The sequence below is a fragment of the Microtus oregoni genome, unplaced genomic scaffold (genome assembly GCF_018167655.1).
Source record: "Microtus oregoni isolate MIOR12 unplaced genomic scaffold, Mior012 000029F_ref0000214, whole genome shotgun sequence".
NCBI lineage: Eukaryota > Metazoa > Chordata > Mammalia > Rodentia > Cricetidae > Microtus > Microtus oregoni.
Genome location: NW_024543088.1, coordinates 9919371 through 9989546, shown reverse-complemented (window position 1 = coordinate 9989546; position 70176 = coordinate 9919371). Strand labels below are relative to the sequence as shown.

General features: G+C 47.0%; 2 protein-coding genes and 1 pseudogene across 5 annotated transcripts; 1 reads left to right on the top strand and 2 right to left on the bottom strand.

Moving 5' to 3' along the window:
• Nucleotides 1-24551: 24551 nt before the first annotated feature.
• LOC121464661 lies at nt 24552-25839 on the bottom strand (annotated as a pseudogene).
• An 8802-nt stretch (nt 25840-34641) lies between these two features.
• On the top strand, nt 34642-50024 carry Slc46a3 (solute carrier family 46 member 3). 4 transcript variants are annotated; one of them, XM_041678046.1, is made up of 6 exons: nt 34642-34787; nt 35411-35626; nt 41667-42537; nt 44728-44811; nt 48528-48684; nt 49312-50024. In XM_041678046.1, exons 2-6 carry the CDS (start codon nt 35435-35437, stop codon nt 49391-49393), a joined length of 1386 nt encoding a protein of 461 aa, XP_041533980.1. In that variant the 5' UTR covers nt 34642-34787; nt 35411-35434; the 3' UTR covers nt 49394-50024. The 4 variants fall into 4 exon arrangements, with proteins under 4 accessions (XP_041533980.1, XP_041533981.1, XP_041533982.1 ...); XM_041678047.1 differs by having other exon boundaries at nt 34765-34882; XM_041678048.1 differs by lacking the exon at nt 34642-34787 and having other exon boundaries at nt 35415-35543.
• Nucleotides 50025-56461: 6437 nt separating this feature from the next.
• Nucleotides 56462-68407, bottom strand: LOC121465118 (proteasome maturation protein). Its single transcript, XM_041678301.1, has 6 exons — nt 68271-68407; nt 65777-65874; nt 62802-62862; nt 62223-62324; nt 58318-58411; nt 56462-56633 (listed from the first exon to the last, which is right to left on the bottom strand). The coding sequence occupies exons 1-6, from the start codon at nt 68271-68273 to the stop codon at nt 56566-56568; spliced, it is 426 nt and encodes a 141-aa protein (XP_041534235.1). The 5' UTR covers nt 68274-68407; the 3' UTR covers nt 56462-56565.
• Nucleotides 68408-70176: the final 1769 nt, after the last annotated feature.

Here is a 70176-nt window from a genome sequence, read left to right as displayed (position 1 = left end):
AGGCCAGATTACTGGAGGCCAGGGTGCTGGGAGCTAGGGTGCTGGAGGCCAGGGAGCTGGGGACCAGGGTGCTGGAGGCCATGGTGCTGGGAGCCAAGGTGCTGGAGGCCAGGGTGCTGGAGGCCAGGGTGCTGGAGGCAGGGTGCTGGAGGCAGGGTGCTGGGGGACCAGGGTGCTGGTGCAACCATAGGACTGTGTGCTACGGTTGAAAATAAGTCTCAGTAGAGCTGGAGCTCCACATCCCCTCTCCAGGACCACCTCCTGCCTTCCTTAAAAACAAAACCACCCCCGCTGGCCTTCTGTCCTCCACCTGCAGCATTCTGGACTAGTTCTAGCCTCCCTTGTGACCAAGTGTAACTTGTACAAAATAAATTATCCTCTCAGTCTCGGGTGAAGAACAGAAAACAAAAAATGTCTAGTAGAATTCAGCTGTGTCCATCTGGGCCTGAGTGGAATTTTTTTTTTTTAGTTAGGAGACTATTTATCACCATTTTCATATCATCCTTTAATCAATCTGCTTAAGCTGTTAATATCATCTTTATTTAATTTTGGTAGGTTGCATGTGTTCATAAATGTACCCATTTCTTTAAAATTTTCTGATTTATGAAAATATAGGTTTTCAAAATAGGAGCTTCTGAATTTCATTTGCATATGTTGTAATGTCTCTCTTCAAACAGTAATTTAATCAATTTGGATCTTTTTTCTCTCTCTTTTGGTCATTTTAGATAAGGACTTGTCAATTTACCTTTTCAAAGAACCAATCATATGCTTCATTGATTCTCTGCATTACTGTATTCATTTAATCCTTCTCTAGTGTTTATTATTTCTTTCCATGTTCTGATCCCAGGTTTAGCTCAGACTTCTTTTTCTAGGACCCTGAGAAGCATCATTAACTTATTCATTTAAGTTTGGTATGTATGTATTTGGTTTTTGTTTTTTGAGACAGGGTTTCTCTATGTAGTCCTGGCTGTCCTGGAACTTGCTTTGTAGACCAGGCTGACCTTGAACTCACAGAGATCACCTGCCTCTGTCTCTGTGTGCTGGGATTAAAAGCATGTACCACTCAACCTGGCTGAGTTTGGTCTTTTTTTCTTTTTTTTTTTATTTAAATTTATTTATTTATTAAGGATTTCTGCCTCGTCCCCGCAACCGCTTCCCATTTCCCTTCCCCTCCCCCGATCAAGTCCCCCTCCCTCATCTGCTCGAAGAGCAATCAGGGTTCCCTGACCTGTGGGAAGCCCAAGGACTGCCCACCTCTATCCAGGTCTCCTAAGGTGAGCATCCAAACTGCCTAGGCTCCCACAAAGCCAGTACGTGCAGTAGGATCAAAAACCCACTGCAATTGTCATGAATTCTCAGTATTCCTCATTGTCCGCTATGTTCAGCTAGTCCGGATTTATCCCATGCTTTTTCAGACCTAGGCCAGATGGCCTTGGTGAGATCCCAATAGAACATCCCCATTGTCTTAGTGTGTGGGTGCACCCCTCGTGGTCCTTTTGTTAAGATTTATTTATGTATGAGTGCTTTGCCTGCATATACACCTTCACACCAGTAGAGGGCATCAGATTCCCACTGTAGATGGTTGTGAGCTGGGAATTAAACTTAGGACCTCTGGAGAAAGAGCCAGTGCTCTTAACCATCTGAACCATCTATTCAGCCCCTAATTTTTTAAAGTTATTTTGTTGTTGTTGTTGTTGTTGTTGTTGTTTGTTTTGTGTTCTGAGATAAGGTTTCTCTGTGTAGCTCTGGCCATCCTGGTACTCACTCTGTAGACCAGGCTGGCCTCAAACTCAGAGACCCACAGTTGTGAGCCATCAGACATGGCATTTTTAAGCACCAGGCTTCTCTCTAGCCCCTTGTCTGTTTAATTTTACATGAGCCGTCATGATGAATTGTCCTTGCTTGAGTTCTGTCCCCAGTGCTACTCAGAAGGAAAGCTAACTGCAATAATATGTAAGGATGGGGCAGCCGTCCTGGTATTAACTTGAGGAGAAAGCACCTGTCCACTTCTTTTGACTCCCCAGCAAGGCTGAGGCAGAGGCAGTAGGATACTAGTTGGGAAATGGAGTTGATTCTTTTTTGGAGCTAAAGGTATTAGTAATTAATAATTAAGAAGCAAAATGGAGAGGGCCTGAAGAAAGGGGGGAAAGAACATGAGCGAGTCATTGAGAAATCATCTGGAAATTATTACAGAACAGGAGAAGAGAAAGGCAAAGCAATTCAAGCAAAAACATGGCTAAATCAAAACAACTAAAAATTGATGTTAAAAAGCATAATTAAAAAATAAAAATTAAAGTCAGGCAGTGGCACACGCCTTTAATCCCAGCACTCGGGTCAAAGAAAATGGCTCCTGAGACCCGAGAAGGCTGAACTTCTTTTACAAGACTGGACAAGGAGGGAATACTTTAAACTAAGGAAAAGGAAGTGCATAGATAAAAATTTGTTTTGTTTTTTAGGAGGATGGTTGTTATAGAAGCCTTCTTCCAGGAAACCAGTCCTTTCCCACCTAGAGGTTCATGTTTCCTGAGAAAAACACAAATACACAAATAGTCTCTCTCTCTCTCTCTCTCTCTCTCTCTCTCTCTCTCTCTGTCTGTCTGTCTCGCATAGTGTGGAGAGTCAGTTAGTTATTAAAAAGCTGCAGACCCCCAACCCCCGATGTTACCGGTACAGGAAGGGTATGAGTAACTTTGAAGAGAGCCTGGAGAATCAAGGGGCAGAAATAAAGCAGGGAGACAGGGTGTGGACCTGTGCGGCTGGACAGCAGGGCAGTATGCAATTCTCCTCGGAGAAGATGGCTGGGTTTCAGCCAAGGATTAAGACGCAGAACACTCTAGGACAGAGACCTTGGGAATAAATCACTCTTCAAATGTCTCCCCCTCTGGGAAGGAACGTGAAGGGACTAGTTTTAGTGAACCGCAGCACCTCCTGGTGGTGGACTGATGAAGTGCAACGCGTGTGGTGTTTGAAAATGGCCTATGAGGCAAACGGGGAAACAAACAACCTGCTAGGGTTCCAAAGAAGTAAGACTTCTCTGGTTGGGACGCTCTGGATTTTCTTAAACACCAGACTGCATCTCCAGATGTGCTGGCTCCAGCTTGGGATTTTGTTCCAGGGGCCAGAGACAGGGCTCAGGCCTGGTGCTCAGTGGGTAGAAAATCAACAAGAGAAAGTATCTGATGTGGGATCCTAGCTGCGTTGATCTATTAGGCTCACTAGGAAGACAGGCGAAGGTGTGGAACCTCCTCAAAAGTCAAAAGCAAAATGCAATAACTGAAGTGTGTTGGGGGGGGGGGGGCATCCTAAACTGACCCCTCAGGGCTCCTTAATAGAATTAGATTTTACAAGGATATGTTTTGATGCACCCAGGACGGGATCCTCTGTTACCCAACCAGGCCCAGTTCGCCCACTCAAGTGAGTGGTCTTCCGAAGAGCTTATTCATGAGGGAGTGAAACCCCCACAACACAAGGAGGGCTCCCCTGAAGACATGCTTGAAGGGGACTATGGGGTAGAGACACAGGCTTGTCTGAAGCACAAAGGAAGGGACCGGAGGAAAGAAACGTGATGCCATCTGTCACGTGATGTCATCTGTCACGTGAGCAGTTAAACTTCATGGTTCTTCCAGTAATGTGTCAGAAATTGACCATGTTGGCATAAGGTGTGGGTGGAGCTTCAGCCTTCTGGTGTGAAAGGTGACTCAGGGGATACCTGTGCGGGTCCCCCTGAAGGTTGGAGGCTTCAGGTTGAGATCAACAAACTATCCTCAAGGCCCTAAGACAAGTTGCACTACAAAGTACTCCAAATAGAACACGCAGAACTGATACAGACAGGCCTGAGTTTTCATTGGGGAGGCAGCAGTTCTGGCCAGGATGGGCATGAAGGTGATCACCCGGGAGGTGGCAAACAGGTGAGAACGCATGGGTCTTTATTCTGTCCCTAAAGACGCTTGCTTTCTGGAGAATTTCTGAGAAATGACATGGCCATTAAAACAATGACTCCAGCATGTCACTGTGTAAACACCGTACCCCTGGATCAAAGAAACTGCCCGTCAAAGAAAGTGGACCGCGCCAGTAATTCCACCTTTCAGACTGTTAGGTAAGGGCCAGCAGAATAAGCCCGATAAGGCAGTTCCTTTAAATGCTGAGGATGCTAAACATAACGACCCTCAAGAAGTCTGAACCAAGCATCTCGTATGATCCGACCCACAATGTGCTAAAAACCACCCCACCACCCTCCAGTACTATGGTCACCATCTGAAAGATGAGGAAGCAAAGGAAATAGCTCAGAGAGTCCATTAACTTGCCTAAGGCCACTATGACTGCACCCTGAGCTGTGCGCTGGCCTCCTTCCTGGACTATATAGGATACTGTACTTCCTGGCACCTGCGGGTTCCCAAGCGCCTTTCAAAGTGCTCGGCAGGCGTTCCCTCGCTGCTCATAACAACACGCAGGAAAACAGGCAGCGTGGAGACACCATGTCACAGCGAGAACCTGAGACCCACAGAGACTCCATGAGCCGCCCATGACAGCAAGCAAGTGCCAAGGGCCAGAATGGGACTTGAAGGCAGGCGATGTCTGCTCTGAGGCCAAAACCTTTACCACCTCTGTCTTATGCAGCCCCAGTTTGCTGGATAGTTTCTATACAAATAACCTAACAATTTGGCTCTTGTGGGTTTTCTTAAAGTCGGTTTGTGTTGGGTGATTCGGTTTTTCATTGTTTTGTATTTGACAAGGTCTCACTGTGTAGCTCTAGCTGACCTGGAACTCCTTATGTAGACCAGGCTGGCCTTGAACTCAGAGATATCCACCTGCTTCAATATCTCAAGGGCCCAAAACTAGAGGTTTGTACCACTCTGCACAGTCTAAAACAATAATTTAAAGCCACAGTAAGAATGAAGGAAGTTGTGGCAAGGAATACCCACACAATGACAAGACTTGTCATTGTCAGAACTGGTAATGTCACTAGTAGTGACATACCAGAAAAGATGGACTTCAAATGGGAGGATTTGGGTCACTAAGTCAGAGGAAAGGAAGACCAGGAAAGAAAATATGGCTATCCTCAAACACCTGAGCAGGGAAAGCTTCTGAGACAACGCAAGATACAAGCTGATAGAGAGCTCAGTGCTCCCCACTCATGATGATACAGTGCCCAGTACTCCCCACTCATGACGATACAGTGCCCAGACCTCCCCACTCATGACGATACAGTGCCCAGACCTCCCCACTCATGACGATACAGTGCCCAGTACTCCCCACTCATGACGATACAGTGCCCAGTACTCCCCACTCATGACGATACAGTGTCCAGTACTCCCCACTCATGACGATACAGTGCCCAGTACTCCATGCCTATGATGATACATGCCCAGCGTTCCCCACTCATGATGAAAGAGTACCTGATACTTCCCCATCCAAGGTCATATAGAACATGATACTCCCCTACCCAAGATCATATAGATAGCACCCAGTTACTCGACACACCAAACACACACAACATCACTTCAGTGTACTTGAACCTGGCCTATTTGACTCCACTGTCTTCCTTTTTGCACTCTTATTGCTCACTGGACTCCATATTTATCTGTTCTTGTAAGAAGAGCTGAAACAAGTCAGGTGGTGGCGCACACCTTTAATCCCAGCACTCAGGAGACAGAGGCAGGTGGATCTCTGAGTTTGAGGCCTGCCTGGTCTACAGAGTGAGTTCCAGGACTACTTAGAGAAACCCTGTGTTGAAAAAACAAAACAAAAAAGTGCTAAAAAAAACAAATAATAATGCTGTGTCAAGTCCAATTTGTCACTTTTTTACTTTGAGATACAGGCCCACCAAGTAGCCCAGGCTAGCCTCTTCCTTCTTTTTAGCCTCCACAGTAGCTGGGATTACATAAAGTTTATTTTACAGTAAATAAATACTTTTGAAGACTTCATACTGCACAAGAATTATTGTCTGGGGCTGGAGAGATGGCTCAGCAGTCAAGAACACTGACTGCTCTTCCAGAGGACCAGGGTTCAATTCCCAGCACCTGCATGGCAGCTCACAACTCTCTGTAATTTCATTTCCAGGGGATCTGACACCAGTGCACGTAAAAATAAAAAAATAAAAAATAGAATTATTATTGTCTGTTCTGGACTGAGCAGTCAGCCCTCCTTACCCCTTCCCTAATCCCATGGTAGAAAGTGAAAAGTCTACCTGGAGGCCGTTCCCTGGCTTCTCTTTAGCCGGATGCTGGAGGGTGAGAGTGGGTTGGAACAGAACGCATTAGAACATGGACACTGACACACACAGACACACACGCACGCGCACACACACACAAACACGAGCACACACACATGAACATGCGCATACACATGCACACATATATGAACGTGAGCACGCACAAGCGCATGCACACACGCACATGCACGCAGAGCAGGGGCAGGGAAGCAGAGAGGGAGGGGGAGGAGAGCCTTTGCACAATGAAGTCTATTTCCAGCTCATGTCCCACGTGCAGTGCGGACCAGGTGGGGAAGTGTTAGCATCCCCAGACTTTGGCTGGTGGAGAGTCACTTCCTTCGTACTGGTAGAATGGGAACTGATTTGGGCATAGACTCTCATGTCACCTTCTGCCCACATTTCTTGGGCAGAAGCAAGTCTGTACAGGATGTGTACAACTTTAAAGGAGGCAATAAAATGCAAATTTAGACTGTGCTGAGAAACAGAGAATTCACTTACGTCCAACCCTAATGACTGGGACATCCCGTAAATGTCACCGGAGAAAGGAAATTGGGGCAGAGTACAGAAGTGTGTGATCACCCCCCCCCAAAAAAAAAGAGGCCTCTTTAACTCTGTGACCTCAACTGAAGACTGACATGAAGATTTTCCCAAGACCAGTGGCAGGTGTTGAAAAGGAAATCAGCCAGGAGCTACTGAGCCCCAGTACCTTGGGCTCTTAGGTAAGCCACAAAGTCCATCTCAGTGTTAGCGGTGTGCTCAGCCCATCCGCCAACAGACAGCCTCCGACAGGGTCCCCTGGAGTGAGCAAATGAAGCCACCTCGGGAACAAGTCAGATGCTGTCTTCCTCAAGATCCCATTATGAAAGAAAAACTTCCCCTTCCCTCCCCAGTCCCTTGGCCAGAGCCCCAAACTGTCTAAGGTCTGGAGTTACCCCGTTTATGAATGAACTGCTGCCTGCTCAAATCAGTGCTGTAACAGGGCGAGAGAAGTATGTGCGGGCACTCGGGAGGCGCTGCAGGGAGCTGGCGGCTACTGATGCACACTGACGGGATGAAGAAGACGTGAAAATATTGATGTAAGAACTGGACACTGAGCTCTGACATCACAAAGCCTCGGGGTTGGCCTATGCGAGCTTTAGGTAGAGAAAATACTTGAGATTGTCTTGTTCACGGCCCATGATTCTTTTTTTTTTTAATTTTTATAGATATATTTATTTTACTTTTGGGGCATGAATCTTTGGCCTGCATGCAGGTATGTGCACCACATGAGTTCCTGTCGGAGTCCCTAGAACTCAGATTATGGGTGGTTGTGAGCCACCATGTGGGTGCTGGGAATTGAACCTGGGTCCTCTGAAAGAGCAGTCAGTGCTCTTAACTGTTGAGCCATCTCTCCAGCCCCAGCCCCGTGATTCTTAATGAATATTTAATAGCAAAGAGTGGTCCAGTAAGAGCTGGAAGGATGGCTCAGTGGTTAAGAACCCTGGCTGCCTTTGCTGAGGACCCGGGTTCAATTTCCAGCACCCACACGGAAGCTCACAAGCATTTATAACTCCAGTCCCAGAGGACACAATGCCCTGTTCTGGCTTCTGAAGACACCAGACATGCAAGTGGTACACACACATACATGCAGGCAAAACTCTCAGACACATAAAATAAAAGTAAGTAAATCTTTTTTTGAAAAGTAGTCCTGTAGCTAGGCAGTGGTAGCACATGCCTTTAATTCCCAGCATTTGGAGGCAGAGGCCAGCCTGGTCTAATACGTGAGTTCCAGGACAGGCAGAGCTTTTACACAGAGAAACCCTGTCTTGAAAAACCAAAAGAAGGGGAGGAAGGAGGAGGAAGATGAGAAGGAGGAAGCAGAAGATGAAGAGGAAGCAGAAGAGGAGGAGGAAGAGGAGGAGGAGGAGGAGGAGGAGGAGGAGGAGGAGGAGGAGGAGGAGAGTAGTCCGGAGGAAGATGTGTGCTCAGCCTGCCGTCTGTGATTTGATGCAGCCTCTGCAAAGGGTATCATGACTTTGATCTTTAGCTCACTGATTCTGTATGCAGCTACTACGCCAAAAGGGCCTGCTATTCCTGATAAATTTTAACTATGGCTTTTGGTGAAATGAAACAGTAGACAGAGCCAGGACTACTGGAAGAGAAGGGAAGCTGATGACGGCAACATTCTCACATCTTCCCCTGGCGGCACTCTGGAAGGCTGATGTCCGTGCACTGGACTTCTCTTACTGGGGAAGCCCTAGAGTGTGTGACAGTCATTCACTCCAAGCCCCTGTCTTGGCTCTGTGACCCTGAGAAAGGAGCATACACACCTGAGCTGGCAGAATGAGGATGCGCGCAGTTCACAGGAGAGCCCACAAGCTGCTGGCGGAGTGAGTGGCCTCCGCTGCTTCCTGCATTTGCTCTGCTCTGCAGCCAGAAGTTACCTTAGCACGGGTTTGCTTCTTGCAATTCGTCATTTCAGTGAGGTGCACGTTCATCAGGGTCTCACTGGGAGAGAAAGAGCCAGAGAACACACTGCGAAGCGCTGGCGATACAGCTTTGTCAGGAGGGCAGGCGGCCAGATTTAACCTCCTAACAGCAGTCCAGGTGATAGGGGCGAGTGCGCAAAGCTGAGATGTTGCTCCCCTGACGCTCAGGCTGCCTGGGAAAGTCTGGACCGGACGGGACGCGCGAAGTGAATTGAAGCTCCTGAAGCCTGCTTTTATGCCCATCTTATTAAACGCTAGAAGTCCACCCGACCCTGCCAATACCCAATGACCAGCTCACCTGCCTGAAATCTTTACAAAGTGACCAATGTCTATACTTTCCTAGGGAGACCTTCTAATGTGTGCCCGATCTACTTAAAGTACATATTTTTAAAAACCATTTTTATATGCTGACTTTGGGTTTGGGGTTTGTCTGTGGACCTGGGGACTAAAGCCATGCCTCACCCGTGAAAGGAAGGAGTACCTTATGTGGATTCCAGGCCAGCCTGGGCTGCAGAGTGAGGTCCTGTCTCGAAAACTAAACCAGGTTCAGAAGCGCCATGTTAATGCCTGCCATCAGAGCCATCTACTCTGGAAAAAAAAAAGTTTGACTGTCCTCTGACTACTTGTTTTGGCAATTCCAGTGAACAGATAGATGGTCTAGTCAGACCCGAGGAGCTCACACTGAAAATGTTTTTCTTTTCGGTAGCATTGCCTCTAACATCCAGATTCTCCCTCGAAAGGTGTAGCTGGTAATGATGGGCTCCGGACACACCACTCCAAAATAGGCACCGTGGTGTGCAAGAAGGCGAAAACAGAAATGCCACTGTCACTTCCTCTCAAGCAGGAATTAAACCCAGGAAAGAGGCTGTGGGTGCAGCTGGATTGTCCAGCATGGTCTTAGGAACCATGAGGTCCTGGGGTTGATCCTGAGCAACAACTAACAAACCAGGCAAGGTCTTCTGACCGCCCCGAGAGGTACTGTTCCTACAGAATCACAAGGGAAGAGTCTGGATAAGCAGTCTTTGATAGCCCACCTTATTAATACAAGATGGCACTTTATTATCCAATCCCTTATCCCTGCGACAGCCTCCTTCTTCATCTAACCAAAACAGAAGGGAGTTGGGCACACCTCTCTCCGGCTGCAAGGCTCCATTCCAGGGGCCTCCCACGCTTGAAATCCCCTTTATCTGGCATTTCTAGGAAACACCATCTCACAACAAATGCCCTGTTCCTCTGGCTCTTATAACCTTCCCTCCCCCTCTTCTGCAGTGACCCCTGAGCCTTTGGTGCAGGAAATGTGTTGCTGATGTACCAGCTAGGGCTGGGATGACATGCTCTCTGCATCAGACTAGCTACACCACGAAGTCCATCAACATGGTGGCCTAGGCAAGACCCGAACAAGGATGACACCCGCGGACATGCTAACACGGAAAGGAAAAACTTGAGGGGCCTCACTCAACCCTAGCAATGAACTGGGGGCAAGTGGGGAATGCTGAAAGCGGGGAAACCATCGTCCCCAGGATAGAGCCCTCAATTGATTATCCAGTACCAAGTGGTCAGCTCTAAGATCATATACATACAAGTAACATTATAAGGATGGAGTAGGTTGTATTTTTGTGTTTATGTATTTAGGGATGCATGTGTATAGTATATATGATGTATGTATACATATGTATATATATATATGTAACAACAATTGAATAAAAAAGGAGATCATGAATTTGAGAGAGAGTATGGGGGTTGAACAGGAAGGTTTGAAGAGAGAAAAGAGATGGGGGAATAATATAATTTTATTATAATTTTGAAAAATAAATTATTATTTTTAAAATCTATTTTATTGTCTTTAATAAAAATAAGAGGTTGGGGCGTGCCTTTAATCCCAGCACTTTGGAGGCAGAAGCAGGAGGCTCTTTACCAGTCTGAGTCCAGCCTGGTCCACAACAGAGAGCTTTGAACTAGCCCAGGGCTACACAGTGAGACCCTGTCTCAAACAACGACAAGAAAACAAGACAATAAAAACTCTAGCATTAAAAACCTGTAGCCAACTCCTTTCATTAGGTCTTCATTCCCTTATGAATTCTTCCTATCCCAGAAAGTTCATGTTAAATGGATTTGTGGGCTTTCCCCTTACTGTGGGAGCCTCTGCTGCGGATCTAAGAGTGCAAGGGAAGACACTGACGAGCTGTTGAGACATTTCCACACGGTTGGTGGCCATCCAAAACGGTGTTCTCCGGAGGGTGTCCATGACATACTGTTCTGGTGAAGCGGCAGGGAGACAATTCCCAGGCGACAGAGGGGCTGGAAGTGATGTGACGTTTGTACGTGATGAGATACTCATTTCTCAAATAAAAAAGATCCGTGAAGAGAAGAATTATGACTACTACTTACAACAACTTTTCATAAACATCCCCAGGTTCCAGGCACAGGACAAAAGACGTGACTCACCCTTCACGGAGGGCGGCACATCCAGGGAAGTAGCCCTGGGGAGGATTGCTTCCGCAATCTTGCCTGAGGGTGGCTCTCCAGAGGTCTGTAGGAAGCTGATAATAGGGCATTTTGCTGGAGGGTCGCTGGTGAAAATCTAAGTTTTGAAGAGGATTTCCTCAGTTAAAAATGTCTCATTTCCAGATCTTGCCTTGAATTTTTACAGGTCCACGACTAGAAAGACTTCAGGCTTGAAATGACAGACATCGAACTGACTTGTTTGCCGCTGCGCCTCAAAATGAGATAGTTCTTGAGAGTATGGCTTGGAGTCTCCTTCCTGTTGCTGCGCTCTCTCTCTCTCTCTCTCTCTCTCTCTCTTTCTCCCCCCCCCCTCCCCTCCTGTCATCCCGTTGCTGTCAGTATGCCCACAACCCTACCTGCAGGAGGCCTTCCCATAGTTGCAGGCATCAACGTATACCCGCCGCACTTCTCAAAAGGCTACACCCCAGCCTCTTTGGTCCCACTTGGTCTGAGGTGGGGTTAAGAGTCTGAATCTTACAAACATTCTAGAAGGTTCCTCAGACCTTCAGAACAAGTCCAGAAACATTGAAACCTAGTCAGTTTCTCTTATTAAAAAAAAAAAAAAGTAGAAAAAAAAGTAGAAAGTGAGTGTCTGATGTGAGGAAGTCTCAGCCCCTTACACATTGCTGGTGGGGATATAATACAGTGGCCGTGGACAGAAGTCTGCAGTCCCTCCAAATGTTGTGGATTCAAGTACAATGTGATCCAGGAACTCCCATGTTGGACATATACTGGACAGGTCTGAAAGCAAGCTCTTAAAGAGAGGCAGTATGTTCATCAAGCAGCCCAGATAGCTATTAATGGATTTATTGCATATAGTTTGTATATGCTGCGGAATGTGGCACAGCCTCGAGAAGGAAGTGAGCCCTGGCCAATGGATGAGCTGTGAGAACATCATTCTGCTCGAAACAAAGCTTTCACAAAAGGCGAATCGCTCCAAAGGGATGCAGGACCTAAAGGAGTCCAATTCATTTACAGCCGCATGGAATGGTGAATGCCAGGGCAGGGAGCAGAGGGATGAGAGATGGCTGCTTAGGGTACAGATACTCATAAGATGAAGTGCTTTGGGTGGATGGCTGTGATGGCCGCACAGCGCTAGGAGCTGGTCAGTAGCAGTGAGCTACAGACTTAGAAGCGGGGAGCATGGCCAGCTATAGCTGGTGCACACCTGTGATGGCAGCACTGGCGAGGTGAGGAAGGAGGGTCGTTCAAGGTTGTCCACAGCTATAATCCGAACTCAAGACCAGTGTGAGCTGTGTGGGACCTTGTCTTGAAGAAAAAACAAAAGGTAAATAGTATTGAATGAATTCAACAGAACTGAAAACAGTTATTTTAAAATCAAACGGCAAGGACATCGCTCAAAGAATGAATTACTAACCCCGAGTCTTTGTTTCTCAGGCAGGAGGTGGAAAAATCTGAGTCAAAATTTTCTAGGACCCATAGAAACTGCGCAGTCTGCACAGTTGGCCAAGCAATGCACAGCGCAGATCCGCATCTCATGAGTTGAAAAGCCATCCACATTCAAAGACAGCTTGTAGAGATCCCAAGGTCAGGGCTGGAGAGAGGGCTCAGTGGTTGAGAGTGATGGCTGACCGCTCTTACAAAAGAGCAAGGTTCAATTCCTAGAGCTCACATGACAGCTCACAACTCTCTGTGACTCCAGTTCCAGGGGACCCACACCCTCACACAGACATATACATGCAGGTAAAACCTCAATGCACACAAAATAAAAATTAGAAAGAAAGAAACTAGTAACGTAAGACATTGGTCACTTCAAATTCATCATTAGACAGCTTCCCCATGCTCTCCTAAACACATGCTTTCTCAGACAAAACCGACTACAGTATCAACGCATCGCCACTTACTTTAAATCTGATTGGAGAGATGGAGGACTGGTGGAGAGCGCTTGCTCTTGCAGAGGACCTGAGTTTTATTCCCAACATGTGTGTTCATCAGTTCACAATCCTGGCAATCTGAAGTCCCATTCTGGACAAGCACAATGTGTGCTCGGGTGTGTACGGGCGCACGCACGTGTGTATGGCAGTGGTGTTAAAGTCTCTGATTGACAGCTAGGTTTCAAGTTGGCTTCGGACCTTCTAGCTCTACTTTACTCGCCCTCCCCAAGAACTTCTAGAAACTTGCCATGCTCCAGAGCCTTGACCCTTGACCAAATGCAAAGAAAATGGTGGTAGTTGGTACCCAGCGACAGCCAGCAGATTTCTGGCTTCACAACTGACTTGAAAGTCATACCCAGGCTCCTTGTGGCCTCCTATAAAACCTCCTCCCAACTCACCATAACTTAGCCCTCCTTTAGCAGTTTCTGTGGGTGACACATGACAACACATGCTCCACTAGGGGCCGTCAGAGGGCAGGACACAGAGGCCACAGCTAAGCCGCCAGGCTTTCTTTCCTCTTGTCTGATTTTCAGGAAGTTTCCTTCCAGATCTTTGGGCACTTCCTGTCCTCCTCACATCAGTCACTGGTTAGGCTCAACATGACTTTTTTTTCTTATAGGGCGTATATGGGACTCCTAGAGGAAACAGGACAGACATAAATACACTTTTGTTGAGGCTATAGGACCTGAGAACAATAGCCCATTGCTAGTAGGGACAACAGCTGAGCAAGGGGTGACTCTTTTTCTGCACGAAAGTGACAATTATATTCTTCATAGCCTTTTTCTATTGAGCTAAAAGCCCGTCTGCAGTTGCAATCACTTCCCGATCCACTGTCCACTCCAGAGTGGGTAAGGGGACCAGGTAAGGCCTTAGCTCCAACTCCTCCCCCACAGGTCTTCACCACAGGGAGCATTTCCTTGTCAGAACCCAAGACAGGCAGACAGTGACACTCCAGAGTGGTGGGAAGAGGCTCCCAGGTCATAGGATCAAGATTTCACGTTAGAAGCAAAGCTGCCTTCCTCAGATCTCTTCCAGGGTGTCCGGCGGCCTCCCCTAAGGCCACATCCTCTTGTAACAATTACACCCATGGTCCAGGCTCCACGCATCCTTTAATCTGCCCTGTGGGGACCACGAAGGAAGAGTTTTTCTAGGTTTTGAATTCTCAATACACATGATTTTTATTTCTGAGATGGCTCGTGAGGCCCTGAATTCTGATGTGCAAAACGTGCCAGTGTTTGAAGCCCTGGGAACTTGGCGAACAAGAGAAGCAGGTGCAGGACCTGGAACTCTTGTTTCTGTCGAATCAGAAGCACTGAGTCCCAACTAAGAAGGAGCCAATGAGAGTGAAGGGAAAAAGCGGTGATGAAAGTCTGTTTGGCCTCACCCTCCCCAATGGCCCTCCACTCTGGTCACTCTGAGGTTTTATTTGATTTTGTTTGGTTTTTCTGAGACCAGGTTTTGCCGTGCAGCCAAAGCTGGTCTTGAACTCACCATTCTCGTGCCTCAACCTGCTGAGTTTGGGATTACAGGCTGTGCCACCCTGCCCAGCTTGATGCTGGCTTTGCTTCCCGAGGTGGCTCATTTTGAGGGATCCATGTTTGTAGGCATAGCTTTCTAGGTGCGTTACCAGTGTTCCTTCCCAAGGAGAGAATAAGAGAAATGGAGGTGTGTGTGTGTGTCGGACCTGGTTCCCGGCAAGCTAGAGGAAGCTGATCCTTGAGGCGGACCCTGGGCTTCAGGAAGCTATTGGAAGGTGCCACTGGGCATAGCTGAGAGAGGGAAGGCAGAAGGAGGAACAGAGACTAGACTGGGAGCTCTGGAGTGGGCTGGCCCTTTAAAGTGACCCGGTCTAAGGTGGCAAGGAGGGGGGAAGTAAAGGAGTGATGAGGGTATTTTTGGCTTACATCCCGGTGCACCCTAAACCGAGCCTCCTTATTCCTCATGTCCTGAGGATGTGAGAACACGGCTGTACTGGAGACAGAACCTTGAGGGAGGTGATTTAGGTAAACTGAAGCAGCGGGGGCCCTGTAAGAGGAAGGCGAGCCAGCAGGGGGCTGGGGAGAGGTTCTGGGAGGAAGGGTCAGGTGAGGAACAGTGAGGCTTGCCAGGGAGGGAGACTTGCCTTGCTGCCACCCTGGCCTCAGACTTCCTGCTTCCCAGCGTGGGGAGTGTTCAGCTGCAGCAGCCTTGGTCTGTGGATGGATGAGTCGCCCTCACAGACCTGCTTGCTTGGTTGAAGCACCTCCGTTCACCTGGATAAGCCTGAGTGGGGGAGCGCTGCTGCCAAGCTGCTCGGTCCCAGGCCCCACTAGACCTGGGACAGCAGTGTATGAGCAGGGTGAATTGGGAGGAAGGAATGGCAAAGGACTCATCTCAAATCAAATCTTTAAAATCTCTATAAAAATTACCTTTGTAAAACAGCATTCTAAGTGAATTTTATATTGAAGCCTTTTTTTTTGGTTTTTGTTGTTTTTGTTTATTTGTTTGTTTTTGTTTGTTCCTTTGCTTTGCTTTTTAAGGCTGAAAGCAAAGAGACTCAGGAGAGTTGATCTTCTGAAGAGAGACAACCTGAGAATCAGGCTAGACTCAAAACGTAAGTTCCCAGGTGGCAGCTCCAAATCACCTTATCTGTTTGAGGTCACCTTCACAGTTATCACATTGCAAAGGATATAAATACACTTTTAATAAAAGGCCAGTTGTATTTCACTTTTTTCATAACAGTTGCCAGCGTGGACTTTGGCCCCAGTAGCCATGGCAACTAGAGCAGAATAATACAGTGCTAATAAGACCAATGGTGATGGCCAAGGAGATATTGCCATTCACTAAGGGTGGAGAAGTGTAGGGTCAGGACAGCCTCATCAGCAAGTGACCTATGGAAGATGTTAGGTTACAGGAGGTTGAAGACCAACTGGGACAGGTTTTTGTGGTGATATAGCTATTTGAGGGTCACCCACACTTCTGTAAATAACCCTTCATTCATGCTTGTCTCTGAAAAACCACAGTGAACTCACTGAGTTCACCAAGTTGGCCTTGGATGAGGTTGCACTTTGGTTTGTTTCTGGTGCCCATCTTCAGTAAATAGGCATCGCCCAGGGAAAGTGACCCCGGGTCCTAGACTAGGAGCTTCCAGCCCAATGTAGCTAGCACTCTGTGGTCTGTTTCCAGGGTGCAGACTTGGCACTCTTCCCCACAAACTGATTCTGAGCTATGAGGAAAACCCACGGGACCACATTGCACAAGGCTGCATTGCACAAGCTCCTCTGGAAAATAATACCCCCCCGCCTCCCCCAGCCAATCCCCGACACGGGAACAGCCGCAGGAGAAGCTCCAGAGAGTAACATGCAACAGATTACAGACTCTGGAGCTTTCTGCTCAGTTTGCTGGCAGCTCCCCCTACCCTTGAGATTCTCTGCAGCTCAGAGAGATCTCCCAACCACACAGTTTTCTACTCTCCACAGCGAAGGAGGGGCCTTCTAGAAGGTTGCAAGTTTCCACTGCTTGAGCTTCCTAAGTGGCCCTCCTGGAGGGTGTGTTTCAAATCCTAGGGGCACCGATATTCCACAACCTGTCTTCATTCCACAGAGGGAGCATGCCTGGAATAAGCCTGCGTGTCATCTACGCTCAGGAGATGGGTGACTGCTGATAGCTCATAAAAGGTCACTGAAGACACCTCCCCTCCCCCTCTGTCCGCTCAGGTCACTGTAAATCTGGGTCTCTGGCCTCCATCTTTTGAGGCCCCACCCCTGTGCCCCTTGCACCTAGACGCCAAATCTTGACCCCTCCCCAGAAAAGGTCAAGACCACTCCCCAAGGCTATTTAAACTGTCTTCCCCCCCCCCCCCAAAAAATTAAACACATGGTTTCCCTCTTTTCCCCCAGTGATCGCATTGACGGCTTTCAGGTTCCCCTCGGGGCCACCGGAGAGCACAGGAGTCCAGTTAAACCTGGATACCTTTTAATTTGGTTTGATTTGATTTGATTGGGATTTTTGCATCAGCAGAGAGCTCCTCTTAGAAAATATTCTTAACAGTCACCATGGAGGCGTGGCACACTTCCAGGTCGCTCCACATCTCCCCATTAATAAACTGTCTCTTGCTGCAATTCTCCACATGTCTCTCTACAACTTATTGCAGAGGGGCAGAAGAATCTGGAAATTTCAGTGCCTGTAGCTCCATCCCAACACGCAGGCACACATCTTCCTTTTTCCCTCCTCCCACCCTTCTATGTGTCCCTTAATTCCATCACATTATCTGGACCTCCTTGGCAACAGAGAGTCGCCGTATAGCGGAAGAAGCCAGAGTTTCCATCTATAGAGACTAAGGCTGCGTCAGTTACTAAACAGACACATTCGCAGAAGCAGTCAAGTGCAGAGGGGAGAAAGAGTCTCAAGTCTACCTCCTAGCATACATGAGGCTCTGGGTTCATTGCGGGAAAATTAAAGTTAAAAAGCAGAGGGGCATGCCTGGAGAGGCAACTCACTGGTTAAGAGCAATGACTGTTCTTGCAGAGGATCTCAGTTCAGTTGCCAGCACCGAGATGGTGGCTTACAGCCATCTATAGCTCCAATTGCAGGGGATTCAGCATGTGTGTGGTGCACAGACAGGGAAATGGTCACACACATCAAATAAAAACTTTGGTTTTAAGTGCAGAAGCAGAAAAGCTGCCAAGCAAGGACTGACCCCAGACACACTCACTGGCTGGAAGAGAGTTGCAGGACAGTCTGCCTTCTGGAATCTCGAACAAGGTATCAGCTTGAAACTGTCCTCAGCCAGCAGAGCCTAGGGAGGCTGACTGAAGTGAATCCTGCGTGGAGGAAGCACCTCTCCCCGAGGCCGCCCAGAAACTATTTTCCATGGGCAATGTCCCTTGCATAATATAATGCATCAAAGGCAAAGTGGATTCTTTGAGAAAAAGGCAGTGGGAACAGGAACCAGAGGAAACACACTTACACAAACTTGTAGAAAGTATACTGTGTGAACCAATTATGCCTGATATATTTTTTAGATTTATTATGTATACTGTATTCTGCCTGCATGTGTACCTGCACCCCAAAAGAAGGCACCAGGTCCATGGTTGTGAGCCATGTGGTTGCTGGGAATTGAACTCAGGACCTCTGGAAGAAGAGTCTTAACCACTGAGCCATCTCTCCAGCCCTGCCTAATATGTTTTAGGAAATAAGAAAAATACCCAGAGAGAAGCATGCCCTGCTGGAGCCCAGTTCATCTTGGAACCTGAATTCTTCCTATCTTCCTCCTTGCCTTTTGTCCTCAGCTAGCTAAGACCTTTCCTCATGGTCATAAGACGGTTGTAAACATTCCATATTCCGCAGTCACGTGACTTCCAGGGTCCATAAACAGGAAGCATGTCCTACACATCTCTTTTTAGTTCAGAACATCCAGGCAGACATCTCTGCACACGTCCTCGGCAAGGATTATAGCACCTGCCCATTGCTAGATAACCAAATGCAGAGAATGGTTGGCTTAGACCGCTAAAGACCAGACCCCCCAGAGTTAGAGACAAAGGCCTGAATATAGGAACAAAGCCAGACCTATAACAAGGTGAAAGCAAACATGTGCAAGATGGGGAAAGTGGGGACAGAGGGGGGGAACCCATCCGTCAGCGCCTCCTCCCAGGTCTCCAGGCTGTGTAATTTGTTGGCAAGTTTTTCTAACTGTTCTTTTGGGGGTTTTGTCATTGCTTGTTTGTTTTGGTTTGGGTTTTGTTGGGTTTTCGAGACATGGTTTCTCTGTGTAGCCTTGGCTGTCCTGGAATTCGCTCTGTAGACAAGGTTAGCCTCAAACTCAAGAGATCCGCTTGCCCCTGTCCCTTGAGTGCTGGAATTAAAGGTGTGTGCCACCACGGCCCATCTGTTCTTTTGGTTAGTTAGAAATAACTGCCCCATTCTTCTCAGCCAAAGCAGATTTTCTAGTGTAAGATAAACACATATTTTTATAGGGTGTCAATGCAGAACAGAATACCCCACTGGCAATGCTTGATAGATTCTGCGTTACATTTTAGGAGGAAATGTCACATGTCGCAAGTGACTTTCAGCCCTCTAATCCGGTGACAAGCTTAATTCCATGGGAATCGATCAGCAAGTTGTGGGTTTGTTTGTTTGTTTGGGGGTGCAGTGGGGGGGTCAGGATCTGAATTTTGACTATTTAAAAAAGAGAACATACATCCAAAAGCTTGAGGAAGGATAGGGAGGATGGTCCAGCGAGTCAGGCACTTCTCTTGAAAGCCCGAGGCCCTGTGTTTGATTCCCAGAACATACACAGAAAGTGGAGTGGTGGCAGACACCTGCAATCCCAGCACTGAGGAGGTGAGGACAGATGGCTCCTGGGACTAACAGGCCAGGCAGTCTAGCCTAATGGCTAGATCAATGAGTCCAGATCAATGAGAGGCCTTGTCCCAAGGAGGTGGTCATGCGTTCCTGAGGAGGACACCTGAGGTTGTCTTCTGACCTCCACATGCGTGTTCACATACATACATGTGTGCTCTCACACACAAACACACACACAATGTTTTTAAAGCTTGGGGGAGAAGAAAAATAGAATCAACATGTGGCGGGGGCTGGAGAGATGGCTCAGAGAGGATCCAATGTCCTCTTCTGAGCTCCACAGGCACCTGCACACATGGGCACACACCCCTCCCCCACCACCACATATGCACAAAGCTAAATATAAAATATTGTTTAAACCGGTGGGAGTTAGAGATGAGGGGTGACTGCCTGGAATCGCAAGGGTTACACAGAGGTTGGCATTGAAGTCATCTGCCTCATTAACTTCCTTTCGCCACGAGGCACACCACGGGGAGAATAAGGAGGGCCATTTGAGTAGCTGAACCCTTAGTCAGCCCGGGCAATAACCTGCCATAAATACCTGCAGTGCTTCCGTTTCCAGTTTTCCCATGCACGCTGGCTTTGGTAGAAGCACTGATCACAACCCTTCGCTCTAATAAGAAGCTGAGTTTGAAAGAGAGGCTCTAGGAGAGGGAGGCCCTCCTCTGGATCATGAGCCCATGCCTACTGGCATCCTCAGTTCTTGTGCTTAGATCCACTGCTTAGTGAGTAACACGTTTTTAGGAGCAGATCCCCATGAAGCCAGGGTGGATTAAGGCACACCTGGACTCCCCATCACATGCCAATCCCTGGGCAATGAAGCTGTCTTTTCTTCCTTTTGCTATCACAGATCCTAGCTCTGGGAACTCTAGGTATTTATCAAGGTCCTCCACTTCTCACCTCTCCCTCCACTTTTTTCCTGCTACGAAAAGTTTAATCCACTTTTCCTGTGAAATAAGTAACTGCCGGGCATTTTGGCTTTCAGGGAGATTTTAACTTGAGTGTTTCTAAAAAATTGGTACAAACCTCAGATTTTGCGATATTGCATTTTTAGAATGACACTAGGTGACCCTAACATATTATCTCATGGCTGGAATCTTTTAAAAAAAAAAAAAGAAAAAAGAAAAAGATGAGTCTAGGGCCTCCCTGGAAAGCAACAAGAGGAAATCATGGAACTTCACAAATACCATGTGTATCAAGAAATCCTTCCTCATTTAGAAAGCCTAGTAAGACTAGTGTGTCCCTAAGTGTATGGAACTTTGCAATGGATACCATGGTCATTTACTTGTAATTTGACATTTCAGTAAAATTATCCATGTGTGAACAAATGTTAGGAGCAATAAAATACTGTCAGAAAAAAAAAAATCTTTCTAAAGATTGATTCATGCAGCTGTGCTGATGCATGCAGTGCCCCTGAAAGCCAGAAGAGGGCGTTGGATCCCCTGGAACAGGCGTTACAGATGGTTTTGAACCGCCACGTGGATGCTGGTAACTCCACCCTGGTCTTTTGTGAGAGCAGCTGATGCTCTTAACCACAGAGCCATCTCTCCAGCTCCCTCGTGGATGGAATATTATTTGACAAAGATTCATTGGTTGAAGCCTTAATCCTTGCTGTAACTATTTGGGGGGCAGGTCCTCCATTGACTATTTCCAAAGTTAACTAGGGACACCATACCTAATAGGGGAGGGAGAGACCCCAGGGGAAAGGACATGAGGACACCTTGAGAAGGGGCCAGCGAGTGTCAAGAGGGAAAGGCTTCTTTAGGCCAGTCCCCTTTCACCTTGGCCTTCCCCCTGGGAAAGCCCCCCAGTACCAGGGCACAACTGCAAGAGCTCCCTCCTTCTCAAAACACCTCCCTGCCCGGTCATATGTCTCAAACAAAAGGAAAAGAAAGCGCAGTGCATTATAAAACTGACTTATGTAAGTTTGGGGGGGTATGCAAATTGCCTCCCCAATCCCCCAATGCTAACTTTCTAGAATTCTCTTTTAATTCCCTATCCAAATGGAGTAACGAGTGTGACTTTGGTTCTAGATTTCTTTCTCTCAAAAGCACCCATTTCCAACATGCTCAACCCTGCCGCTTTCTGCTGTCACCCCTGAAGTCTCCCTCTCGGTGGAGAAGCCCGACAGGAACCGCCTGCTGAGGTAGGCTGTCTTCTGGCATCAGTGCCAAGAATGAATTACCAACTTGCCAGACCGAAAGCTAATACCAGGTATACAGGCCTTAGAGCAGTTGGGTGTTGTCTTAAAGCTAAAGAACCAGGTTTGTCCACTCCAGCAGACGGTGGAGAGACAGGTGTGGAGGGTGATGAATGGATGATATCTTTGTCTTCTGCTATAACTGCATACCCGAGACCGAGAGATCACCCACGCACACTGGGAAGCTCAAGAGAATGGCGCTGGAATCTGGTGCAGCCTTCTGGCGGCATCCTAAGGCATCCTAACAAAGCTGAAGATGTCACATGATGATACAGAGCAAACCTGCTAGCCTAGGCCTCTTTTCCGCCCACCTCTTAGTACCTTATCTAACCCTATCTCCCAGCGGCTCCAACTCCATGTAACATTAACACATGAAGATGGCTACTAAGTTCTCATCACCTGAGCCCATTCTCTCTCTCACAGTCCACACACCCATTGCCACGACCCCGTGAACAAAACCTGCCTTGCTGTCATTAACAAGTGTATTGAAGTTTTCCTTTAACCAAGCTAAAACTGGAAGTTCATTCACAGATCTTTGGAGACTAAAAAGAAGAACAAGGGCTGGTTGAGATGCTCAGAGGGCAAAGGTTCTTGCTGCCAAGTTCAGTTCCCGAGAACCCCATGATAGAAGGAGAGAACCAGTTCCTGAAAGTTGTCCTCTGACTTCCACACGTGTGCCACGGCAAGTGTCCCCACAGGACACAGTAAATAAACAAATACATAAAGGAGTCCAGATGGATAAAACTGCGGAGAGAATGCCTCTGAGGAAGGAGCAGCGGGTGGAGGCAGAGTGTATCCGGGTGAGCAGCGGCCAGAGGGCACCGAGCAGCAGAACAATAGTCAAAGAAATAAATATCTGAAAAATAAACAGGAAAGAGAAGGTCACCAACAGAGTTTAGCTCGGTTATATTCTGAGTTCCCTTGCAGTCCACAGGGCCCGATCCCCAAATCCACAATGTCCTCGCCCCTTTTCTGAAACTGTGGGGTACTTGCAGACGAGCCAGCAGGCCTTCTGAACACCTTCAATCATCTCTGGCTGATTAAAATAACCGACATAGGCCGGGCGATGGTGGCACACGCCTTTAATCCCAGCACTCGGGAGGCAGAGGCAGGCGGATCTCTGTGAGTTCGAGACCAGCCTGGTCTACAGAGCTAGTTCCAGGACAGGCTCCAAAGCCACAGAGAAACCCTGTCTCGAAAAAAAAAAAAAAAAAAAAACCGACACAGCATGCAGGCTGTGTGCTCAGTAGACACACTGTGTGCTAGTTCAGGAGAAGAAGCCTGTACATTTCAATGTTGGTAAATGCTTTATGAGTATTTTTATTAGGGTTTTTTTACGAAGATAGATTCATTTCTGCACATTTATATTATTACATTTCAAAGGCAAAAATACAATTGTCTGTTCTGAACATCAGTGTCAGATACAGTCCTCTGTGTCCCCCCCAGACCTCCCCAACCCCCATGCTGTCCCCTGGCTGTCCCCTGTGTCCCCAGCCCCACCCAACCCCGTTCCCTTGAGGAAAGCTGGCCTAGCATTTCCTTCTGATCTTTCCCAAAGGCCCCTCCACCTAGGTCACCAACAAAATGCCAGACAGAAGTCACAGGTTATGACATCATGGTTATAACTCCAGGGTGACTGAACCCTCACCCTCGACCACTCAGTGGGCATACTGACCACAGCATCTCCCAGTCAGGCAAGCGTCCAGGTCCAACATGGCTTTGTGTTGCCTTGAGTGTGGGGTCAGAGGAAGGCCTGAGATCTCTAGGAGGTCAACAAGCTGCCAGGGGAGGCAGGGAGAATGACAATTTCCCCTGACTCTAAGAACGAGCCCATACTGCACGTAAAAGAGATGTAACAGGAGCAAACAAGAAGACAAAGCCGACTTTGGTTTTAGTAGCAAAGATGACATCACTCAGGGCTTCTGTCTCCTTTTCTTTAAAAAAAAGTCAGGATCTAGAGACAGAAAGGTGGACTTCTCCATTTCCCCAAACCCTTCTCACTGAAGCTGGTGTCCATTTTAATGACCTTAAGGCATGAGGAACAGACAGAAATGTACACATTGCATGGTTGGACTGTTTTAAAGGCAGTTTCTAGCCCAAGCAAGCAGCAACAACAAAGGAGCAAACAAACCAGACAGACAGACCAAGGCTCACCATCAGCACATCAGCACACTCCACTAAACCCTGAGTGATGATGGGAGGCTTTGGCACCACAATTCCCCTCCCTCTACTCCAGGTTCAACTGTTTAAATCCTTCTGCTAAGAGAACACACACGCACATGTACACATAAATGTACACATACACACAAACTGATTATAGTTACATACCAACGAAAGAAAGACAGAACACGAGACTGAAATCTGGTGGTTTTTTTGTTTTTTTTTTTTTTTTTGGTTTTTCGAGACAGGGTTTCTCTGTGGTTTTGGAGCCTGTCCTGGATCTAGCTCTTGTAGACCAGGCTGGTCTCGAACTCACAGAGATCCGCCTGGCTCTGCCTCCCGAGTGCTGGGATTAAAGGCGTGCGCCACCACCGCCCGGCTTGGTGGTTTTTTTGTTAAAACAAAATTAATTTTTCAACAAGTTCTACCAATTGGAATCCAGCAGCATCTCCAACTTGTCATGCAGAGACACAACATCATCCAGAGACACAACATCATCCGGAGACATGACATCACCCATGAAGATGGACTTCTCACCCATTTCTCAATTTAGCAGCTTCGACATTCTCCGTCTTACCGCTTACATTGGGTAACACTGTGGCCTTGTCCAAGAAACCATGAAGGCTGACAGTTTTTACACTGTCAAACATCCAATCCTGAACCAAGCTGTGGGGAAAGAATTCTGTTCATCTGGGCCTTTGGAAAAGGGGCTGCATGGAAAGGCCTCTAACCAGGACAATAGAAGCGTAGCCGAGAAGGTTCCGAGTCATTTCTCAGCTTTGTTTGCGAGGTGTCCTGACATCCACTGTAAGTTTTGAATGTAGTAAGAACTTTTGTTTATCCAACACCTGGTAAATAAGTGAATTAACCGTCTAAGTGCACCATCTGAGTTGTGTGTGCAAGCCTATCAAACCTCTCAGGATAGGGTTCGAGTCTGCGGTCAGTTTTGTGTCAGATCTTACCACACCTCCCGAACACAGTACTTGATCAAGAAAGGAACATGCCTCTATAAACTAATCTGTTAGAAACATCTTTTTCTCCTTCCCAGGCCCAAGTTATCAGCAAAATCTGCTGGTGGTGAGAAATTGCTGTTTGCTGAGAGGCAGAGACATGTTGCGGAAATGGCTGCTTAACGATGCAAAGATGTGTTGCATTTGTTTAATCATGAAAAAGTGTGTTGCTGTTTTACCTTGCCTGCCTAAGGCACCTGATCAGTCTAAATCAAAAGCCAAATGGCCAATAGCTAGAGAGAAAGTATAGGCAGAACTTCCAGGCAGGGAGAGTAAGGAGGAGGAGAAAATTAGGCCCAAGGAGGAAAGAAAAGGAGATAACAGGGAGACACGGGGGCCAACCAGACACAGAGGAAGCAGGAAAGTAGGGCATACAGAATGAAAGAAAGGTAAAGAAGCCCCAAGGCAAAAAGTAGATGAATAGAAACATTAAAAGATCTAGTGGGATAAGCCCAAGCCAAGATTGAGCATTAATAATTAATAATAAGTCTCAGTGTCTTTATTTGAGAGCTGGTTAGTGGCCCAAAGAAAATTCTAGCTATAGAGTTGCCTCCAAAATAATGCTGATAAGGCAAGCTGAACCCAAACTTGTCCATCGCCACAGAAATGTGTCGAGGCTGGAAGAAGCATTTGTAAGTGTTGCAGTCATCCACGCGAAAGACGTGCACATTGCTGAACGCGAAGCAGGGGTGGTCATATTCCTTTAAGGCCCCTGGAAAGTCTACATTGAGGAGCTTAGCGCAATTGAACATGGTGTCTCTGGCCTTCTTGATGACATAGACACTGTAGTAAAGCTGCTGGTGTTGCAAGGCTGGACATAATTAATACAGCCAATATTTGAGATGCTCCTCTATATTGCAGAATGAGATGGCCTCCTTGTGGGGAGAGATGCAGTTCTCAGGGGTGTGTTAGCCGCCCATCTTTATCTCCCAGTTATGTCTTGTCATAAACTCCAGATCCACCCATATGTTAAGTCAATCCTCGTGGAACCAAGGAGCAGTGGGGACTCCTCAGGACAAGCAGGCAATACTCTGGGAGACCCTTGTAACATAGTCAAGTTGCTCAAGGGACCCGGATCCTGGCAAGGATGCCAGGAGGTACTCAAAGGAGGTGCAGGCTGGAGCTCCTGGCAGGGATGTGCGCTAGTGGTGCCCTGCAGCAGCCTGGGGACATGCACCTGCCAGGACAGGAGCTTCAGCTCACTAAAGAGGTAACAGAGAGAGTCACTCCAAGGGCACAGCACGCAGAGGGCCAGGAGCCAGCCACGGCCCCCATGTAAGGTCCCCAGGAACTTCAAATGCTGCCATCCAGGAGTTTCATCTTCCGGCAGCTGCTCCTGGGCCACCGGTGAAGAACAACAATGAGCCTCCACCGCTGCACCGGGATCAGCGAGCCTCCATGGCTGCGCCAGGGTTTATACTGACTCTGGGCACACGGGAGTGGGTGAGGCTGCCTTCTGGGCATTTTACATACATGCATGATTGTTGTTGTGAACCTGTCTCTTATCAGCATGAAAGGGAGATAGCATGCGTAAACTGAGAATGGGTCATTAGGAAGCACCGAAGCGTGGGGCTGTCCTTGGCACATAGTTGCCCTAGTTCCTTAACTCTAGGGAAGTACAATGGTCAGGGACTTTGTAGCCTGAGTAACGAGGCAAGCGGCTGCTGGTGGAAGTAGCTGTGAGAGTAGAAAGACGGGGAGTATTGTGAACACGACTCTTCTTTGGAATCACTTTGAACCTTGGAACTCACTATGCAGACCACGTTGGCCTGGAATTCACCATGCAAACCATGATGGCCTGGAACTCACTTTGTAGAACATGCTGGCCTGCCTAGAACTTGCTATATATACTGTGCTGGTCTGGAACTCTAGACCACGCTGGCCTGGAACTCACTATGTAGAACAAGCTTGCCGGCTCTGCTTTTTCCAGTAACCTTGAGGGATTAAATGAAAATGCACATTATTCTATTAGGATTTGGCTGGTGTATGCCAGCGGAGCACCCCTCCTTGGTGATTAGCAGCTCTTTACTGCTAGCTGAATTCTTTTTTTTTTTTTTTTGGATTTTTGAGAAAGGTTTTCTCTGTAGGTTTTGGTGCTTGTCCTGGAACTAGCCCTTGTAGGTCTTGTAGACCAGGCTGGCCTCGAACTCACAGAGATCCTCCTGCCTCTGCCTCCCAAGTGCTGGGATTAAAGGCATGCGCCACCACCGCTAGCTGAATTCTTGTAAGAGACTTGCACCTGCTTGAGCTTCCTCCCAAGGACAGTGCAGGGAGGAGCTGGCTGACTGTACTGCTCTTTGTTCTGCCTTGTGCCTATAATTGGTGCGTATGCTGGCTGAGAAATAACTGGGGGCTGGTTGGCATTTACCTCCTGCTCTGTCCTGTGTTTCCCTTCATTTGCCTCTTCCTTTAACCTCAAGCCCCATCCCAGGTACCCGCTGTTGTAGACCGGCTCCGACAGGTCTACAACCGTGTATTCATTTCACCTTAGCCTAGCCAAATGATCTATATCTTAAGAAAATAAAATACTAAAGGTCAGAGAGCTGGCTCAGAGGTTTGGAGCACCGCCTGCAGTGCCCGAGGTTCCCGGTTCGAGTCCCAGGTAAGTGAGTTATGTAATGTGTGAATGTATCTGTCTGTGCTGTGTGTGACTGTGTCTCTGTGCTGTGTGAGTGACATCTGCATGCATAATTAATCAAAAAAAAGAAAAGAAAATACTTGCCCATTGGAAGGTAAAAGATGGCATGCTTATTAATTGTCCTAATTGTGTGTTCGTTTGATTATGAAAGAGGCTGAACAGTTTTCCTCATTCCTGAGGGAGAATAAAATTTCAGTTAGAGCTGCAGTTAGCTCAGGACTTCACATTTTAGACTGGTCTATGACACTATTTCCTCATGTTATGACTATATCATATACAAAATACAGTTCTGGCCCATCCTTATTCCAATAAAGCAGGGAATGCTGTCATAAATGCAGTATCTTGGAAAAATGAACGTATCAGATGCTTCCCGGAGCCATGTTTAGAACCACTGTGTGATTTGTGGGTACGAAGCAAAGCCACCTCGTTTCACCCATTTGCACCATTCTAAATGTGAATGTAGTTAGGCTCCAGTCAGCAGGGCTGCTCTGTTCTCAGAGCATGCCTTCTCCTGCAGCTACAGTGACCAGGAGAGGTAAACAAACAAACAAATCCAACACATAGACTGTGGTGGTGCCGAAGGAAGATAAACAGGTCGCTTTTCTGCTAGAAAATAGTGAGGGCTGGAGAGATGGCTCAGAGGTTAAGAGCATTGCCTGCTCTTCCAAAGATCCTGAGTTCAATTCCCAGCAACCACATGGGGGTTCACAACCATCTGTAATGTGGTCTTGTGCCCTCTTCTGGCCTGCAGGCAGAAATACTGGCAGAACAATGTACAAATAATAATAATAATAATAATAATAATAATAGAATATGACAAATATATTTTTTAAAAAAAGAAAATAGTGAAAGATGGTCAGAGCCAGTTTCTCCATGGTGACATTAAGGCTAACCCTAAGGTTCGTGTTAGGTTTGAACATCTCACCTGGAAGTTCTCCTGACAGAAAGAGTTTCCAAGGACATGTGTTAGCAACGAATGTATGTGGCGATACGGCCTGCACTGGCTTAGGTTTCACGAGCCAGGATCATTCGGGAAGACGGAACCTCCAAAGGGAAAACACCTCCAATCAAGCTGGCCTGTAGGCAAGCCTGTGGGGTGTTTTCTTGATTGATGATTGATGCAGGAGGGCCCAGCTCAATGTGGGCGGTGCCATCTCTGGCCAGGTGGTCCTGGGTAGTCCAAGAAGCCCGGACCCAAAGAAAATTTAAGATTATGGTCAAGTCCTGACTGTCGTATTCTGTGAGGCTGATCATCACAGCCCGCAGTCTTGAGGCTGTTCCGGATGTAGAAGTTTCACTAGTTTGGTCTGCAGAATGCAGAGTGACCCGAATATTTGGGGGTCTTTGAGGCCATGATAAAGGAGGTGGAATTTAACTCTGGATTCAGTGACAAAGTATTGAAGGTTTCAGAAAGACCATGATTTGTTACTGCATAGGAAATGAGTTAAAGAATAGAGGCTTCCCGATGAGAAACTACAGTGATAGTTCCAATTGGCAGCCTGGGACAGGGACCTGGGACAGAAGTGAGTCATCTAAGTCCCTACACACGTGACCTTAGCTCAGTCTGCTACCCTTAAACCTCCTCCCTCACATAAACCCATTAACGATTAGACCAGCGCCTTCAAAGACAAAATATGCTCTTGGAACAATAGAAGCTGTTCTCTGTACATCACCCAAAACTAGGCTACATGTAACTGACCAACAAAGACTTAGATTCAAACCCAAACAGTATGGAAAACCCACCAGGAAGCTGAGTCTTTTCTATGGGGCCTCCTGTCCATTTACCCTGCTGTGGTGGGCAGAAGATCTCTATGAATTTACTGTACACATAAGCCAATCAGAACTCTCCTGCCTCAGAGGGCCTATTCATTCATTCTCTGAGGACTCCCTTCCTTGAGAGGTAAACGCCTGCCCATGGGGGGCGGGGCTTACTAGGTCTAAAAAGAAGCAGTCCTGTTTACTGAGAGGTCAGGCTGCTGTCTTAGCTTCTAGCCTCCCACTGCGCTGGGGAAGTGGAACTAGAGAACAAGATGACCACCTCTCAGGCAGGCAGTTCTCAGGAATCAACGCCCTCACAGTGGGACACCTCTGGTTCCTAGATACTAACCCCGGTTCCCTTTCAGTTCCCTTCCCTTAAGGGCCACAAGGCACAGTGCCTCACTCTGCTCCTCACTCTGCTCCTCCAGACACTCCCCTGCAGTCCCCCCTCCCCGCCCCATGCTAGGCTGTCCCTACCCACCACCAGCACCACCAGCACCACCAGCACCTGCATTTCTGACGTGAAGCTTCCTTAGGGCATTCAGGTGCTGCAGAAATAATACGTAGTTATCCGCCTCTTCTCCATCAGCCTTCTCATGTCACTTTCCAATGGACAGTGGGGAGAAATCTTAGTCGAACCAAGGAAGAGCTATTCAGCCTAAATGCTCCAAAGCCAAGGCTTAGAGTCACACACAGCAAACAGGCACAGATTAAGCTATGTGCAGAATGTAAAACATTCACCATGCACACGGTGATCAAATAGTCAAGGGGGATACCCACGACTACCTGCCTCTGCTGACTGCACAGGTGAGGTCCTGATTGACACAGGGAACGGGAGGCTAAGGGATTATAAAGAAGATTACATCTGTGGAGTATCCCTAATCCGAGAATCTGCAATGTTTCAAAATCCGAGATCTTTTGAGCATCAGCATGTCCCTAATTAGAATATTTCACATTTTAGATTTTCATATTAGGGATGGTTAGCCGGTAAACTCTATGTAAATAGTACCTCTAAGCAGTCTTCCCAACCCCTGACATCAGAAACACTTCTTGTTCCAGTCCTTTTGGGTGATGGACGTTCAGTCTAGCAGTGGAAGCTAGGGTGTTTAGGTGAAGAGGGGGGTTTTGAGGAGTGGGGTGTGGTCGGCATGTTCTGGATAGCCAAGTCACAAGCAAGGCAGCAGGAGTGGGAATGGAATTGGAACCACTTAGTATAAGAAATAGGCTCCCGGCCGGGCAGTGGTGGTGCACGCCTTTAATCCCAGCACTCTGGAGGCAGAGGCAGGTAGATCTCTGGGAGTTCGAGGCCAGCTTGGTCTACAAGAGCTAGTTCCGGGACGGGCACCAAAGCTACAGAGAAACCGTGTCTCGAAAAAACAACAACAACAACAACAAAAAATTAGGCTCCCATGGAAACTGGGAACCCCCGCCCCCCAGCCCTGCCAGCAGCAAGAAGGCCGGGTCTGGTCCTGGAATCTAAACGACCTGTTTATCAGTTCCTAGACAATGAAGGTCAAAGAAGAGAAGTTACAAATTTCTTAACTAGATAAACTTAGGTCTCTTTCCGCAAATCATTGACTGGAGTCATATGCTCTTATTACATTTCCTGTCTACAATTTGCGCTCAGGAGAGAGTCCTATTCCGCTCTTCTCAGCTCTGTGTCTCTGTGAGGGGAGCTGAGGCCTTCTCATCACACCTTAATCGATCTGATCGGAAATGAAAAGTCCCATTTTTTCTTTTTGAAAACCAAGGTTGGTAGTTGCCACGGTTGGTTCGCTGTTTGCCTGCAGAGTGCGGTTCTCAACCTTCCTAAGGCTGTGACCCTTTAATACAGTTCCTCATGTTGTGGTGATCCCCAATCATAAAACCGTTTTCATTGCTACTTCATCACTGTAACTTTGCTACTCTGATGAGTCATAATGTAGATATCTGATATGCAGGACAGTCTTGGGCGATCCCTGTGAAAGGGTCATTCAACTCAAAGGGGGTCACGACCCACAGGCTGAGAACCACTGCTTTAGACCATGGCACTGTCCCACACAGCATGGGCCCTGTGTACTTAGTGTCTGCTCACGCATCAGGGAGGACTCCACATTCCCCTACAGTGAAAGAGTTTCTCCCAAACAGCACGGCATGGCACTGTCCCTTCAGTGCTTGTCCTGGATATAGCATTTTTATAGTCAACCCACTTTTTTGCTTCTGTTAAATTATTCACTTGCATTTAATTTGCTTCTGTTTGGTTGGCAGGGTGGGGTGCAGGCATGCCATAGCATCTGTTTGGAGGTCAGAGGACAAGTTAAGGGAGCCAGTTCTCTCCTTCTACCATTAGGGCTCGATGGTTTGAACTCAGATCGTTAGGCTTGGCAGCAAGAGCCTTCAGCCACCGAGCCATCTTGTCAACCCCTTAGTCCATGCCTTTTCTCATGAGCCTGACATATTAGAACAGTCACACCCAATATGACTGTTGGGAAGGAGACACACATATAAGGACACCGACATTAAATGTCACTACTTGGTGACAATTAATAGTACACTCACTCATATTAAAATTCCTAGGTCAATGAACTAAAAAGGTAGAATTTCAAAACTATCCTTAAGTTCCTGCCCTGAAGATCACACCTGGCGATCCACTTTACGTATTTATGAATGCATTTATTTGTTTGTTTTTAAAATTGTTTTGAGACAAAGCCGATGCCCAGGCTAGCCTCGAACATGTGATCTTCCTGGCTGAGCACACTTGGCTTGATCCACATTTTAGAAAACACTACCAGGAACATACACCTGATAAGCAGGCAATAGTGTTTCTCGGGTACCCAGCCCTTATTTTCACCTTATGACTCCGACAGAAGGAAGTCTGTGTAGATCAGCCACAGTGTGGGGCTGAAGGCTCTCTGGTAATTTCCACGACCTTCCAGTTAACTCTTTTGCTGTTTTCATCCTTTCTTACCAAGTAAAGGAAAAGTCCTTTGTTGTTGAACTATGCTATTCTGACTGTGGGCTCACCACCATGCCCAGGACAGAAACAGAGTCCAATCAAGCATGAAGGTTCCTTTAACATATGTACTCAAGTACTTCATCATCTTGGAAGAAAAGGGAAAGGCTTATATATAACCGCAGTCGCCATATTCTCCATGGCCATCTGATGGCCCGACTTCCTTCTTCATGAAGAAAAGCCGGGGACAGTAGAACATCATAGGGCGTGGAAGTTAGCCTGGCCCGTAAGAGGCGTGCCTTTTAAGGACCTTTTCTTTCCTGTTGATTTCCATGAAAAGTAAGGCCTGAAACACAGATGACACCAGAGCTAGTGGCCACGTGTCTCCTCCTACTCCTCCGAAGAACCTGACGGAACTGCATTTCTCCACATGGCCCTGTGACCTGTTCTAGCCAAATGGCATGTGAGGAGTGAGTGGCTTGTGTCCTGAGGATAACCCTTTTAGATCTGGGACCAGCTCCATCACGTTCCCTCCTCCTCCCCTCTGTATGAGGCTCTGCAGTGGTAGCCTCATCACAGGTGATGGCCCCATCAACCTGCATCTTTGAACGAAAACAGCTGAAGTGAAGTTTCCCAGGATCAAGGCAGACATGATGCTTGAGAGGTGGTCACTGTCCCACGCCAGTCGATCTTGGAGCAAGGTCTTGACCTCTTTGATTTGTATTTGAAAAGACAAGTCTCTCAACTGAACACTCCTTGGAGTTAAGCTCCTTAGCCAGATGTTGCAAATCAACCAAACTATGTAGAAAGTAGACTCAGCTAGCAGCTTAGTTTAGGCACCTGAAGATTGTGCGGTGCTGGGAAACTCAAAAGTACTACTGCCCGCGTCACTCCCTCGATGCCCCCTGTCTTTTTCTGGGGCCAACTCTCTGGTACAGAATTTTTACTGCTTAGTCAGCTCTTCTCCACAGCCCTTCCTACCCTGAAGGTGTCCCAGATCTACCACTTAATGCACTGTGTTGCCATCTTAAACTCTCATGGACAGATGGCTCATTTGTCAAGAACAGGGACTTGTGCTGCAGAAGACCCAGGTTCGATGCCCAGTACCCATTTGTGTCTCGCCTAGATTACAAACACCACCTGTATTCCCACTGCCACTCCTTTGTCAATTAGGGCTTGGCCCACATCTGACCTTGACTTCTACATAAGATTAAGATGCTTTCTCCCAGAATTGTCCCCACTTCCTGGTACAACCACTCCAGCCTAAGGCCTTCCTTTTTTGGATAGGACCCCAAACTACGAAACTTTGGGTTTTCTTGTGTTGGCTTTTCTTCCTCAGGAAGTAATACCCTGTGGGCTTCAGGTTTGTTCCAGTTGTGTGTATGGGAGGCCAGTGGTGGTTTTCTCCCTGTCTCTGAGGTTGCTGTGTGTGCTTTGTGAGTTTTACTATAACCTCTCAACAGAGGAAGAGTGGACATTCAGAGAGATTTTAAAATCCCCTCCAGTGGGGGAAGGGGTGGGGTGACCGCAGAGATGGCTCACTGATTAAGTGATTAAGAGCGCTTGCTGCTCTTGCACAGGATCTGGATTCGGTTCCCCAACACCCACATGGCAGCTCACATCTGCCTGTAACTCCAGTTTTAGGGGATCTAGCAGCTTTCTGTGACCTCTGTACAGGGTGTACATACACATAAAACAAGATAAATATTCACATAAAAATGTAATAAATGTTTATTTAAAATTTCCCAAGGCCAAAACCTCCCCGCTTAGAACTCTTTTCTCTTGTCCTTCCTGTGTCTTGTCACATTCTTTTGGCAGACACTCGTTGGGTTCACCTGTATGCTACAGTGAACTGCAACCTAGCAACCCTAGCCTGTGACGTCTGCAATCACTTTTTGTTGTTTTCCTTTTAACATATATTATATTATATATGTTATATATAGTATTACTATATATTATATACAATATATGGTTTTTGTTGTTGTTTTTTTTGAGATAGGGTTTCTCTGTAGCTTTGGAGCCTGTCCTGGAGCTAGCTCTTGTAGACCAGGCTGGACTTGAACTCAAAAAGATCCTCCTGCCTCTCAAGTGCTGGGATTAAAGGCGTGAGCCACCACCGCCTGGTTTACAATATATGTTATATAGTATATATGATATATTGCATATAGTGTGTATATACATATACATATATACTTACACACACACACACACACACACACACACACACACACATCTTCCCTGCTTTGGACAGAAGTCTTGCTATGTAGTCCCAGCTGTTCAAGAACTCTCTATCCAGCTGCCAAGGTGATCCCCGTGCGACTCTGAGGCGCTTCAGTGAAACCCAGTTCCTACCCAGAAACACTTGGCAGAACCTGCGGGGAGCTGCCGGGTCACCCAATCTGCCGGGTTGTTGGGGAAGAGCCAGCCGGGCCTCCGGGGGCGGGCACAAGAGAGTGACACTATGCTAGGCCAATCCCAGCGGGGGCACCGGCAGCGGGATCCAATCGCAAGAGAGCTGGGGAAGGGTGACAGCTCTGGCCGGAGATTACCATCTGCTGCTGGCTCGGGTGATGATGCTCGGCTGCCGAGTCACCACCAGGACCCAAAGACCAAGACTGCGGAGGCTTAGGGAGCAGCCGGGACTGAGTCCGGAGCCACTAGAGACCAGGAGGTGCGCTTATCTTGCTTTGCCTTTATATAGGGCTCCAGTGACTCGTTCCAAGGACGTCCCTCTGTTGTCGTCCAGTTCCAACTCGCTGTCCCCAGGTAGGGGGGCCCCCCCGCACTGGAAAGCCGGAAACGCTGCGCCCTACATGGGTAACTGAAAACACAGTCCTGAAAAATGTCCTACCTGAGCCTAGCCAGGCAGGAAGAATGTAACTGTCGGCTGAGTTTAAAAAACAAAAACAGAAACGCCCCTTCCGATCGGTAGCTGCTTTTTGGAAGGCCCTTAATCCGCAGCCAAATAACAAAAATTGCGTAACCTCCGGGTCCCCAGGGAACTGCATTGTTTACCTAGTGGGAACCAGTCTGTGCTGTTAGGCGCAGCACTAGACGCATCGACTAAGCAGAGCCGGGGAAGAACTAAGTCCTGAGAGAACTTAGTTCGCTCCTTGGAGAAGAACCGGGAACTCTCTCCTGGCAAGGGCACTCTCGGAAATCTGGAACTCTCTTTGCTTACTCACGTTTATGACACATTGTTCCAACTTCCCCATCTTTGAGAATTTAGCCTCTAGGATAAGGAATCAACTGATGAGTTCTCTCCCCTGTCCCCCCATTCCCTCTAACAAACAGACTCCATCTGCCCACCTGAGCAATATGAAGACTTCATTCATCGAGCCCGCCATTCTCCTAAACGCGTTTGCTATGACCCTGAACATCCCGCTGACAGCGCAGTACGTGTACCGGAGGATATGGGAAGAAACGGGTAACTACTACACCTTTGCTTCTGGTAGCAATGTCTCTGAATGTAAGCAAAACAGAAGCGACCCGATCTTTGCATTCCGGGAGGTAAGAAATGAAAACCTCCTATCCTGTGGTTAATAGGGAATAGAAACAGGTTCCAAACCAGAGGCTTGCCAGGCATGACAACCCCAGCCCCTAACCCCTCCCCTCCCCAACACACCCCAAAAAAGGTCAAACCCAGGGCCTTCTCTCGGTTCCTCCTAACACCTTTAATGAGCCGCTTTGTAAAATTCCTCCCTGTGTTGGGATCCAGCTCTTTTCTCTTTAGAAATCTCACTACAACCGCATCGACTCTTTGTTGTTCTCTTGAAAACAAAACAAATGTCTGAAAAATTGGACCAGGGCCTTTGTCACCCATGGGGGTGGGGCAGCATTTGTTGAGGTCAGGAGGCCGGGACACAATATAAGTGTTGAGTCATGTGCCCACATCTGGACTGGGGAGTGCTCCCTTTGACTCTCGGTATCCTGCAAATGTTTAGCTAGACATTGTGAGGCTTTCCTCTGTCATCACTCTGTTGGGGCCGGAGGCCGTCTTTGCCAAAAGCCTGCCATGCCCAAGTCCAGAGTGCAGGAGGCGACATCAGGTGTTTTCCTACAGTGTCATATTTACGAGCTCGGAACTGCTCTAGTGAGGGATATTTTGCGGAAACAGGAGTGGTGCTGCTTTCACAGACACCGAGGAAAAGGGATCACTGAGTTGCCTTCCCTCATCTGAGGGTCTCGCTGTGCAGTGAAGTGAGTCTGAGGTGGGGACATGGCAGAGGACCCCCAAGGGAAGGCCTGAAGCCACCCCAGCTGCCCCAGGGTATCAGGTGGAAGCTGGATGGGACAAGGTCCAGCTGCTTAGTCAGGCCTGTCCTTACTTCCTCATGCTGGGGGAGAATTTCCTTGGAACAAAGCATTTCTGACCAGCCACAGGGCTTGCACAGTCACACACAGAAGGGTAAGAGCCTCCTGGAATGGTTCACCACCCTCCCCGGAGTCTGCTCAGGAGGCTGGGGAAGGAGGGTTGTGAGTTCAAGGCCAGACTGGGCTACCCTGTCTCAAGGTCACAACAATGATAAAGGGGAAGGAAGGCTAGACAGCTGGCTGGAAGAAACTGAGTTCAAGATCACATGACTATGACATCCAAGTTAGATTCCTCAGCTCTTAAAAAAATAAGTTTCAATATCCATCTCTCCCAGGAGAGAGAGGGTCCCAGGAACTCATTATTTCTGTGTGAGTCAGGGATTTCCTTCGTCCCTCCCCAGGTGACAGAAGCAAGCCCCTTGGAGAGTAGAGGAGAAGCACAGTGTTAGCCCTTCCAGACCTGGCTACTGACAAGCCCCCCACCCCCACCCCCCAAATACGCTCCTAGAGCAGCATGGTTTCCTGCAGAGTTTAGCCAAACTTTCAGTTTGATTGTTTTTTTCTTTTCCTTTTTTGTTTTGTTTCCAATTGTTCTGATATTCAAGAGACTGTCCTTATTCCAGGTATTGCCCCCAGAGTTGTTCCGTGCTTTCCCTAAGAGCAGGGAACTAGACCTTCCTACTCTTAGCCCTACCCTGCTGCCCACAGCTGAGGCAGGACCAGACAAGAAGCGGGATGATAGCATCACCTTCGCCTAGATCACTTCCTTCTGGACACTTTCCAGAGGCTGCCCTTGTTTGACTTCTCAGAGAACACCCTCCTCCCTCTCTCTGAATCTAAGAGCCTTGTCCCCTGCTCCGAGCTCCATCTCCGGCAACCAGCTCTGTTGTGTGAGCTTGGCCTCTTGATTTTCAAATGAGGTGGGACTAGGGGTTTGTGTCATGGTCACAGCATAAGGAGCCAGCCCTGGGAGAGGACTAGAAAAACAAAATTCCTTTCTTACCAACCAGCCCCAACTGTCCGTTGTGTGTAAAAGGACACTGAGCATTGCAGTAGGGAGCGCTGTACAGCTCAGCCATATTTGTCTGTCCTTACTGTCTGAGTCTGTTTCTCTGTTGCTGTGATAAAACACTGACCAAAGCCAGGCAGTAATGGTGCACGCCTTTTTTTTTTAAATAGATTTATTTATTTATTTATACAACTTTCTGCTTCCATGTATACCCACACGCCAGAGGAGGGTGCCAGATCTCATTACAGATGGTTTGGAGCCACCATATAGTTTCTGGGAATTGAACTCAGGACCTCTGGAAGAGCAGAGAGTGCTCTTAACCACTGAGCCATCTCTCCAGCCCCTGGTGCATGCCTTTTAATCCCAGCACTCAAGAGGCAGAGACAGGTGGATCTCAGTGAGTTCAAGTCCAGCCTGGTCTACAGAGTGAGTTCCAGGACAGCCAAGGCTACATAGAGAACCCCTGTCTAAAAAAAGCAAAAAACAACAACAAAACAAAAACCACTGACCAAAAAGCAACTTGGAAACGGAAGGGGTTTATTTGGCTTACAGGCAGAGGCCATCATCCGAGGCAGGAACCTGGAGCAGAGACCACTGAGGGAGGTGCTCTGTGCTCCCCTTGGATTGCTCAACAGCCTTCCTTACACAACCGAGACTGGCTGCCCAGGGATGGTATCACCCACAACGGGCTGGGCCCTACTCCACCACTTAACAATCAGGAAAAATATCCCTCGGACCTGGTCACAGGCCAATCTGAAAGAAGCAGCTCCTCAGCTGAGGTTCCTTCCTCCAGGCTGACTCCAGTTGGTGTCAAGGTGACTACTGAAGCTGACCCTAGCACATCCCAATAACAAACAGACCCACGTACGCCTGTGTGCTAACATGGAAGGTATGATCTTACAGTTCAGGGTGTGGAGACAAGAAACTTAACTTAGAATGGTGACTCAATGCTGATAATTCTAGCACCTAGGGTGCAGAGGCAGGAAGATCATGAGTTCAAAGCCAGCCTGGGAAACTTAGTGAGACAATCCTGTCTCCCTAATTCAAGGGCTGAGGATGCAGCTTAGTGATAGGTAGGTTACTTGGCACGCACAAGGCCTTGGACTCAATCTTTGTCCCCACAAAATAACTCGTAATAAGCCTTATGGTAGTGAACATCTGTAATCCTGGCACTTGGGAGAGAGAAGCAGAAGGGTTACAAGTTCAAGACCCACTTAGGATATATAAAGACACTTGTCCCAACAAATTAAAAAATAATTAAAGAATAAATTGCACTCTCTCACCTATATTTGGTATTTGAAAGCCTATATTTCAATGACAGTCTTATTTTCCAACCTCTGTTTATTAACATACACATATATGTATAAAATCATCTTAGTTAGGGTTTTATTGCTGTAAGGAGACACCATGACCACAGCAACTCTTATAAAGGAAAACATTTAATTGGGGCTGGCTTACAGTTCAGAGGCTTAGTCCGTTATCCTACTGGCAGCAAGTAAGGCAGTAGGCAGGCAGACATGGTGCTGGGGAGGTAGCCGAGAGTTCCACATCTGGATCCGCAGGCAGCAGGAAGAGACAGTGAGCCACTTCTGAATCCTCAAAGCCCGGCCCTAGTGACATACTTCTCCAACAAGGCCATACATTATTGAAGAATAATGCCACTCCCTATGAGTCTATGGGGACCATTTTCATTCAAACCACCGCCACAATACACACACACACACACACACACACACACACACACATAATATTGCTGAGAATGGAGAGTTACAGCTAGTGGCCACCTCTCTATGGGAACCCTTTCACAGTGGTGGGCACTTTTGGCTAAGAAGTAAAGAAGTGTGGGGGGGGCATTCTAGCCACGCTTATTGAATTTTGAGGAAGAAGGAATTTTCCAACCACTCGCTACACCATTTCCTTGTTACACAAGTACCTCTCGAGAAGTAAATTGGTAACAGGACTCTGCTCTGCAATTTTTTTTTTTTAAAAAAAGATATACTTGTTTTTAGTGTATGGATGTTTTGCCTGAATGTATGTTTATGTGCCACATACATGCAGTAAGTGCCCTCAGAGACTGGGAGCGGGCATCAGATCCCCCGAGTTACAGATGCTTGTGAGCCACCACGTGGGTGCTGGGAACAGAATCCGGGTCCTCTGAAAGAGCAGCCAGTGCTCTAGCCACTGAGCCATCTCTCAGACCCCATAGCTTGTGCCTTGTGTCCCTATTATGACTCCAGATGGAACTGGGCTTTGAGTTTCCTGTTAAAAACAAAACTGTTTAAGCACAAACGGCAGAGGTGGAGGTAACTGTGAAAGACTGGGGGAGGAGTAATAGAAGCAAGTGGGAGACAGATTTGGGTGGACCAATATAAAGCAGGAACCCTGCTGGGAAAACCTGCTTGAAAAGTTGGTTAAAAGATGACTTTGCATTTATTTACTCAGGAAATATGGACGCAATGGCTACTGTAAGAACGCAAAGATGTGCACATCGAACAGGCAGGGCTGAGCACTGAACGGGCCCAGGGCTGGTGCCAGGCAGCTCATATGTCTTTCAAATGTAAACCCTCCCAACAGCCTGCAGAGTTCATTTTTATCCCTCCTGTCAGAAGAAACAGCAACAGACACAATAATTTGATAATATCCTCTATGGCCAGCAAGTGGCAGAGCCTTATCTTCTTCAGCCATGTGTTGGTTCGGTACCCACCAAGAGCCTGCCTTGTGCCCAGTACCGTTCTCAGAGCTGGTGCCACTGTGTGTAAGAAGGCTCGCTTGTAAGGTCTTGCTCCCTATAGATTAGGTTAGAGCGGGGCAGAAAAACGGTTCTTTGTTTGTTTGTTTGTTTGTTTTCTGAGACAGGATTTCTCTTATGTGGTCCTGGCTGTCCTGGAACTCGCTCTGTAGACCAGACTAGCCTCGAACTCAGAGGTCTGCATGCTTCTGCCTCCCAAATGTTGGGATTAAAAGTGTGTGCCACCACCTCCCAGCTACATTTTGGATTTTTGTTTTTTTGTTTTTTTTAATTAATTTATTTATTAAAGATTTCTGTCTCTTCCCCGCCACCGCCTCCCATTTCCCTCCCCCAATCAAGTCCCCCTCCCTCGTCAGCCCAAAGAGCAATCGCAGGACATGTGGCATTTTACAATGGGACATACTAAGTGCTAAGAGCGAAAGACCCATGTTGTCAGAAAGCCGTCAGAGAATTAATGTAAAATGCCACATGTCCTGCACATGAATTGGACAATACTGAGACATGACACACACAGCATGTCTTTAAAAGAATTTTAAAATTATTTTTATGTGTATGGGTGTTTTGCCTGTATGTATGTATGTTTGTATTTGCACCATATGCATGCCTGGTACCTGTGGAGACAAAAAGAAGACTTTGGGTCCCCTAGAACTAGAGTTACAATTATGAGTCACCACATGGATGATGGAGCCCAAACCTGGGTCTTCTGAAAGAGCAGCCAGCGCTCCTAACCACTGAACCACATCTCCAGTCCTACAGATATCTTTAAATAGCCCCAAGTTCTTCCATCCAGTGGTTGCGTAATGGCTGTCACAGTTGCCCAAGTGTGTGTCCTTGTGTACCCATGCCCCTTTGTCTATCATCATTATGTTCTCAGTCCACAGACTGCAGCTGTCTTGAGCAAGGCAAGACTCGCCCCCTGGCTCTGTCTCATTCCTTCTTTAGTAAACAAAGAAATCGAGTCTCGCTCGTCTGTCTGTGAATGCAGAGGCTCAAAGGGGAGCAGAACTCTGCTTAGCTAGAGTCTACCAAGCAAGTGTGTGAACCGTCCGCTTCCCTCCTGTAGCCTAGTCAGGAAGACCCATCCCAGCAAGGGTCATCCCCCAGGCTGGAGAGCCGGAGTCGGGATGATCCCTCGGTGTAAATGGTTCACATGGTAGGAGAGGAAAATTACCATTCTATTGCTGGCCCCAGAGTCTGTGACATGCACATGGCCTTTGGAGGAACAGACACCCGTGTATGCAATCTTCTTCTCATAGTTTTGAGTCTCTACCACGAGTGGTGGTAGGTGTCATAACTAAGTGTGGGCATGTGACCTTCTGACATACGCTTTATGAACTGCATGAAAACTTAATTGGGTACTGTCCCCCCACCTACCTGAGGCCTCCCACTCGCTACCAGCAGCGAGATCAAGGAGGCAGACACTACTATCTTTTATATGGTCATTGTATCTGAACACTTTGTCTTCTTTGTCCTTCCAGGAAGTTCAGAAAAAGACATCTCTCTTCAACCTGCAAGTGGAAATAAGTGGGCTAATTCCTGGTCTGGTGTCTACCTTCATGCTTTTATCGAGCAGCGACAACCATGGACGGAAACTCCCCATGGTTCTGTCATCCCTTGGCTCTCTAGCCACCAACGTCTGGTTGTGTGTGCTGTCCCACTTTGACCTTCCTCTCCAGCTTCTGATTGCATCCACCTTCGTTGGTGCCCTTTTTGGGAATTACACCACGTTTTGGGGTGCTTGCTTTGCCTACATTGTCGATCAGTGTAAAGAATACAAGCAGAAAATCATTCGGATAGCCGTCCTGGATTTTATGCTCGGAGTCGTTACTGGGCTCACGGGCCTGTCATCCGGCTATTTTATCCGAGAACTGGGCTTTGTGTGGTCCTATTTCATCATCGCCGCAGTTCTTATAGTCAACCTGACCTACATTTCATTTTTCCTCAGTGACCCCATAAAGGAGTCCTCATCTCAGATGGTCACTATGTCCTGTAGGGAAAGCCTCAAGGACTTATTTTACCGGACTTACCTGCTTTTTAAAAATGGCTCCGGAAAGCGGCAGTCTCTGCTCTGTCTGCTGATTTTTACCATTGTCATTTATTTTTTTGTGATCATTGGCATTTCCCCAATTTTTACACTCTATGAGCTGGGCTCTCCGCTCTGCTGGGATGAGGTGTACATAGGCTATGGTACAGCTTTGGGAAGTGTCTCCTTTTTGATCAGCTTCCTAGGCATATGGCTTTTTTCTTATTGTTTGGAGGATATTCACATTGCCTTCATTGGCATTCTTACCACCATGCTGGGAATGACGTTGGCTGCCTTCGCCAGGACCACGCTCATGATGCTTCTGGGTGAGTTACACACGTGTCTGGTTTCTGTAGGAAGTGGGAGAAGGGGATCACTCTTGACACAGAGCTCCCTATGAAGCCGTTCTCTTTCAATTTAAAGCAAATGGCCAGCTTGCCAGAAACCAATAATTAAAACACCAGATTTCCTAAAATATAACGAATACATGGGATCATCATGATTTTCCAAATCTACCTATTTGCCAAAAATACATCCTTGGTGCGAGTCAGTTCTTGAGCATTGCTTTCACTGAAATTCGTGTTCCTTAGAATGTGTGTTGGGACAGGTGATGGAGCTGTGATGTGGACTCCTGGTCCAAGGCAGCTGTTTCTACCATGGAGGTGTTTGTTAGTCATTGCCGCTTGCTAAAGAAAGTTTGACAAATCAGAATTAGGCTCGACTTCCTCCTATATTGCTGCGTGACCTTGGCGAGTTTATTCCTCTGAACCCTTTATTCTTTCCTCGTGCGATGGGCACAAGAAAGCTTCATTCAGAAGGGTGTATAACAGGTCTTGGAGAACTAGAAAGCACTTTTCATAGTGCCTCTTAGACAGGAGAAACCACATCCCTGTTTCACAAGACCACATTAAGTCAACACGTACAAATACTCTGGAAAGTGTAAATACAGTATTTGCAAGAGCAAATGTCATTATTTTATGATATGATGAAATATGATTCTATTAAGAAGCATAACTTGCTGGGCTGTGGTGATGCATGCCTTTAATTCCAGCACTCGGGATGCAGAGGAAGGCGGATCTCTGTAAATTCGAGACCAGCTTGGTTTACAGAGTGAGTTCCAGGACAGCTAGGGATGATACACAGAGAAACTCTGTCTCAAAAAACCGAAAAAAAGGGGCTGGAGAGATGGCTCAGTGGTTAAGAGCATTGCCTGCTTTTCCAAAGGTCCTGAGTTCAATTCCCAGCAACCACATGGTGGCTCACAACCATCTGTAATGAGGTCTGGTGCCCTCTTCTGGCCTGCAGACATACACACAGACAAAACAATGTATACATAATAAGTAAATAAATAAATATTAAAAAAAAACCGAAAAAAAAGAGATAAATTAAAACTGGTGGCGATGGCGCACACCTTTAATCCCAGCATTTGTAAGGCAGAGGCAGGGGAATCTGTGAGTTTGAGGCCAGCCTGGTCTACAAAGGGAGTTCCAGGTGAGCCAGGGCTACATAGTGAGACCTTGTTTTTTTTTTTTTATATATATATATATATATTATATTACATGTAATAATTTAATATATACATTAAGCATACATTTATCATCTGTGTATATCATTATATATACCACATATATATGTGTGTGTGTGTGTATCTCACAATTTAAGAAGAGAGACAATTGTGTTCATGAAATTTCCAGCCAAAAAAATGAGCCAACAAAACAATAAAGAGGCAAACCTATAAAGGAATCCTTACAGTAAAGGAATAAGATCCCCAAGAATGTAAAGTCCAAAGAACAAAAACCATATAAAAGGAGTTGGAATGGTGGCTCAGCGGTTAAGAGCAGGTCCAGCCCGAGGATCAGAGTTCAGTTTCTTGGCTCACAACTACCTTAACTCCAGGTTCAGGGTATCTAGAGCCCTCTTCTGGCCATCATGGACATATACATGGGGCACAACACACACACACACACACACACACACACACACACTAATATAAATGAAAATAATAAATATTTTTAAATGGGTAAAAGCTGCTGGGCAGTAGTGGTACACACCTTTAATTCCAGCACTCAGGAGGCAGAGGCAGGTGAATCTCTGAGTTCGAGGCCAGCCTGGTCTACAAAGTGAGTTCCGGGACAGCCAGGGCAATTAGAGAAACCCTGTCTCAAAAAAAAGGCGGGGTAGAAGCTAATTAGTAGTCAAAAGTTACTAAATAAATTAAATAAATTGTTACAGCATTAGAAAAATAGATAAATGGGTCTCATTTAGACCAAATCAGGCAGACCGAATACACATGGATCAAAACATTCGTGAGTACTATTTGTAGAACCAAAACCAGAATTCTAGAGTAAAGCAAGCTTCCAACAGTGTCAGTCCTCTGTTAGCTAGGCAAAAGCTGCGGGCAGCTGGATCTTCAGAGCCTGTGAGTCAGGCTGCTCATAGGAAGAGCTGTTTAGGCCAGCGAGCTTCCCGACTTAGCCTGATTTGACTATTGATCTGGTCGTCTGTTCATCTCACAGTCAGGATTCCGTTCTTTTTCACCATGATGCCGTTCTCTGTCCTGAGGTCCATGCTGTCGAAGGTGGTCCACTCCACTGAACAAGGTGAGTTCGCGCTAAAGGCAAGAACAGATGTCTCCCAACTTCAGCCTGTACGATCGATGCCGGCAGCTTCTGAGCCGCCTACCGGGCTTTCTGCCGGGCTCTCCTTTGAAGGAGAAGCTTAACACTTTGGAAGAGGGGGCCCTGTTTGGAAGCCCTGATTTAGAGGGCTTCTCTGGCTTTGTCTCGGCCAGAAGAAGGGGGGGTCTTGGAGTCAAGGGCTCTCCTCACTGCGAACCTACGGCGCTCCTAAATTCCTAGCTGCACTCTGGCTACTAGGCCACTCTGGTTCTTGGCGACTGAGCGCCTGGATGATCTTCTTCAGTGGACCATGCCCAGCCCTATGTACTCCCTCTCCATCAAAGGAGGGTCCAGTGGGTGGCTTGGTAGTCAGGTCTGCCGTGACCTTGGAGTTGTAAGTGCCCGGGGTCTACACCCAGGTATGAATGGTCCTTTCTGAGTCATGCAGCAAGGAAACTCCAGTGGGATGGTTGCAGGCTGGGGACAGCTCTCTCGCCATTGCCCGGTTTCTAGAAGGAACTCTTAAAAAGCCTGGGGACTCCATGTTTCCATCTGGCCTTCCACAGTGTAAAGACACATCACACTCATTCCTAACCTTTAGTAACATCTAAATACTGCCGTCCCTTTATGTCTGGCAGGAAAGGTCCCAGAGCCCCTCACAGACACCAACATTTTGACACGCTACAGTGGCACATGTGTAAAATTGTCAGTCGGACTCATTATTTTGCACACTAACCAAAAAAATCATGAAAATAATTATAACAGTTTTAAGCTGGATAGTATTTGTATATAATTTACATATAACCTCCAGGCTTTCCCCATCTCTAGATGACCCCTAATACCTAAGATGATATAATTTTGTGAATAGTCATTTTGCTGTGTTGTCTAGGGAACAATGACAAAAAATGTCTGCATGTGTTTGGCGCCTACCTATAGGTTTGGTGGGTGGAAGGCGGACCCTTCAAGGGTGAAGCCGGCAGACACAGAGAGCATCCATGCATGGGTGATAGTGACCTTTGGTCCCATTCTTACGCAGGGCCGCAGAAAGGTTTTCTTCTGGGCCTGAACCTGAGGCCAAGTTGGAAACACAAATCCAGGGGGATTCCATGGAAGGTAGTGCAGAGGAATGGGCAGTGTGGAGACAGCCAGGCAGGTGGCCCAGACAGACAGGCAGAAAGGAGACATCCTGACCCAGCTCTGCTCTGTTCCTTTGACCAAGTGCTTCAGCAAGGTGGCCAGCGAGGAAGTCCCCAAATACAGATGGGAGCAGGGGAGATGAGAGCTTCGGGGGTGCAGGCAGAGAATCAACACCCAGGGCATAGTTAAGAACAACCATGAGTTACTGGCATGCAGTGCAGGCCTCCCTCAGTAGCCTGTGACATCATCAAACTGAGGTACTCACCTGTCTCGTATCTTAGCCTTGCGAGGATGTTCCTGCATGAGTACATATGAACCGCTCCTAATAGAATGTTTGGATTTGTCAGTTCTGTCAACACTGAGAAAAACTGCACTTCAATCAGTTTTAAAATATTAGTACTGGTTCTTGGCCACTTGCAAACCGAAGCTGTGTCTTCTCAAAGCTGTTCATGGACTGCCACAATGGTTATCTAGAGAGCACTTAGGAGGAGAAAACTCTGAACAGGTGCCGTGGAGAAACCAGCCTTTGCCTTTGGTTTCAGCAGTGGTTTCTTTGATGGAACACCAACAGAACAGCAATAAAAGAAAAATAATGTAGATAAAGGAGCTGAGGGGTGGCTCAGTGGCTAAGGGCACTGGCTGCTCTCATAGAGGACCTGGGTTCTGGTCTCAGCGTCCACATGGTGGCTCTCAACCATCTGTAACTCCAGTGCCACAGATCCAGTGCCCTCTTCTGGCTTCCATGGGCACCAGGCATGCACATGGCGCACATATAGAACTTGCAGGCCAAACGTTCTTACCCATGAAATAAATCTAGAAATCATAAATTATCTTGTTCCTACCTCTGAACTCAAAAGTGCCTTAGATAGTGGCGAAATTGTCATTGCTCGGTATATTCCCATTCTTGTATTTTTTTCTAAACAGTCACTCTGTGCGGATATGATGCACGTTAGAGTAATCGGGGGAGAAGGGGCACACCACAGAGGCCACCAGACGCCACTCACTCCCTGCAAGCTGAACTCTGATGCTTCAGAGACTTGGGCATAGCTCAGTGGGAGACCACGTGCTTGAATAACTAGAAAGGAGAGAAGGTAGCGTGTTGCTGATGTTTCTGAAATTCCCTGTGCTTGCTATCTTGTCCTGACGCCACTCACAAACTCATGGTGAGCATAAATGGGAACACAATGAAACAGGTGTTTTGAGTTGCTCAGTTTGTTTTCAAAGTCTAGAAAGTGCACTCATTCGGGTGTATTTAATCCAGCTTATCTCTACAAGCACTTAACACACTGGATTGCCCAGGGAAGTCGAGCAACAAGCTACGCTATGCCATAACAGCATATTGTGTGAGACAGATGGTGTCTGCCCCAACCTATTTATCTTACAGTCTGGTTTTTTTTTTTTTTTTTTTTTTTTTTTTTTTTGTACTGTAGCACTATTCCTGGGTATAGCAAGAGACACAAATAATATATTGTAACTAAGCAAGTAGGAAAGTCAGTTAAACTGGCTCCTTGCATCACCATAAATCATGAAGGCAGTACATGCTACTGGGTGATGGATGGGTATAGAGTCCTGAGTTAAACCTTTATTCATTCCTTTGACAAATGCTTGCTAAATGGCTGTCGTGCACCAGGACAACTGGGCCCCAAGGACATCAAGGCAAGCAGAACAGCCATGTGTATGGGATCGATAGAGCTGTAGCTCAGTCAGAAGGAGACACATAAATGCCCACACAGTATTTTCTATCCGTAGCTAGATTTCTGTCTAATGGGTGACTGGCCTCAAGGCTGCGGGAGAAGGAGACACTACAGTTTCCAAATGAGTCAGCTGGAGGTACCTTTGTCAGCTTTTCCCGCAGACGTCAGTGCTCAGCTACTGGGGTGTTCCCTGTCTCTCCCATCAAGTCCACGGGGAGCACCATGCCTCAGACCCTTCATCTGCAAAATGGATCAGTTACTTCTCAGGCTGTTGTTGTTGTTGTTGTTTGAGGCAGGTTCTCAAGCTAAGAATGATTTGAATTCTGATTCTCCTGCCTTCACCTCCTGAGTGTTGGGATTACAAGTGAGTGCCACGACACTGGTTTGTGCTGTGCTGGGGAGGGGACCCCGGGGCTTCTTGCATGCTAGACAAGAGCTGTGCCATCTGAATTGCATCCCCAACCCCTTCTCAAGGATGTGAGTGGATGGATCACTTGAGGATCACATGTCGTGTCCTGTGGTTCGTTCTTTCTTCCTTCCTTCCTTCCTTCCTTTCTTTCTTCTTGCTTTTTTTTTTTTTTTTTTTTTTTTTTTATTGGAGCAGAGGCATTCAAGACAAGGTTTCTCTGTGTGTAACCTTGGCTGTCCTGGAACTTGCTCTGTAGACCAGGCTGGCCTTGAACTCAGAGATCTGTCTGCCTCTGTCTCTGCCTCCGGAGGGCTAGGATTAAAGAAAGGCACGCGCCACCCTGGACCAGCTCTGTGGCTGTTTTCAACAAACGAATTCTCGTAGTTCACTTTTGACTATTGTTTTGTAATTCACCCTTTTTCTTTTTCTTTCTCCCTCCGTACCCCTGCCCCAAACAGGTGCATTGTTTGCTTGCATAGCTTTCTTAGAAACACTTAGTGGAGTCACTGCGACCTCTGCCTACAATGGTATTTATTCAGCCACGGTTGCTTGGTACCCTGGCTTCATTTTTCTGCTGTCTGCTGGCCTCCTCATTCTCCCAGTCATCAGTTTATGGTAGGTACCTCATGATTTTCTCGTGAGACATACGGCTAAATGAATCTTCTAACTGTATATGCAAAACAACACAGGTTCTTGACATTTGGCTTTGGAGGATGCTTTTCTAAAGAATTGTTGGTCATGAACACACCTGTTAATAATTTGAGAACTTAAAATGAGACAATGTCAGTGGCCATTGATAACTGGGAGGGGGGTGGAGATGGCCTTAGGTCACAGATGTAAGGAAGTCATTTTATGGGCACTCTTAAGAAGACTGTCTTGGGAGCTGGAAAGATGGCCCAGTAGTTAAGATCACTGGCTGATCTTACAGAGGTCCTGAGTTCAATTCCCAGCATCCATGTGGTGACTCACAACCATCCATAATGATATCTGGTGCCCTCTTCTGGCTTGCAGGCATACATGCAGGCAGAACACTGTATACATACATACATACATACATAAAAGAATAGTATCTTGGGGTTGTAGGAGAGAGAACTCATTTATTTTATTAATTTAAAGACACTATAAATAATGAGTCAGTGAGGTTTAAAATGCTTGTCACACAAGCTGTGTATGGGTGGAAACAAGAGAATCTTGGTTACTTATGTCTTTTAACCCCTTCCAAATGCTCATTTGATTTTGTAGGGGTGTCAAGTACATTGGCTGGGAAGAGGGAAGCTACACACTCTTTGCCCCAGAAGAGCCCAGTGAGCACACGTCAGAGTGACGATAGTCGACAGGAACGCATGCACACATCATACACACAACTCCGGAAGAGCATACACCCCACAGTAGCAATCTGTGTCTCCAGGTCTTTTCTCCTAAGCCATGCAAGCTGTGAGGCAGTGCCCGGCTCTGCTGCTTCTGGGGCCGCCCATCACCCTGTGTTCTTCAGTACAGACAAGAACAGGCCTCAGAGCCCTCCTCGCTTCTCCATGGACCAGACAGAGTGGAGAGTGGAGGAGACCTGGGGAAACTGCAATAAGACTTGAAGCAATAACCTCACTGACAGGCTCCAATCTCTCACGTGGAAACCAAGGAGTCCCAACCTCGGCCTGTCTGTCTGCACAATGGGCTTCTGACTGCTCAGGGATTTTGAAGACTTAATGAAGAATTTTTATGCTGACTAGTCACTGATATGAAAATAATGTTCCAGGCGTTTATACCACTTCCTATAGTTGACCTATCAAGGCTCCAGTGATGGGTGCAAAAATCCTTGAAGAGAAGCACTTTTTAAAGTAAATAGTTTTCACTTCTCCTAATATTTTATTCGGTGACAATCTTGACGATGTTTTTATATGTAATGGGGGAGGGAGTACGAATTCAGATTATAAATAAAACTGTCTTAAATTTTAAAATTGAGCAGTCAGCTCTCCGTGTATAAAGTCAGTCATACCTTGCAGCCTGCTCTAACTCTCGGGCTCAGTAGAAGGCTATCGTGGTCCACAAACCCTGCCTGGGTTTCCCAACTCTGATCGTTTTTACCTTCCTGTCGCCCAGGCTCCACACTGTGCTGCGAGGATGTTTCTAAAACACAGATCTTTTCCAGCTAGAATCCTTCAGCAGCTGTTGCTCATAGGAAAATAATCAGGCAAGCATGTGACCACAGCTGGTCCTGCCCCATCCCATGTCACAACACATTACACCCATACGCAGACCCACCCTCGTCTCCCGAACACCGCATCTCCTTTTCACACTGTTCTGTTCGTCCTTCCTCTCACCTTTCACTGAAATGCCACGTGGCAGCCAAAACACTGTGTTCCCTGTACAGCCAGGGTTCTAGACGTTTGTCCGCCCTCCTGTAATCTCCGCAGGGGTTCCACAGCCTGTTATATAGACAGGAATCCCATCTAGCATTTTCCACTGGAATTTTTTAAAGATTCAATTTATTTTTATGTGTATGAATATTTGACGGTGCAGTATGTCTGTAGTCATATGCATGCAGGGTCCACAGAGTCCAGAAGAGGGCACTGCGCCATCTGGAACTGGGGTTACAGATGCAGGTGAGCCTTCATGTGGGTGCTAGGACTGAACCCAGGTCCTGTGCAACATCAGCCAGTGCTCTCAACCACCGAGCCATCTCTCCAGCCCAAGATTCTATTTGTTCCTCCCATCACCACTGGTCTTGAGGACTGGGACAGTAAATGTTGCAGAACTAAATTTGATGACTACAGCTTCTTTCCTTTTATTTGTAAAAACTGTTTAAACCTACAACTTTAATGGCTTATGATGTAAGCACTCCCACAGTTAATAAGCTAACCCTGCAAACAGATTGAAAAAAAAGTTGGGCTGTGTACCTTTCAAGTTGATTGTCCCTCTTTCCATGGGTTATTCAATACCTTCCATCTTTCTTTTCTTTACTGTGTGTGCAGCTGTGTATACATTTGTTTGTGCCTGTGGAGGCCACAAGATAGCTGTCGCTCTGGTTTGTTTCCTTCCTTCCTTCCTCTCCTCCTCCTCCTCCTCCTCCTCCTCCTCCTCCTCCTCCTCCTCCTTTTTGAGATTGATCTCTGTAGGGGAGTGCGTTACAGCTGTGGAGTAGCAAAGCTATCCTGACTTATGGGGAGGCCAGGCTATACTTAGAGCCGTGATTGGACAGCTCTGGAGGGGTAGAGCTGCAACAGGACAGCTCAGCCCTTGAGGAAAGGTGTCCTGACTTACCCGGTACCCGAAGCTAGGGGGCAGTGGGGGATGGGCTCCCGGCAGGATATAGCAATCCTGCTCCTCTCTTGGAGAGCGACTCCACCTGAGCTCTGCTTTGTTGCCCTGAGGGAACTTGCTATCAGAGCTGTTAGCTTCTTCCACCGGAGATGTTACTTCTGCTAACACTCTAATAAAGGGGAAGCCCCTCCAGCTCAGGCGAAAAGTTCTTCTCTGCTCAGCCTTGCTTAGCCCTTCTTAGGAAGCCTGTCAGCGAATGAAAATCTTCACCCAAGACTCTTTTGAGAGAAAGTTTTTTTGGAGGGAGTAGTCCAGGAGAGTGGCTGCCTCTGTCAGGGAAGTAAACGGCAGTCTGCTACTGAACAGGCAGAGAGGCTTATACAGGGCTTCTTAGGGGTGGAGTTTTTCCAGGGAGAAGAGGGATTGGTTAGTTTTCCTTGCTCAGGGATTGGTTAGTTTAGTTGGTCGGGGCAGAAATGGCTCTGATCACAGGGTCAAACAGTGTTTCTTTCGCTGGTTCTTTTTAACGTTTTGGCTCTAATCTTCAGACCAGGACGTGTTTCTTTCACTGACTCTGATTCTAGGGACAAAGTGTGTTTCTTTGGCACTGGTTTCAGAGTCAGGGCATGGTTTTTATTAGTCCTGAGTCTGGTCTGTTGCTCTCCAAGGAGCCAGGGCTGGCTGGCCAGTGAGTCTCCAACTTCCCAGAGCTGGGATTCCATGTCACACTGCCAAGCTGGCTTTCTTGATAAGTTCTGAGGGACTGAACTCACGGCTTCCTGTTTGCAAGGCAAAAAATTTTACTGACTGAGCTGTCTCCCCAGCCCCTTTAACAGTTTTTTTAAAAAAAAACAAAAAACTTCTTTATTGATTCTTTGGGAGTTTCACATCATGCACCCCAATTCTGCTCACCTCCTTGTTCCCCTATATCCTCCCCTCACCCCTGTAGAGCACCCCCACAAAAGAAAACAAAACAAAGCAAGCAAACAAAACAAAACCAACAATAAAAACCCAAAAACAAAACCTCTTCACTTTTCCTTCTCTCCCACCTCTCCAACACCTCTTCATTCTTCCTGCTCCTTTTTCATATTTCAAAATGACACCGTGGTCATTCTACATCAACAGCAGATGCAGACGGACTGGACACTAAGAAGCATCATCATCACCACTGTGTGCATGCTCACATCCAAAACAAGAAATGCACAATGAACTGCTAGTATGAAGAGCCTATGAAAACTACGTCAGCAGGGATGGGGTGTGCTCAGTGGCAGGGCACTTGCCTACAGGGCACAAGGCCCTGTGTTTGATCCCAACACTGCTGATGGGCAGAAATGCATCTCCACAACCCCACCTGTCCTCACCTGGACAGTTTACAGCGACTACCCATTGTAGAGACTAGACAGGATGATCTTTTTTTTTTAAAAAAAAAAAATCACAACTCTCATCTTTATTTCTTAAAATTTATTTCTATTTTATGTGAATTGGTGTTTAGCACGAGAGGGTAATGGGGAGAAAGACAAATAGGTTTTCCCACTTATGACTCTAGATTTACATGTGAAAAGGATGAACTGAGGGCTGGAGAGATGGCTCAGAGGTTGAGAGCACTGACTGCTCTTCCGGAGGTTCTGAGTTCAATTCCCAGCAATCACATGGTGGCTCACAGTCATCTGTAATGAGATCTGGAGCCCTCTTCCAGCATGGAGGTGTACATGCAGAAGGAACACTACATAATAAACAGATCTCTAGAAGGAAAAAAAAGATGAACTATTTGATGAGGCAGGAGGAGGCAAGACAAGGTGTGAAGGACTGAATAGGAGCAAAGTACACTGAGGTACTGTATCAAATGTCATGATCAAATCTACCACCTTAAAAACATATGTTAATAAATAATACAAATCTTACAAGGAGCAGGGTGATGGTAGCACACTCTTTTAATCTTAGCACTGAGACAGAAGCAGGTGGATCTCTGAGTTTGAAGCCAGCCTGGTCTACAGAGAGAGTTCTAGGATAGCCAGGGCTACACAGAGAAATCCTGTCTCAAAAAATAGGGATTGAAAAGATGGCTCAAGGATTAAGATGACCTGAGCTCTATTTCCAGCATTCTATGTTCACAAGCCCATGGTCACAGCCATCTGTAACTTAGTGCAGGGGATCCAGCGCCCTCTTCTGGCCTCCTCAGATACTGTACACACATGGTACACAAACATACATACAGGCAAACATTCATACATATAAAACAAAAATCTTAAAAAAATTTACTAAGTTAACTCTTTAAGAAAGCTGTCATCTAACATCCACAGTACAGCCTATTTAAAGAAATAATAGGCAGGATTGGTCTTTATAGAATCCAGAACTCAAAGGAGAAAAATGCTTTGGTTCAGCAGTATAGGAAAGGTGGGCTGTCTCACATCTCCTGAATCAGTTGTCATGGGAGAGGAACATGTTTCCAGGATGACCACCCAACACCCAAATCATAATGTACAACCACTCATGAACTTTATTCTCCATCTTTTCATCCATCTCTCTACGACATTATTGTAGCTCAATGGCTTGTTACCTGTGATCAAAGCCCAAAAATATCAATGTCTTGCAGAGACCCAGTCACGACTTTATTACAAGACACTGAGGCAATTGCTTTAGCTTATTATCAGCTATTATCTATAACAGCTATTACTGTTTACCTTTTACTTTATAGATTATCAATTTTATTATTTATACCTTGTAAATTAATAGCCATTTAATTTATAAATTAATTACCATAGGCATAGGTTTGAGAGAAAATAAGAGTTAGGTAATAGTCACATTTTCAGGCATCCAATAGAGGACCCAGGAAGTCTAGATGAGCTTGAAAACAAGTGGAGGTTGCATTGGGTTCAGTGTTCTAAAGAAATGCTTGTGTATCAGCCTGAGCTATGCAAGAGTGGGAGAGAAGGGACAGGAGGGGGGAAAGGAGGGAGACGGAGAAATTCCCCTCCTTTCAGGTTCTGGATTATCTGAATTCAGTAGACCACACTAGAGTCTTGCAATCTACTTTAGAAACTAACCCAGGGCTAACAAGATGGCTCCTCAGATCAAGATGGTTGTCACCAAGACGACCTGAAGTACAATCCCAGGGACCCAAATGGTAGGAGAGGACCAACGCCTACAAGCTGACCTCTGACCTTCACATAGATGCTGTGGTCCACACATAATAAATAGTCATACATTTAAAAGGTACTTTTATTGAGACCTTCATACAGTATATTTTGATCAACTTCAACACCCCCAAACTCCTCCCCAGAACTATTGCCTCCACCCTTACCTCCCTGCCCAACCAATTTCAGGCTTTTTTTGTTTGCTTTTAAAACCTTGGAGTTCAATTTGTGCTGCTCAGCTACTCTTGGGAGTAGGGCCTGACCTGCCGTGTGGTGGTCCTAGCAGGGATCACATGTTTAAAGAAACGCAATCCTTTTCCCAGCAGCTACCAAGTGGCACTAGCTCCTGAGCTAGTGGTGAGATCGTGCCCACACCCTGCCTACCTCCAACCAGGATCTTGTCTGACTTGAGCTTGCACAATCCCGTGCATGTTTCAGGGTTCATGTGCCAACTGAGCTGTTGGGTCTAGAAACAGTTTCCGTGAAGTTGCCAGAGGTAGTCAGCATGACCCCCAGTGAAAATAAAGTGTGGGGGGACCACAGATACCCACCTACTACACAGGAACTGATTAGAAGGCAGCAAGCATATTTATAGTTTTGAAGGCATCAGTGAACATGGTGTCCAAAGGAAATGCGGTTTGCCAAAGCCCAATTTCATGGGTTAAAATCCCAACTCTTGTTGCACCCGTATTTTGTATGCTTCTCCTTTATCCCTAGTGTTATGAATTTTAATCAAATACTGATACTGTGATCAAAGCTTGGAGTCCTCCCTACCCCAACCTCAATCCCGAGGGGGAGGGGCTGTGAGTTAATAATGAGCTTCCATGGAAACCCCTCGGGAGCTACGATGCTCGCAGCCTCTTCTACCTGGCTGTGCATATGTCTGTAAGGATACCCTTGTCAACAAATGGCAGTGTAGTGAGCTATGCTCACAAACCACTGAACTGATTCAATGAGGGGGCATAGGAAACCACCCGTAACCAGTCTGTCACTAGCACAACTCACAACAGAGAACTCAGGACCAATGCCTGAGTCCTGCCTTGGGGGTAGTGCTCTAGGGCAGAACCCTACCTGGCTCTAACTCCAGTAGACAGTCAAAACTGTGCAGCAACAGGAGAGCCAGTGTCTGCTGGAGAATCACTCACTGCTGCAAGTACTGAGTGGTATACAGAGCCCTTTCCAGCAGACCTGGAAGCTTCCTGTGCAGGACCTGGAATGTGAAGCAGCAGACTGGTAGCAACGAGAACATTAAACTGTTCTCCAACATCATCAGAGGGCATCTAAGAGGAAAACTGCAGAGGGATGTGCAAATCTCAAGGAACCCAAATGATTTCCCAACTACAAACAAGCACCGTGGGCTCTAGATTAGGAAGCACCAGTAGATTTTGCTTCTCAGCTTTAGGCTGTTCATTAGTAGCTTTCTTAGGACACTGAAGGCTATTTTAATATAAATGAGTCTCACACTACAGCGGGGAGACAGGAGGTGGGGGTGGTGCCCACCCTGCATTGAGAAGGCAGGTGGATCTTTGAGTTCAAGGCCAGCCTGGTCTACAGAGTGAGTTCCAGGACAGCCAGAGCTACACAGAGAAACCTTGTCTTGGAAAACAAAACAACACTAAATAAAAACCAAGAAATCCTTAGTCAGGTGTGATGGTGCATGCCTTTAATCCCAGCACCTGGGAGGCAGAGACTGGAGGATCCCTGTGAGCTTGAGGCTAGTCTGGTCTACACAGTGAGTTCCAAGTTAGCCTGAGCTAGATGATAACAGAGACCCTGTCTCAAAACAAAAACAACCCAAAAACAAAACCCCCTAAAGATAGTTATCTAAAATCAAGTTTACAAAAGAGGAGAAAGCAGGCTGAGCTGTGAACTGTGGAATTTCTAATGTTTAGTAGAAACATATTCAGAACCCAGGAACCTGGGCTTTGCTGTAACCTCATAGCTCAGAAACCACCTCTTGGCTTTACTCACGACCCAAAACTAAAGACCCACACACACACTTCCAAGTGACCAAGCGGTCTCGTCAGTACTTTAATGTTGTGTATGCCAGACTGTAGCGGAGGCAGCTACAGGTGCACTTCTGTGTTCCTGCGCGGCACCTGCATCACAGCAAGCCCAGCTTGTGTTCCACCATCAGGTGTGGCTCGCCCATCAGCTCACTCTGTGACGGATCTGGAGGGAAACAGAAACAGGCACAGGAATGACTCTTCAGACACAGACAGTAAGTTCAGGGGTCATCGTATGAGAACCTGACTCAAGAAAAGGAACAGGGGGTTAGAGACATGGTTCAGCAGCTAAAAGCGTTAGCTGCCCTTCGAGAGGACCCAGGTTCGAATCCCAGCACCCACATGATGGCTCAGAACTGTCTGTAAATCCAGCAGCAGGAGACCTGGCACCCTCCTCACACAGACATACATGCAGGCAAAACATCAATGCACATGAAAGCTTTTTGTTGAGACAGGGTTTCTATGTGTAGCCCTAGCTGTCCTGGAACTCACTCTGTAGACCAGGCTGGCCTTGAACTCAGAGATTCTCCTGCCGCTGCCTCTATAGCACTGAGATTAAAGGTGTGTACCACCACCACTGCCCAGCTATAAGTAAATCTTAAAAAAAAAAAAAAAAAAAAGAATGAAAGAAAGAAAAAGTTTTTTTCCAAAGTTCTGATATTTCCGATGGCTTCTCACCTGACTAAGCATTCACATTGCAAAAACATTTTTAAAAGATTTATTTTTACTTTATGTGCATTGCTATTATGCCTGCACGTATGTCTGTGTGAGGATGTCAGATGCCCTATAACTGCCATGTGGGTGCTGAGAATTGAACTCCAGTCCTCTGGAAGAACAAGCAGTCAGTGCTCTTAACCACTGAGCCTTTTTCTAGCCTCTGCAAAAACATTCTATCTTTTCTGTTTCCTGCCCCATCACAGACAACAGAAATCAGAATTCCAAAGCAAGAACATCTGAAACCCCACCACCTCGTGTTAAGAGACTAGAAAGCTGAAGTGGACTGCGGTAAGACACCAAAAGCCTTCGATGGGTCCTCTCAACAGGGGCTCCCTGGAAAGTCTCTGCCCTCTCAACACTGACCGAGCCCAATGCAACAAACCAGAAGTGTGCACAAGAAACTAATGGATGCGGGAGCCAAGGGGGCTTGCCGAAGCATGGAGAATCTGCTCGCGTGGTGCTTTAGGTTTTGAACACACAGTTAACTCTCCTTCAGCTCCGCCTTTTAATGCTCTGATTCTCAGAATGTGCCATTACTCTCGCCAAAACACAAGTACCCAGCAGCAAGGCACTAGTCCACAAGTTAGGAGGCGTGCCCTGAGCAACCAGGAGACAGGAGAAGCCTTTCCTGGAACCAAAGCTCATTTGCCGTAGGGAGATGAGGACACTTCGAAAAGCCCCGTTTTATTTCCTGGTGCTCTCATAAAACGTGCAGAACTGAGTTAGCCAACACTCCCTGAGGAGACCAAGCTGTGGTCCCGGCAGTGCGCAGAGGAGCAGCGAGTGTGCAGGTCACTCATGGATGAACAAGAAAAACACCAGGGAAGGGACACACACACACACACACACACACAGATGGAGTGCCCAAGAGCAGGACGACATCAGGAGTAGAGCAGACGCTAAGGAGACTAAAATGCACAATCTCAGGACAAGCTGCCTGGAGTGATTACCATGAGACTAAAATGCACAATCTCAGGACAAGCTGCCTGGAGTGATTACCATGAAATCCCATCTTAGGGCTGCGAATAAACACAAATGACTCCAACCAGCCTTGATTCCCCCGGGGACACTGACTCTGTTGGTTGTGATCCCCTTGTATAGTACAGGGGTCCATGGTGTTGAGCATCACTCACCATTAAGAATATCCTCAAAACCAATGGTCTCATCATTGCCCCGCAGAATATCCAGCGACAGGTTTGAGCTTGGAAGGAATGGAAGACGCTGAACCTGGGGGAGAAGAGAAAAGGCTGGCGTTAGAAAAATCGAGGGGAAAGGCAGACTGTGTGCCATAATCTCATGCTCTTCCACGCTTTATTTGAAAAAAATTTACAAAATTAAGTAAAACTGCAGTTTAGCCAGCGGGAAAAAAAGAATTCAATTTATGTGCAGACCAAGTTTTAAAGTGTGTTGGCATTGGAACAGTAACTTTTACTAACTTAACTAACCCTTTACGTCTGCCTGTGTTTATGATCACTAACTAACCCACCATGTCTGCCTGTGTTTATGACCACTAACTAATCCTTCATGTCTGCCTGTGTTTATGATCACTAACTAACCAACCATGTCTGCCTGTGTTTACGACCACTAACTAACCCACCATGTCTGCCTGTGTTTATGACCACTAACTAATCCTTCATGTCTACCCGTGTTTATGACCACTAACTAACCCTTCATGTCTGCCTGTGTTTTAGGGCATTGCTTCTGTTGGGAGCGGGGTCACACACTGTGTAACTGTTGTGGGATATTTGCACACCTTATGAAGATGTACTACTGTGATTGGTGTAATAAAGAGCTGAAGGGACAATAGCTCGGTAGGAGGCACAGGCAGGACTTTCAGACAGAGAGAGCTCTGAGAAGAAGAAAGGAGTCGCCAGCTGGACAAAGAGGAAGCAGGACATGCGGGAGGAGAGGTAAAAGCCATAAGTCACAGGGCAGTAGGTAGATGAACAGAAATGGGTTAATTTGTTATAAGAGCTAGTTAGAAATAAGCTAAGCTAAGGTCAAGCTTCCATAATTAATAAGAAGCCTCCATGTTGTTATCTGGGAGCTGGCTAGCAGGACAGAGAAAGACTCATCCCACGTGATGAAAAGCAAAGCAAACTCCCAGAGCGGAACACAACACCTCACTTGAGCACAGGGAGACCAGGTTTCTGAGGAGTCCCAGGTGAGCGAGCATCGCTCCACTGAGCAAAGGCCACCTCACTTCTATGCTGTTCTGCACTGCTTAGAATAAAGGGAAAACACAACCTTTTCAAATGCACTGGTAACCGACAATGCAGACCAAGCTCACTTATAAGGCTTTTAAATCAGTGTCCTTCAGCCAATGTAACCTCTTCTGCCAAGCCCTAAAGGCAGGTAAACTGGCAACCAAGTGAGGTATCAGCAAAGCACAGGCTGTGCAGGCAGAAACATCTGGATTCACATTCTGACTGTCACTGACACAACCACACAGTTTTGTGTAAGTCACCATCCGAGGGAGCAGACACAGACAGGGTGTGCTACACAGCCTGCACACGCAACTGCTACTACAGCCGGCGCTCAACACACTCAACCACACACAGCCTGCACACAGCAACCGCTGCCACAGTCAGCGCTCAACACACTCAACCACACACAGCCTGCACACGCAACTGCTACTACAGCCGGCGCTCAACACACTCAACCACACACAGCCTGCACACAGCAACCGCTGCCACAGCCGGTGCTCAACACACTCAACCACACACAGCCTGCACACGGCAACCGCTACTACAGCCGGTGCTCAACACAACCACACACAGCCTGCACACAGCAACCGCTACTACAGCCGGTGCTCAACACACTCAACCATGCACAGCCTGCACACAGCAACCGCTGCCACAGTCAGTGCCCAACACACTCAAATGTGACCAAACTCAGTTTTCAGTCCTGCTGCAGATCACTTAACACTTTACCAAGAGGATGAGGTGGCCAGCAACCGATGATGCTAGGACTGAAACCCCATCACCATCTGCAGAGACAGTTACGGGGAGACCCACCCTTGCCATTCAGAGTGAAGATACTATTCTCAATTGCCAATAGACTAAGGTCTTATTTGATCTTTACAATGTGAAAAACTTTCTCCAGTTGTCACTCAAAATCAAAAAAGAGGAAGCATGGAAAGGAAAGAAGGAAGAAGAAGAAACAGAAATAGAAACAGGAACCTATAAGTGGAGAATAGAGCAAAGGGTCTGGGAGACGGTTAAGTCAGGGACAACCGCGAAACAGCATCCAAAGCGGGGCTTGCAAAATACAAGCAAGGGACCAGGAAAACAAGGACCGGACCCTGAGCAAAGCTTTTTGACAAAACAGTAGTAAAAACTCAGGCCATCTATTTTACTAGCAATCTGTAACTTACATCAAGGCAGACAGAAAACAGGATGCTAACAGCTCTGTGGTAAACATTGTTCCGTGGAATCTTCAGGACAGCCCTGTGCTGTTCGCACTGTCTTTCCGTCTTACACCAACAAGGAACTGAGAGATGGCTCAGCAGTGAAGAGCATGGGCTGCTCTCCCGGGAAACCAGGTTCCCAGCACCGATATGGACGCTAAGAAGAGCTTGTAACTCAGTTCCCAGGGGATCTGGCCTCTGCAAACACTACACACATGGTGCATAGACATACATGCAAACACACATGTAAAATAAGACTAAATAAACCTGAAACAGCAACAAATGTGCTTCAGACTGTTACTCTTGAGTGTTTAGATCAGATGGTATAGCCTATACTCAGACTTGAGCCATTTCATTTAAAGCCACTTTAGAGCCTTATTCTGGTAAAGCAGTACTTAAAGTAGCTTCCAGAACCACCAGCCTATAAAGCCAAGACTCAAGGTTAGCTGGCAAGAGAGAGGAATCCACAGTACAGGAAACAAATGCAGGAAGGCCCAAAGCAGGAAGCAAGAAGCCAATCCATCAGGCAGCTGGGTTTCATCCAGAAGGCAAAGTGAGGAGCGTATCCAGTGAGATCTGCATTACAGGCCCTCGGGATGGAGAGCAGGGGCCGAGAGGAGCAGGGCGAGAATCGCTGCAGTAGAATACACAGGCCGAGTAAGGACCAGATGTCTGGGGGTGGGAGCGACAAGGCTCTGAGTGAGGCGACCATGGCTTATGCTCCAGTCTGCCTTAGGCAGAAGCCTATTCGCCCGTAAGTCATGAGCACTAAGGAGTTATTCTTCATGGGACCATGGGAATTCGAGGTGCTGGGTGGGCCTTCCACCAAGGACCAGGAGAACTTCTAAAAGTCAACAGGAAATGAGAAACGAAGAGGATAGGCAGAAAACAGTCAGGACCAGGAGAGCGGCACTAACAAAACCAGCACTTCAGCTAACAGACCAAAGGAACCACACACAGTGGGAAAAGGGTTTCGGAGAGGAAAGGGACATAGGCTTGAAGTCTGTGAGCATCATGGGAAAAAGGAAGGAGCTTTGTGTGTCTAATACTACAGTGTTCAAGTGAAACGGGCTGAGAAAATGTCTGCACTGTTCGGGAGCCACAGGCACAGAGGAAGAGGAAGCAAAGGTGTCCAGGACAGACAGGGAGTTGTTCCCGGAAGTAGTATGATGCGATGGAACCTAGAACACAGGCAGGGGACAGCTCGCACAGGCGGAAGGATGTGTGCACACAGCCACTCCTGAAGCAACAGGTTCACCCAGCTGTATATGGACAGAAACCTACAGAGGGCAGAGAAACAAAGGCCGACAGCTGTTTCCAGACACTGCATCTACAAATATGAAGACGCTCTCCTTTTAACAGCTCTGTCTCGGGCTGGAGAGATGGCTTAGCGGTTAAGAGCATTGCCTGCTCTTCCAAAAGTCCTGAGTTCAATTCCCAGCAACCACATGGTGGCTCACAACCATCTGTAATGAGGTCTGGTACCCTCTTCTGGCCTGCAGGCATACATGCAGACAGAATATTGTATACATAATAAATAAATAAATATTTTTTTTTAAAAAAAAAAAAACAGCTCTGTTTCTGTGAAGTAGGAAGCTACGTATAGAGAGCCTTCATGAAGACACCCACCTGCTGCACCGCCTTGAATTCCATCTGTAACTTCAGGGGAGCAAACAGTCCCTGGATGTTCCTCAGGGTGGAAAAGTTCATCTTGTCTTGGTTGAGCTGGAACTGGAGCAGAGAGAGCAACTCTGACCCGAGTGCTTGTTACGATGGCGCCAGAGCCGCTCTGAATACACCACGCTGACGACACTGAGGCTGAGCCCCTCCCACAACTGATATAAAGTGTACTCGCTAATTTGCCCTTGATAAATTTGGTAACGTTTATGTCTGTACAGCTGTGTGTGTGGTATACCTATGTGTTTGCGTAGATGTCAGTCTGCAAACGAGGGCAGAGGTCAACACCAGGCCTCTTTTCAATAGTTCCCCACCTTATTTTGTGAGACATGATTTCTTACTGAGCAGAGCTCACAGATTCAGCTGGGCTGGCCAGTGAGCTCTAGGAATCTGCCTGTCTCCACTCCCAGCAACGCCCTCCTCTGGTACCCAGAATGGAATCCCAAAGGTCTTCTAATGTGAACTCAAACCCACACCTCCTTCTATTTTTCTAGCAGAGGATAAAAAGAAAGTCATAGGTAAGATACTCACATTTTTTTCTGATAATTCAAGAGGATGGCTGGGCAGAAGTTCATTTTTCAAACAAGAAAACCTAAAGGGAGAAAAACAAAATATTTAACATAATTCACATCATTCTCCACCGCAGGGTAAGCTGCACGTGTAACTGGAGTTCCAGGCCAGGGGGTGGGCCCAGTGGGCAAGCAGTAGCAAGCAAGAGGGCTGGGGCACAATCCCCCCAACACCCTCAAAACTGTGACTACACAACAGGAGTGTGCATGGGAGCTCTCTGGAGGTGAGAACCTTGTTCTCAATGTGATGGTGCCGACCAGCACAAGAACAGAAGTCTTTGTTAAAACACAGAGAACTATGAATGAGAAGACAGCCAGATTAAAAACGTGTCTGCTACAGACAACGGTAATCAAGATTTCAGTTACTAGCGGGGGCTTTCCAGAGATGGATACTCACTCATGTCCTCTGTCTGTAACAAAGAATTGATAGGAATGCCACTGAAAGGCTATGGCGAGCTATCTTGACATATTTTTACCAATTACCTGTTTCCATTGAGTTTCATTTTTATTTTGATGTCTTTCCTAGATTCTCATGTAAATCTACTAATAAAAAAATTTAAATTGTTTTAAAAGCGTTTACTAAGCGTGTGTTTATTCTCCCTGCCACTTTGATGGGACCGTCTCCTAGGACAAAACAGCTAAGGCTCGTCAATACGAAGTGTGTCTTTTCTAAAGCTACGTCAAACCACATGCTTAAGGTACCCACAGCTGGATCCAGACCAGCGGTCACGGCCAAGCTAAGGACTGTCTAAGGCAATGTCTGGGGGCTGAAAGAAACCCTAGGCACTGGGTACTGTCTATGGACAGACGTCTTCGGAGAGGCAGACCACAAAATCAGCTGTTTGAATGCAGTCTTACTGGCTAATTGGGAAGAAAAGAAGTAACATTTGGTGTGGAAGGAAAAACTCACCAGGACTAGTTTGGCAACTAGCCTATTAATTTTCTTTAAAGATTTATTTAATCTGTGAGTGTCTGTCTGCATAAATGTATGATGTTCCCCCTGTGCCTGCCTGGTTCTCAGAGCCAGAGGAGTGTACCTGACGCCCATAAATGGAGTTACAGGCTATTAGGAGTAAGAACAAGTGCTCTTCCTGCTGAGCTGTCTCTCCAGCCCTCTGCCTAGTAATTTTATAACAAATCAAATTACACCTCCAACTCAAGACGCAATAGTCTACAAATCCCAAAGGGATTATGGACGTGCCCAGACCCAGCACCAGAACAGTATTTCATTGCAGAAAAAGTCAACATTCAAATTAAGATGTAAATTCCTTACAATTTATGGATGGGTATTTATGGGAAGCCCTATTGGTCTTGTGTGACTGAGCAGAAAAGGGATGTGCCAAGGACAGACTACTAGAAACATGTGTCTAAACACAAAAAAAATTACAGATGCAGGCACGACAGGGAGCTGGAAGAGAGAAACAGCAGCAGCCAACTCTCACTGCCTGGTAACAGCAGGTACCAGTTAGGTGTTTCCAGGGACAACTCCCACAGCAAGAGATGTGCTGTTAGTCCTGTCATGTCTGAGAACACAGTCAGTTTAACAACCTGTCAAGAGACACGCATCCAGGGGACAGGAGAGCTGGAACCCACGCCAGGCACCTGCAGCATATCACCCTTTCTCTCCTCCCTTTTATTTTTTGTTGAAAATAGACTTATTTCATACAATATATTCTGATCAATTCTGATCACCATTTCTCTTTCTCTAGATCCTCCCAGGCCCCCCTCACCTCCCCAACCACGCAAATCCACACCTTTTTTTCCTCATTAGAAAATAAACAGGTAAATAATAATAATAAAAATAAACAACCAGAATAGAACAAAAAACAAAGAGCCAAAGAAAAAGCATAAGGCACACACACAGTCACCGAGACACAAACATTTGTAAACACAGAAATCCCATAAAAACCAGAACCATAAGATATGAGCAAAAAGGCCTGTAAGGTTTGGAAGAAAAAAAAAAAAACCTCCAAAGTTACGAGTTTGTTTTGTTTTGGCTATTGCCCACTAGAGCCTGCCCGTAAGTGTGGTTTGTAGACGTACTCCTACTTCACTGAACAAAACTCCTTTCTCCTTTGCAAGAGGTTATCAATTGGAGGTAGCTTCTGGGTTAGGGATGCGGGGCTTTGTCTACTTCCTGTCTCAGCACTGGGACCCGATCTGGCTCCGACCTTGTGTGGGCTCTGCGCTTGCCAGCACGGTCTGTGTGAGTTCCTATGTGCGCCGGTTCTGCTCTGTAGAGAAGGCCTTGTTTCTCTGGTGTACATCGTACCTTCTTAAGAGAAACTTGGGTGTTAACGTGTGTGCACACAGCACACAGGTAATGCATAGGCAGGCGAAGTTGACATTAAGTGTCTCCTGTGTTGCCCTCCACCTTATATTCTGAGACAGGGTCTCTCACTGAACAACATATTGTTCAGTGAGATTGGCTAGGTTGACTTGGTTTTTATATGGGGGCCAGGGATCCAAACTCAAGCTACACTTGCCCAGTCTGGGGTCAATCATTTTAACTGCTACATTCTAGTGTATCCCATAGAAAAGTTAAGTATTCCAGCAGTTAGTAACATCAGGAGGTCAATGCCTCTCTGAGTTATGAGCAGCTAAGAATCCTACCAAATCAAGGGCCAGGGCAATCTATCTCAGTGGTGGAGCACTTACCTCCCACTGTATGGCATCTTGGGTCCAATCCCCAGGAAACCCCACAGAATCCTACCAATCATCCCACAGGGTACCATGCACTAGGGGGATGCCTTGCTCTTACTCTGATGAGATGCTTATCCCAATGCAAGGACCACACACAGGCCTCTTCCTCGCCACACTCCATCTGAGGAAGTCACTCACTAAAACCCAAACCCAACCTACATTTACAGCCTTTCAAAAAGACCCACACGAAGCACTTCCTCAGCGCAAGGCATAGCCACAACCCCCCCCACGTACCCTTTCCGGAGAAGATCGTGACTCTCGAAGGACCTGCTGGCTGAGAGCTCCGTAACTGGAATGCTGTCCTTCAGCTGCGACCCTAGTCCTCTGGCATTCTGCAACACAAAGTCAGCACAGCAGTTAAAAGACAGACACAGATAAAGGCTGTGTCCTCAAGGAGCCTGGGATCTACACAGATACAGCTGGAAGTAGTGGCAGCCATCACACAGGGTACCGTGAGTAATACCACATTTGGGGAAGGACTCTTGCTCCGACTTCTGAGTATGCCAATAGGGAAAGCATTTTATCAAAAAAATAACATAAAGACATGAGCATACGAACAAACTACAACCAGTTTGAGACGACCAACTAACATATTAATGAAGTGGCAAATTTCAAAGATGGATAGTGTGTGTGTGTGTCTCTCTCTCTCTCTCTCTCTCTCTCTCTCTCACACACACACACACACACACACACACACACAACACCTGAGTTCTGCCCTAAAATTGACAGTCATGGAAGGTTTATGGTAAGACCAATCAGACTCACTTCACTGGAAAGAGACCTCCCTTAGTTTAAAGCAATGTTTAACAAAAGGTAAAGGCCGAGGACAGATCTATGAACAACAATAAAAGACAAGGAGTTAAGGAGCTGGAGAGATGGCTCAGTGGTTAAGAGCACTGCCTGCTCTTCCAAAGGTACTGAGTTCAATTCCCAGCAACCACATGGTGGCTCACAACACATCTGTAATGAGATCTGGTGCCCTCTTCTGGCCTGCAGGCAGACACACAGAATATTGTATACATAATAAATAAATAAATAAGACAAGGAGTTAAGGCATGACACCTAGGAACATAAGTTCATAGGAACTAATGAGAAGGGGGGTTACTATAAGTAAAAATTAACGCAGCTAATTGAGATGTCGTGAAAGCTACAAGCAGCGCCTCTGGAACGGATACACTGTCACCTACAGCTAACATCACTATCTGCTCGGGTACAGAGAGGTGCTAGCCTGTGGGTAACCTGGTGTCTAACACTAGTCTCCAACCAACTATTCTGAGAACACAACTTTTTGATAGATTTCGTTCATGGGGGGTATGTCACTAGCACTCCCTGGGTCTTGCTTGAGCCTCACCAATTTTCCAATTCTGCATAGCAAAGTTTCCCTAAAAAATACAACCTTGGGGGCAGTGGTGGCACATGCCTTTAAGACGAACACTAGGGAGGCAGAGGCGGGCAGATCTCTGTGAGTTTGAGGCCAGTCTGATCTACAAGAGCTAGTTCCAGGACAGGCTCCAAAGCTACGGAGGAACTCTGTCTCAAAAAACAAAAACAGCCGGGCGGTGGTGGCGCACGCCTTTAATCCCAGCACTCGGGAGGCAGAGGCAGGCGGATCTCTGTGAGTTCGAGACCAGCCTGGTCTACAGAGCTAGTTCCAGGACAGGCTCCAAAGCCACAGAGAAACCCTGTCTCGAAAAACCAAAAAAAAAAAAAAAAAACAAAACAAAACAAACAAAAATCAAAACACAACCTCACCACCAAACTGCTAAAGACCTCTTTTATGCTTCATTAACACTAGCGAAACAAAGTCCAGGGTCCTGAATCCGCAAATCAAGAGCCTACACTGTGCCCATCCCTTCTCACAGGAAGCCATGGTGGATCAGGAAGAGAACCTATCACCTACTCTGTGGCTGTCAGGACCAGAACCATGTGATGCTTTCCCAATGCTAACTGACATCACCCCTCTACATTCCTCCTGCGGACTGCTTTACTGAAAAGTGATAATTAAGAGTTCTCTATGCACTCTAGTATTGCGGTCCCCATGTTTCCGATGTCCTGGAAAATATCAGGACTCCGTAAGGACTCCTAGTACAGTGTCGGATAAAAGTCAGTCTACAAAGATCTAAAACCATTCTCTTTACAACAGTCAGCGGTATTTGCTAACAAAAGCTTTCTGGGCGTGGTCAGGTGAGCGGCGAGGGGTGCTTGTATCAGCTCTGTGCCACGGTGACTCAGGAGTCTGCTCAAGGAGAAACAGAAAGTGGGAAAGGAGGAGAGGCCAGAAGGGGGAGAGAGGGAGTTCAAATACTAACCAATACAGACAAACTGCGCCCCAACTCATGACACGGGGAGAGATGTTTGTAAACCCAGGCTGAGTTGTATAAATGCGACCAGCGGTCGTGGGCTGGAGACTCCAGTCACCCCGAGGGAGAGGGAGAGTGGCGGTATAAACACCCACACAAGACTCGGCTTTCAGATGTGCCCTGTGCGTCCGCGCCACTACCGGGAAGGAGCGCGCAGGCCTGGGAGGCCCGGGAGACCGAAGCGCGCGGTCCTACGGGAAGCAGCACCACCCGAGAGCGTGCAGCCCGAGTCATGCCCACGATAGACTCCCTTCGGGAGCGCGCAGCCAGGATCATCCTCGAACCAGACACCCGCCGGGACCGCGCAGCCGTGATCGTGTCCGCGCCACCGACACCCGCCGCGATCACGGCCATTCGCGCTCACTCACCATCTTGGAAATCGCTCGGCACAAACCTCTAAACCCGCTACAGTCAGCCGGCCAAGCTGCTCACTTCCGTTTCCGGGGCCGAGCCCCCCATATCCGCCGGAAGTGCGTCCGTCCGGCCAGGAAGGAAAGAGGGCGTGGGAGGAGTAGGGAGTCTCTCTGTGCCGGGGCTCCCACGCTTGCGGTCCCGGGGGAGCGAGGGTCAAGGGTGCAGGTTGTGTGTGCGCTGGGCCTGGACTCGCGTGGACGGTTTTAGATAGGCGTGTGCAGATGCATAGACTATAGGCTATACAAAGAGGTCTGGGGCGCGATTTGCATGAAGTTCTGCTGATAAAGCAAAACTCGGACAAGAAGCTTTTACATTTTTATAAGTCGAAGATCCAAGGCTTGGTGTGTATGGGACTCCAAGAAAGGAGCAAGCTAACTTGGTCACTGAGCTACAACCGCAGGCGTACTCCAAGGGTTATGGTGTGGGTGTTATTAAACTTGGGGAGGAAGGGGGTCAGGTCTGGCCACCCGACCTCAATAAGCCAGATAAAAGCGGAAGGCAGAAAAAAAAAAAAAAAGAGGCTTAGTCAATGTGACCACACTGGGAAGACACAAAGGGTTGGAATCTCACTGGAACTAAATCCTTATTTCAATAAATGTATATGTGTGTGTGTGTAGCAATTTAAGTCAATGTCATCATAGTTAATATATATTAGGCTCTTATAGCTACATACATACTCTCATATCAACATACTGCATATCCAACATGAGTCATATTCCTACGTCTTTTCATTAAATTTAAGAATTTCTTAAAAATGCTTTGTTTGACTGGATGTGTGTATCATGTATGCGCTGGTTGCCCTCACTCCTTTGTGATGGTTTGCTGTATTTGATAACACAAGTCTGGGAATCTCCTGGACCTGGAGTTTTAGGTAGATGGTTGCAAGCCACCCTGAGGGTGCTGGGAACTGAAACAAGCCCTCTTTGCGAGCAGCAGGTGCTCCTAGTCACAGAGCCATCCCTCCATTTCCTTTGGCTCCCATTTCTAGAGTACAGTACTGCATGGAGGACAAGGGGAGAGTGAGGCAGCTGGTCACTTTGGTTCTGTGTGGGGGAGCATAGAGAGATGAACGCTCCTGTCCCTCTTGTTTTCATCTTGGTATTTTGCCTGGGACCGCCGCCCATGGGATGATACCTCCTCCATTCAGGGCACCTAAGTTTAGTTAAACTGTGGAGTTGGCCTCACAGGTATGCCCAGACTATGTCTCCTAGGTCAGTGGTTCTCAACTTTCCTGACCCCCAACCATAAAATTATTTTGTTGCTTTTTCATAGCTGTATTTTTGCTACTGTTGTGAATTGTAGTGTAGCTATCTGATATGTGACTCTCTCAATGGGGTTGTGATTGGGCTTCCTGGTTAAGAGCACTTGCTCCAGTTACAAAAGACCCAGGTTCATTTCCCGTCACCCCTGTCAGTGGCTCACAGCCACCTGTAACTCCAGCTCCGGGGATTAAATACTCTCTTATGGCCTTGGCAGGCACTGCACTTGGGTACACAGACAGATGCACATGAACAAAAATCAATTTTAAGATGGTTAACCATCACGATACCAGTATTGCTTTGATCCATGAGCTCTTTATTAAGTGTTCACTACACTGCATTTAAAATATCTATTTACATGTCGTCCCTCTAGGAAAATTCTAGCTTCTCATATGCATTAGGAAAACTCTTAAGAGCCTCTGAGTGATGCCATGGACTATATGGCACCCATCGCTGCTTGACAAGATCCCATTTCGACATTGCAGACCACGCTCCCCCTTTAATGATCCTCATTTCTCTTTGGGAGATTTTGAGCAGACTTTGGTAAAGGATAAAAGCGTGTACAACGTAGCCTCTCTAAACAAAATGGAACCAGGAATCC

Bases quoted from the DNA above. Each gene is read 5' to 3' on its own strand.
- Slc46a3 (XM_041678046.1), top strand. From the start codon at position 35,435: ATGAAGACTTCATTCATCGAGCCCGCCATTCTCCTAAACGCGTTTGCT. The intron at 44,812-48,527 runs GTGAGTTCGCGC...TGCCCCAAACAG, and splicing joins GGTCCACTCCACTGAACAAG to GTGCATTGTTTGCTTGCATA. The intron at 48,685-49,311 runs GTAGGTACCTCA...TTGATTTTGTAG, and splicing joins CTCCCAGTCATCAGTTTATG to GGGTGTCAAGTACATTGGCT.
- LOC121465118 (XM_041678301.1), bottom strand. The intron at 62,863-65,776 runs GTACGTGGGGGG...TTCTCCCTTTAG, and splicing joins CACGATCTTCTCCGGAAAGG to GTTTTCTTGTTTGAAAAATG. The intron at 62,325-62,801 runs GTGAGTATCTTA...TCTCTGCTCCAG, and splicing joins TTGAATTATCAGAAAAAAAT to TTCCAGCTCAACCAAGACAA.